General features: G+C 41.1%; 6 protein-coding genes across 9 annotated transcripts in view; 4 read left to right on the forward strand and 2 right to left on the reverse strand.

Moving 5' to 3' along the window:
• The first annotated feature begins 9,033 nt into the window (after nt 1-9,033).
• On the forward strand, nt 9,034-10,858 carry LOC112179246 (dolichol-phosphate mannose synthase subunit 2). The gene is made up of 3 exons (XM_024317601.2): nt 9,034-9,210; nt 9,993-10,106; nt 10,198-10,858. Exons 2-3 carry the CDS (start codon nt 10,017-10,019, stop codon nt 10,348-10,350), a joined length of 243 nt encoding a protein of 80 aa, XP_024173369.1. The 5' UTR covers nt 9,034-9,210; nt 9,993-10,016; the 3' UTR covers nt 10,351-10,858.
• Nucleotides 10,859-12,026: 1,168 nt separating this feature from the next.
• Nucleotides 12,027-14,347, forward strand: LOC112178863 (12-oxophytodienoate reductase 3). Its single transcript, XM_024317114.2, has 5 exons — nt 12,027-12,198; nt 12,735-12,875; nt 12,984-13,114; nt 13,211-13,393; nt 13,577-14,347. Exons 1-5 carry the CDS (start codon nt 12,125-12,127, stop codon nt 14,221-14,223), a joined length of 1,176 nt encoding a protein of 391 aa, XP_024172882.1. The 5' UTR covers nt 12,027-12,124; the 3' UTR covers nt 14,224-14,347.
• Nucleotides 14,348-14,703: 356 nt separating this feature from the next.
• LOC112176996 (probable calcium-binding protein CML18) lies at nt 14,704-17,487 on the reverse strand. Its single transcript, XM_024315142.2, has 2 exons — nt 15,990-17,487; nt 14,704-15,070 (listed from the first exon to the last, which is right to left on the reverse strand). Exon 1 carries the CDS (start codon nt 16,535-16,537, stop codon nt 16,046-16,048), a length of 492 nt encoding a protein of 163 aa, XP_024170910.1. The 5' UTR covers nt 16,538-17,487; the 3' UTR covers nt 14,704-15,070; nt 15,990-16,045.
• Nucleotides 17,488-17,686: 199 nt separating this feature from the next.
• On the reverse strand, nt 17,687-20,809 carry LOC112176995 (plastoglobulin-1, chloroplastic). The gene is made up of 3 exons (XM_024315141.2): nt 20,216-20,809; nt 18,318-18,513; nt 17,687-18,156 (listed from the first exon to the last, which is right to left on the reverse strand). The coding sequence occupies exons 1-3, from the start codon at nt 20,770-20,772 to the stop codon at nt 17,845-17,847; spliced, it is 1,065 nt and encodes a 354-aa protein (XP_024170909.1). The 5' UTR covers nt 20,773-20,809; the 3' UTR covers nt 17,687-17,844.
• A 4,041-nt stretch (nt 20,810-24,850) lies between these two features.
• Nucleotides 24,851-48,895, forward strand: LOC112177743. Its single transcript, XM_024316002.1, has 6 exons — nt 24,851-24,982; nt 28,789-28,865; nt 28,968-29,041; nt 29,516-29,637; nt 48,442-48,549; nt 48,833-48,895. Exons 1-6 carry the CDS (start codon nt 24,851-24,853, stop codon nt 48,893-48,895), a joined length of 576 nt encoding a protein of 191 aa, XP_024171770.1.
• A 16,748-nt stretch (nt 48,896-65,643) lies between these two features.
• The window catches only part of LOC112176011 (homeobox-leucine zipper protein HDG5), a 6,215-nt gene continuing 1,313 nt past the window's right edge, over nt 65,644-70,545 (forward strand). Inside the window, exons 1-9 of one of the 4 annotated variants that reach the window (XM_024313811.2) lie at nt 65,644-65,967; nt 66,380-66,580; nt 66,668-66,852; nt 67,010-67,127; nt 67,454-67,642; nt 68,545-69,129; nt 69,327-69,539; nt 69,681-69,849; nt 70,246-70,514. In XM_024313811.2, coding sequence (XP_024169579.1) covers nt 66,446-66,580; nt 66,668-66,852; nt 67,010-67,127; nt 67,454-67,642; nt 68,545-69,129; nt 69,327-69,539; nt 69,681-69,849; nt 70,246-70,514 — 1,863 coding nt within the window. In that variant the 5' untranslated portion in view covers nt 65,644-65,967; nt 66,380-66,445. Of the gene's footprint in view, nt 65,968-65,991; nt 66,009-66,379; nt 66,581-66,667; nt 66,853-67,009; nt 67,128-67,453; nt 67,643-68,544; nt 69,130-69,326; nt 69,540-69,680; nt 69,850-70,245; nt 70,515-70,545 lie in introns of those variants that run through there. The other 3 variants (XM_024313812.2, XM_024313810.2, XM_040510042.1) reach the window with 3 other exon arrangements.

A 70,545-nucleotide genomic window follows, 5' to 3' on the forward strand; every position in this document is an offset into this window, starting at 1 on the left:
TACAGATGAAAAATGACACAACACATGACCAGCGTGTTTGCGTCAACCAACCAATCATGACGTCCATAAGTTGGTTAAATCAGTCCACAGAATCCCCACAGATTCTATGTAAGAAAAGAATGAGTATTTTCATATCCTTTGCATAGAACAGTCTTAGTCCTAATTTCCCTAAGGAAAGAGCTTTGTAAAATGAGTGAGAGGCCTTAGAAGCAACCGATGAGAATTTTGGTTGGGCTGAGCGTCTGAAATGCTATTTGAAGCAAAGTTGGTGATTGCAGCATCACCTAGGGCACCATCACCATGATGGACGCCATCCATGGCATCATGGATAGAGACTGTGCCAGACTGCCAGCCCTAGGCTGGTGGTGGACTGTAGCGGCGCTAGAGGTAGCTGCAGTGGTCATACTTAGGCCATGAATCAACTTTTGATTCATACTTCGTTTCGCTTGAAAGAATGGATGTCCGTGTGTAGTATTTTGTAGACGGATCATCATATCATGACTAGGATGACCTATCCTGTCATGACAAAGGCAATATGCATCTAAATCCAAGAGATCTTCTCTCATAAATTTATTGGATTTACTAGCTCGAATACTGGTGACATAGAATCCACTAGAGAGACACATAAGTTTCTTTAAGATGCGCCTTTATTCACAATTATTAGATGTAGTGCAAAGGAGCTCATTTCCGTTCTCTATATGCGTTTTTGCATGGAATCTGTTGGCTCGAATGACTCAATAGAGTTTGATTCGCCCTAGGAATATAGAGAGTTTATGTGACGGTAATCAAGGTGCTATTTGGCAAGCGGAATTTGGGCCATTCCATATCCTTGAACTAATTCTGATGTCCCAACCATCGTAGTCACAAAGTAATTTGCCCAAAATCAAAATAGAGTCATAATGAAAAGAACTCAAAATTTTATTCATAAGCCAACGGAGTATATCATTGTTTCTTACCCATTTAGAAAATCTAATCCAAATACTAGTTAATGCAAAACAATGGTAGTTGTTTAACTTCTTTCGGTAACTCCAAAATAAATATGACGAGGTGAGTAGAGAGATATCAGTGGAGCAAAGCTCGCTTAATACTACTTATCTCAAAACCTTCGTAGACATCATACTCACTTTGGATGAGCCTAGTTTGAAAAGAAACTAAACTAATGGCATTTAGTAAGAAATACATGGAATTACCTATTACATCTCTTGGAAAAATGAAGACTTAAACAGAATTGGCGATCTATTGATCCCAGCCAGATTTGAAGTCTTCAACCCTTCACTCTAGGTCATCTTCTTGATTTTCTTATTCCCCACAGTGAGCTTATCTTGCTTCACAATATGCTTTGTAAGCGGTGACAATATCTTCACGAGCTTTACAAATATGTGCCAAATGACTAGATAATCCAAATCAGGAACATACATCTCTGTGCTCAGACTCTATTGATTGAGGCGCTTTGAAAACGTCATTTGGATGGCTCTTAGTGTTGGTGGCGCCACCAACATTGCCGGAGGCATTACCTCCCTCTCTCTTTCCACGTTTACCTCTTCGGTTCTGTATTCGCCTATTTTGGCAGTCACCTTCCTTATTAGAGCAAGAATATGGAGTAAAACGTCTAGAAATGTCCCTAGATTTAGGGTTTCTCTCTTAGGGCCCGCCTCTAGGGGTGCCACTATAATTGGACTCCGGAATATGTTATGTTCCCATGGGCCTCAAATTATAGTTCTTCACAAGGATATTATCATACTTTTAAGCAACATTCATAGCTTCAATGAGCTCATGAAACCATGTGATCCATCCTACAGTAACATCGATTCGATAGTTCTTAGCAACCATTAAAGCAGAGACAGGTAAGGTAGAGAGAGACTTCTCAATCAACATCGCATCTGTGATATCTTTTTCATAGAATTCCATCAAGGATTTAATGTGAAGTGCTTCCGAGTTGTAGTCAAGAACTGACTTGAAATCACAGAAGCGGAGGCTATGCCATCTCACTTCTAGGTCAAGAAGCAGGGAGTAACAGACATTGCCAAATCTTTTTTCTAGTGAGACCCACAACCTTTTGGGGTCTTCTTCATTCATATACTCGTACTGGAGCGAATCATCATATGACGAGTCATTAGGATGATGGCTTTCGCGTTATTTGCCTCCAAGACTACTCTATTTGATTCCAAAGCTTGAGTTTACTTAACAGTTAACAGTTAGCACTTCCTGGCTAGACTCAAGAATCGTATCCAGGATTCCTTTGATCTTCAGATGCTGGCGGACATCACTGTTATGAGCATTTTAATGTGATGTTTTAGTAGTTATTTCCTCATATTTACTTAGTTATTTCCTTAAATAAATCCTTCTTCTTTAGGAAAGTTTCTATTTTTAGTAAGTTTAATAAAAGGTTTTATTTTTAGGTGCATTGGATCAAATGGAGAAGAAATGAGCTTAAAGGCACATGAGAAGCAAGGGAACATTGGAAATGATAGAGGAAAGGCACGAGGGCTGCAAGAATAAGCTGAAAAGAAAAAAATGAAGTTTTCCTCGTCCAACCAGGAAGTATGGTCAGAAAAGTGAAGACACATGGCGAAAAGAGAGGAATCCTGAAGGCACTAGGAGACCACATGGATTGAAGATGACGCAAGAAAGCCCAAGATTCTTCTAGATTAAATGAGAAATTCGGCAAAAAGGAAGAAGCCCAATTAATTTTGGATTCTTGGATGTGAAAAGAGATATTTTGGGAGATAAAAATGTTTTTGCCGTAAATTTGGGTAGAAGATCATGGAGTTAATGTCAAAAATCAAGAGAGGATCAAGGATAATGACGCCATGGAGAGATTTAAGGGAGAAAATGTCCAAAATAAGTCCAGATTCATTCCTATTTTCACTCAAGAAAATTTTGGCCTAAAATTAAGAGAAAAATCAGATAAAATCTTGGGAAAATCAGCAATAATATATTTTAAAAGATTATGGACTTATTTTGGAGCTTTTTGATTGGTTGGATGACATAGCAGAGCAGACGTGACATTAATTCATTGGTTGGAGCTGTGTGGTGCAACCAGAAAATTCCTTGGAAATTAAAAGAAGATTCATGAAGCTTGGCCGTCCCCTAATGTATACCCCTCTTTGCTAGACATTTTAGACACACCACAACACACCACCTCTCTTCCCTTAGAAAATAAACATCAGAAAAATTCTCTTAATTATCTAGTCTTCAGAAGCTCTGCGTCTCAACCAAGGAGGAGAAGAAGTCATACAATACATTAAATTCCTAGCCGCCATCCACCCTTGTGTCGTCCTTAGAAGATTGCTTGCTTTCAAGGATCTTCAAGTTCTTTGTCTCAAGGCTTTATCATTCATCTTTCACGGTGTATTTCATACTTTCTTTTGTTTTCCTTTGTTTGATTCGTAGAGTTATGAATTCTAGTTAACATGACGTTAAGGGAAAAGTTTATAGCCCTTTTATATGTTTTGAAATAAAGTTGTGATTTCTATATGTTGATTTATATGTTGCTTATGCGAGATTGCTTAATTGATTTTGAATTACAGGAAACTTTTATATGTATGTGTTCTTTGATGGCCAACTTAGGATATATGCATGTAATTGGAGCTAGATTTAGGTAAACAATTCACCTAATAGTTTTGTGAACCTATTTCATAAGTGGTAAAGGTTTTGGACAAAAGTCAAAATCAATTAAGGAGGATTGCAAATAGATGAACTTTTTCATACTAGGTTGTGCACTTTGGTTGACATCCTTTCTTTGTTCTTCATGCGTTGAATGTGTTCTTGATTAGCTAGCTTTCTAGACTATGATTGCATGTTCAATAGGATTGATTTAGGTGCTTTCACTTAGATTAATTATTCAAGGAAAGTAAAAAATGGGAAATCGTTTGCTTTCTAACGTTTCACATGGTCAACTTCTTTCTCATGACATAGATAATTAACTATAGGAATTGTGATTGGATTTCATTCATATGGATGTGGTTTTGATCTTTGTTCCTTGCATTCCACCCTTGTATATGTGTTTTTACATTTTCTTTATTTTATTTATTTTTAATTTTTGATTTTATAATTCTAAAACCCCCTTTTTGTGTTTGCTTGTATATTTTTATTCTTTGTTTTATTTTTGTAAATAATACTTTATACTTTTAATAATTATTTACTTGTTTTTGCAATTACAGGTGTACCCTCAATCCCCGGCTAGAACGATCCCTACTTATTCTATACTGACAACTACATTTTGCAGGGTTAAATTGCGCGCTTGCTTCAAGCGCTATCAATCACGAACCCACTTGTGATATCCAGAGCCAGTTGTTCCCAATGGAGCAAAGTCCAGTTTGTTCGAGTTACTCATCCTGAAAAGAGAACAAGGAAAAATGGTTAGTTTTGGAGTGGAAAAGCTACACGAAACAATAGAAATTTCTTAGCGTAATCTCTCCCAAGAAATTCCATTCCAAGAGGTATTGGATTAGGTTGAAACAATGGCGTAAGTAGTCGATCATAAATTCTCTACAAACTCTGAGTTTGGAGATCTCAACAAGCTCCAAGCTTGGAGATAGCACGAACCCCCACAGTTTGGCTTAATTAGGTCTCCCATATGAAGAAGAAGAAGGAGGGGGGGGGGTAAAAGAATGGAGGTTGCAAGTCTCCGAGGAAAAAAAAAAAAAAGAGAAATTGAAAAAAGGGAACTTTTAGTTAAAAATAACTCGAAATAGGGTCGCCGGAATCTGGCCAGAGGTCAGCAGTGGCCGGCGGTGGCTGGAACTTGGCTGGAGGTTGCTAGTAGCGGGGCTGGCAGTCTGAAGCGAGTCTAACCTTGGTTGTTGCGTGCACTGGCGAGGCTAATGCTAGGCACAAGGGTGCACAAGATGTGTCGCTGGCTGTAGACCCCCGTACTTTTTCCTATTTATTTTAATTTTTCGTATAATGTATGAAACTACGTATTCGTATGGTACACAAGTATTCGCGCTTAGGTTAAGACTTTGAGGCCATTTAAAGGATTAAGAAATTAGAAAAAATCCAATTTGGGTCTAGAAAACTATTTTTAAAGTGTCAAGGCTTAGGACAAGCCCGGAAAATTTTTCCGAAAGGATTCAGTGAGATATAGGAGAAATAAGGATGTTTGAAGATGTAATTTTCGGATTTGGCTTTAGGGAAATTAAGAGGAAAATGAAAATGGAGCAGCCCAAGCTCATTTGGCCCAAAAGGAGGGCAACTTAGACTTTTCACAATTAAAATTAGGAAGAGGTATAAAAGCAAAACACTCTCTCCAAACCCTAGCCTCTTCCTCATTTTCTCCCTTTCCTCTCTCTCTCTCTCTCTCTACCTCTCGCTGGAAATCGCCCCACCACCGGACGCTGCCGCATCGCATTCGGCTGCCGCAGTTGCTGGAATCCCAATCGTCACCAAAATTTCCAGATTTTCTTCTCTTCATCCGCTCTTTCCATTTCTCCAACCAAAATCAAGAAATTTGGCCATTCAATCCTCCAAAAACCCTAGACCCCAAAGCTAATTTGGGGGTTTTTGTGATTTCTTCTTTCCAAGCTCAAATCAAGGTAATATCCCTCCTAATCTAGCCTCTATTCATCCGATCTACATCTATTTCTTTCTAAATCCGAGTTTTTGATTTTGATTTGTGATTTTATTTGCATGAACCCGATTTCTCCTTAAACCATGAAGCTAAGCTACGGGTTTGGCAAGGATTTGTGGTAAGGATCTATCCATGCAACCTTGTTTTCAAGTTTTTTGGTTGAGATGATGATGTTGGACGGATTTGTAGGTGAAGAAGGCCAAGGAGAAGGAATAGGCCGTGAGTTTTGAAGAAGAAATGGTAAGGAATGAGTTTTGGACAAACCCTAGAATTTTTGGAATTTATTTGGTTGATTTTGATTTTGTTGAGCCATTGTTATTGTTGAAAAAATTGTGAAAATTAGATCTTTGAGAAGGGTTTAATTAGTACGATTTTTTTAGCCTAATTTTCGAAGTGTTGGAATTTTGTTGTGGAAGATTTGGTGATTGTTGTTGTGGTGTTTTGGCCAAAAGAAAAAGAAAAGGAAGAAGAAAAGAAATGGCTTTGTTTTGGAAGAAAAAGAAAATAAAGAAAATGGTAAAAGTTGGATTAAATGAGGTTTTACTGTGGTAAAGTGGTAAAAAGTGAAGAATGTGAAAGTAAAGGTAAATTCGATAAAAAAAAGGAGGTAAAAGGTCAAAGTGAAAGTGTGGAGGTAAAAATCATGGTAAAAGTGAAAAGGTGAAAAAAGAAAAATAAATGGGTAAAAGTAAAAGTAAAACTTTATTTATAATTATTTACTTATTTATTTTTAATAAATAATAAATAATGGTCCTTTCAAAAAAATAAAAAATAAATAATAAATAATGGTAAATAAAGAAATACTTGGTCAAAAGTCAGAAGTCAAAGTCAAAAGTCAACTCATAGAGTTGACCAGGGTTGACCGACCTCGTAAAACATGAGGATCGACTCGACTTTGGTCGCTCGGATTGGCGAAAGTTTAGCGGAGCGATAATGACGTTTTCCTTTTTAAGAAAGAAGTTAGTTTCCCAAATTGGTAAACGTTGAAAAAAATAATTAATAGCCTCATTGAAATAAAAATGATTTAGTGTGCGCGATTACTTAAAGTTAATCATAATGTTTACCTGGATAATTACTTACAAACTAAGTAATGGTTCAGGAAATGCGATCGTTAAGGAAGCTTAAGCGGAAAGCATCAGAGTGTGGAGTGTGGAGTACGCCAGCATTTTCCAGGTAGGGTGAGTTGTTCCTTCCTTGTTAGATGCTTTTCGATATATGTGGAATGCTCTAGTATAATATTATGTTGCCTGCAACTATGTTTTTGGTTGTTCATTAGTCGATGCCTCGTGATACCTATGTTTTCATAACTGATAATTGTTGATTGCGAAAACTGAGGCTAGACTTGCATGTTGAGATACTGTACCCTTTTGTATGTTTGTGTATGTGACATGAAAGTGAATGGGACCTAGATGCGTAGATTCCTAGGGATCCAACGGTGTCGATAACCGTGAACCTCCGGAGGGGGCTATGCTCCTATGTTTGTCGAGGAAATGTGAGTACAGACAGTGAACCAGTCATAGGAGACTCATGGCCAGGAAATGGACACTTTCGCTACTTGTAGTCACAAAGACTATAGAGTAGTTGGCTGGTTCTCGAAGGATGACGAACCAGGTCGGTCACCCATTTATTTTAGTTTAGCCGGCAGGTAAGTATCTCGGAGCTCCAAGTTGTATGAAGCATGCTGCATATGATTTCCTGAAATGAAACAACTGTGATTGTTTTTGTTTGCATTTGTTTTACTTGATTTTACAAATGCGCGCAACCTATATTCTAGTAGCTATGTTTTACCTATTAGTTTTCAAACCTAACTAAGGTTGGGGCGGCCCCTATTGGGCTAGCGAGGACGAAATGCTCACCCCTACATTTTAGGTTATAACGAGATCATTCCGGACGGTTTGGATTAGAAGTGGGTCGTTGGCTGAGTTCGTGTGTTGCTGTTCCTGTTGCTTGAAGTTCTTCCCTTTGGTACTCCATTAATTTACTCGTTTTTCTTTCCATGTTGAACTCTGTGAGGTCCGCCTACCTGGGAGCGCACCTCACTCTTTGTTTTACTGTAGTTGTTGAACTCCTTTTACTTCGGTTATGATGTAAGCCCTAAAGCGTCACAATGCACTTTCCCACTTTAATTTTAAGCATTTCCAGACTTGTTAATTTGAATGTTGGGTTTTTGATTTAAAGTCCTTTCCTAAAAGTTTTTCTTGGTCTCTTATTTTCTAAAAATTACATTTTCAAAAAGGCCTTGTAGTATTAAGTTGGTAGGTCTACGGTACGTCTACGATGTATCGAGCTCTTATTGGCTTAATATTACGGCGCTGTGGTATATCCATTCGGGTCGCCACACTGGCGAGTCTAATCTGTCTACAGATGCCAAGGCTAGCTTGCGGGGCTCCTGCGAGGGCTGTGCGCAGGGGAGCCGATGGTGAGGTTGCAGGTGCCTGGCGAGGCTAACGTGTGCGAGGGCTGTCAACGAGGGTGTGCGAGGTGTGCAGGGCTTGCTGTGCTGGGTTGCCAAGGCAAGGCTAGAAGCTGTCGAGGCGAGGCTATCAATATGTCGAAGCCAGGCTAACGATGGAGGAAGAAAGGCGTTAACAAGGCTAAAGCAATGTGTAGAGGCGCACCGAGCTGTGCGCTGGTGAGGCTATCCTTATAAGGCTAACCCAGCCGGTTTAGTGGATTCCGATGGCTGGCTCGGCGGTTTTCCAGCTGGTTTCGGTGATTCTGCCACTGATTTTGGGCTCCTGAGATCAAGGGCTTCAAGGTGTGCAACAGAGGTAGCTAGGGTTTGAAGGCTATGATTTTAGGGTTTCAGGGTTAAGACTTCGTGCTAATAATATGTTTTAAGAAAACTGAAATTGGGAGAGAATTGAGTCGTGTTTTCATTGATAATAGGGACCTCTTTATATAGAGGATTACAAGTATAGAATCAGAGTTGTACATGGAAACATAATCGTACAATGATTAGATATTTACGAATATCTCTAACATAAACCCTATTTCACTTGCATAAATAACCTAGAGTTTGGGTCAGACACATATTCTGGATTTACTTGAACAGCGGTAATATTTTTATAAATATTAATATGTACAAGAGAAAAAGAGAAAAATATTGATATTTTTCTCTTATTTTGGTGACTTTATAGGAGATAAAAATTTAGGTGGCCTAACAAAATATATATATATATATATATATACTATTATTTTTTTAATAAATATTTATATATACTATTATTAAAATAAGAGAGCTTGCTCTCTAACACTGAATTTTTTTTACCAATTTAACCTTTATATATTAAAAAACTATGAAGTATAATTAATCAATAGAGATAATATAGTAAATTTTAAAATAAAATAAATAAAAAAATAGAAAATGTGGTAGTTCACTACCTTTAACTTGTGAGTGAGTGCTGTTAGTATATATAAAAAAAAAAAAAAGGTGAAAAAAAAAACACCCGGGTTATAAACGAAGAATTCAACTTTAATTTGGTTCTAGTTTTTGTTGCCGAGAGCGTTGAAGGTTTGCAATTGCAGAGTCTCTCTCTTCTGATCCTACACCAACGCATCATAATCTTCGTCCTCCCTACCTTACTCTTGGGCTGCGATCGCCGTTGGGATTCAAACAACGATTACTATTGTCTCTGGTAAGTAATTAGATTTGGTTCTGATGATTAGTGGATTGAAATTTCAATTTCCAAATTCATAGTCTTAGCCCAATGTGATCAATTCGCTCACTTTTAATGAGTCTATGACTGAAGAAGAGAAATGGGTTTTGTTCAGATGCTGTTTTACTATTCTTTTTCATGTTACAATTCATTGTTTGGACCATTCCTTTCAATTTTAGGTGATTTAAGGATGATTTGGTTGCTTAGAATTGGAACTGTAGGGATTTCCATTACTGTTCAGTTGAATTGCTACTGTTTATGCTGAAAGTTAAGCGTGTATAGTTGCATTTTCAAGAGAATAAGACTGAGGATTTATGCTTTATGAAGCAAGTGAATTGTGATGAAAGGCCGGTGATGTTCTCTATGATGGTGATTGCAACGTTGAACTAGGTGTTTGATTATTGAACTCTTGCCAAAGACTAAATGGTGTTTGGTATTGATGGTGATGGTGGTGGTGGGTGGCTTTGTTCAGAGTCTGTTCTTCTTTCTTTTGGGATACATTTTAGTTTTATAGAACAATCTTTGTCATAAACCAATCCATTCAAATTATGTCTATACCGAATTTGAATTACTTAAGGACGGCATGGACTATGTTGTTAATTTGAAAATGCTATTGCTTATGGTGAATGTACGGAGCACTGTCTTAGTTTAGGTTGAATTTCGAGTTGGTTGTCATGCATGTTGTTGGCAGTTGTAATTGTTTGTTGAAAGTGTTTCTACTTCATGCAAAGATGTTGATTTTCGTCATGGTGTAATTGCAGGTAGCAGAAGCCATAAAGATTACAATGGAATGGGCGGACAAGGCTGTTGGATTTCTATTGTCTTATATCAGTTTATCTATATTCACTTATTACACCTTTTGGGTCATTATTCTGGTGAGTTAGCATATTTGGCTTTCTTCTCACTTCTTCAAATGCCTTTCACTTTATGAACCTGCTGTTGACACTGACGCATCTTTGTTTGCAGCCATTTGTGAACAGTGATCACTTTATCCACCGGTATTTTTTACCCCAAGAATATGCCATCTTAATCCCTGTATTTGCTGGCATGGTGCTTCTTTGCTTTCTCTCCTTATTTATTGGGTATGTGATGCTCAAATCCAAAAAGAAGAAAGCTTGATGCATATATTTGCAGTTTTGATTCTCTGGAGATGAATTGGAGCACTACTTTTTGTAGGGATTTAGTTCCGAAATGGACAGTCTTACATGTTGTTCAGATAATCTGTATTTCACTTTCATAGCCTCTTCTTTGTGGTTTCTAATTTGAAGGATATATCCATGACATTAATATATGTGGTGTGTTTAGAGATGGAATGGTCCAAGCATGTGCCTCATCTCTTAGAGGCTAGTCTGTTTTCAAATATGATTTATGTAAGTTAGTATTGTTTGTGACCAATGTAAACCATGAAGTCAGAGTAACATGATACCCAGACAAGTTGGTACAAAAAGCATTTCTGCAGGTGCATTTTCAAACTTGTTTCAATTTGAAAAACAAGCGAGTCAAATGATCAATTGTTGCAATAGATTCATGCATCTCAGACAGGTGTGCAGAGTATTTGCCTTTCCATAGAAGGCAATCTCGGACTTGTAATAAAACTATACCATTGTTGAAACATTGTTCTGATATCTTGTTCCTGCTGTTGGAAAAGGCAATGCAATATTGCTGCAAATTTTCGTATATTTTGGCCATCATTTTCCGATTTTAACTCATTGTCACTCATCAAATGAAAGAAGTGATTTATTACTAGTTCCATCATTTGCACTTCTAATTTAGCAAAAGAAGTGTCCATAAAGTTTCCATTCTTCTGTAATCCTTACTCAGCAAACATAGCAAGACATGATCTCTAACTTTCAGTTTTACTTGTTCATGGTCAACACATGCTAAGATAGTGCACACAATACTGAACTTGCAGTTATTGATGGTAAACGCTGTTTGCAAATTGCAAGAATGTTAGATTTGGTATTATAGCTGCAAAAACTTGTGAAGCATTTGCCCGTGGACTGTTGAAATGATTTTGTACATACTTTGCTCTGCATCTCGGCCAACGACTTTTGCAGTACTCTGGACTTGCTGGCAGAGCTCCAGATAGAACTGAGTGATGCACGCATCATAGTGAAGTTTGTTGAAGATGTGGGTCGCCTCGTCGGGATCCAACCAGTTTTGAATGATTCCATTTTGGCAGAGTATATGAATGTCCTTGGTAGTGCTGATGAGGCAATCTAAGTATGACATATGAAGTGATGCTAGGGTCGCAGCCTCGCAGGAATGCAAACACTGTTCAAAGCTGATCAAGTTTCGAGAGATGGTTTTCGTTCATTAGGGAATAATCAACGGTATTTCTAGTACCCCGCCATTGAACTTGATATCCAATATGTCCTTAGATGTGCCACCCTTCTTGAACTATACATGGTATTGGTTCCCACTAGTTGGATAAGCCTGAAGCGGTGAAGCCCACTTAGGACCGCCATGCACTTGGTTTGATCGAACCCAAGGATTGGGCCAGGATACAACCAAGACCAATTCAACTCGCCTCCATGTCAAAACACATGGGTCAAACTCAAACACGTCTTGTCTTTGCATTTGAATTTTGGAAACATCGTACGGCCAGGTTCATTCCATAGCAAATTTAAAAAACACTCCGACGCGAATAACATTCCCAATTGTTTATTGTGACCCGCCTCTATAGTCACCGGCCGCAACTGTTAGAAGTTACCAGAAAGACCAATTGAAGACTGAAGAGTCATCGCTGACGCTTTAGAGTGCCACTGTACGTCTTCCTATATAAAGTTATGAACCTCATTTCTTTCTACAACTTCAGTTCAGTTATTGTTCATAGCTTTATTCATCTGAGATTCGATCTATACCTCAAATAGCAGAAGAAAATATATAAGAAATGGGGGATTTTTCATCAGAAGGACTCACCCTGTTCTCTCCTTACAAGATGGGCAGGCTCAATCTCTCTCACAGGTCAGTCCAGTCTCAACTCCCTGTGTTCGCAGTTGCATTAATGGTTTTGGTGCTTTCTCATTTACTTGGGGAGAGAAATTAGACAGTAGTTCAGGATTACCACGTTCCGTGATCCTTGAAAATATTATTGGTTCATGGGGCCTTGCTTATGAAGATCGATCCTTTTTTTTTTCTTTTCTCTCTGCATGCACGTGTGGCGTGTTTCCACAAACATGTGGAAATATACAACAATAATTACTCGTAAATTTTAAGTTGTCTGATTGATACAGGATAATAACAAAAGGGTATCCGTTCCGTTTTATGAGTAGTATCATGAATCGGACAACATATTATTGTAAAAAACTTGTTACCAAATAGAACACAGTGTTTCGTCGGTGGCCATTTTGATACATAATTTCGTAAAAACTGAACATAAATGTAATGTGTGCGCGTGATCTCTTTCTCAAAGAGAATTAAGTACTACAGGCAAGATTGAGGGAATTTACTCTCTAATTTTCAGTCTGAATGTTTAGATGGCTTTATTCTTACGTTTACAGGGTGGTGCTTGCGCCATTGACAAGGTGTCGAGCTCCTAACGAAATTCCACAGCCAGCGATGATCGAGTATTATTCTCAGAGGTCAACCCCCGGCGGCCTTCTTATTACTGAAGCCACTTCGCTCTCCGACACGAGTGCTGGGTATGTTGTCGTGTACTCGTGGAAGAACCTCGAACTATAAGTTCCTTTATTTCAAATGTATTGGTTAGAAGAAGTGGTTTCTTAGTTTGTTACGGTCGAATTAAGCAGGTTTCCACGTGTTCCTGGGATTTACACAGATGAACAGGTTAAGAAATGGACGAAAGTGGTCGACGCTGTTCACGCCAAAGGTGCCATTATTTTCTGTCAACTTTTGCATGCAGGTCGTGCTTCTCATCAAGGTAACTTGTTACATACATATAAATGGCAGAGCTTCATTGCATTCTTCAGCAGTAAAATGATCTTTTTCTTACTACTTGTGTCGATTAATGTTCTAGTTTACCAACCTAGTGGGAGTTCGCCAATTTCTTCAACCAACAATCCCATTTCAAATAGATGGAAAATTCTGTTGCCAGATGGGTCTCAAGAGACTTATGCTCAGCCTCGACGCCTCGAAACCCATGAAATACCTCAGATTGTTGAGCAGTATCGCCACGCTGCCTTAAATGCTATTCGAGCAGGTCAGTTTTGTATTCCTCGCATAATTGGTTCATTTCCATAATACGTAATACTGTCACACTCCTAATTTGACAGTTGGATAACGTAATACATCTAAGATGAGAGCGTTACGTCTTCATTGCACATACTAGTAGCTAGCTAGCTAGCTTTGACTCTTATCATCTATCTTATATGGTGTGTTTTAGGTTTTGATGGAATTGAGATCCATGCGGCACACGGCTACCTCATTGATCAATTCCTAAAAGATGGGATCAACGATCGAACTGATGAATATGGCGGGTCGCTTGCAGACCGTTGCAAATTCTTGACTCAGATTGTTCAAGCAGTAGTTGAAGCCATTGGAGCTAATAGAGTTGCCGTCAGAATCTCACCAGCTATTGATTTCAATGATGCTACGGACTCCGACCCGATTGGCCTAGGCCTTGCAGTGATTGACAAGCTCAATCAGCTTCAATACAACGTAGGCTCAAAGCTCGCTTATCTCCATGTAACTCAGCCTCGTTTCTTTGCTCAATACAACGGAGGCTTGGCCGAGTCTGATCAAGACACAGATGCTCAATTCATGATGAGGACTTTGCGACAAGCTTATCAAGGTACATTCATGGCTAGTGGAGGGTTTACGAGAGAACTAGGAATGGAAACCGTGGCTTCCGGTGATGCTGATTTAGTGTCATATGGCCGGAATTTCATCTCAAACCCTGACTTGGTGTTGAGGTTTAAGCTGAATGCTCCCTTGAACAAGTATATTAGGGAGACTTTCTACACCGATGACCCGGTAGTTGGGTACACAGACTACCCTTTTCTGGACAAAGAAAGTGTGAAAGAGGATTAGCTCTCCCCATTTTTATTTTGATGTTTGAAATTGTTCTTGTTCGTTTGGTTGAATAAGTCCTTATTGTGATGGAATACAATGTAAAAACAAATTGAATAATGTTATATGAACCACTTTTTGGGCAGCACGTGCATCTTATTTATGTGATAGCTGATGTGGTAAATGCATGTTATTTAATGAATTTCTTTGATTGATTGGGCTTTGAACTACATCAGTCGTCACATAAAGTGGAATGCAAGCGATTATCAAAAAGATGATTTATCCAGCATTACTCAAATTAATGCGAGTTTCGCCTCCTCTCATATGAACATCAAATACCTCCATATGAAAGGTGAGATAGTTTGGAACTCGCTTAACTTGTCAAAGTCTAGCAAAAAGATTTGGAGACTACATAACGTCTTGAGCTACTTATTAACTTGCTTATCGACATGAAACAAATATTTCACATCTCCATTTGAATTAATTCTCTGAACTTGTAGGTAAGGAAATGTACGTGGATAGACTATAATCTCAACTTCACAACATAACCATTGTTCTCCAAAATGCCCAAGAAATCAGACAAACTGAAAACTTCACAGCCTAACTAGGAATATTTAAAGCACATCTTAATCTATTCAACATGAAGGAAATTCCAACAAACTTTCTGATTGACTACCGAGAACCGAATGTTCTATTTAAGATTTTGAGAAGGATAAAATGCCACATTTATCATAAACAACGAGATTTTGAAACAAAAAGAAATCCCTGCATAAGCAAGTACTTGTAGCGCAGTTGAATGGAATTGCTGGAAGCCTGGAATAGAGAACAATCTTGTGGTGACTCATATATTCTAGGAGACTTGTCTAACCTGCAACAAAGGAGTGAATTGGCTTTGAGAGTTTCATTAAATGGCAGTTGTATACTGAATGCAAAGTGGAAAGCACACTCGACCATTGACTACTAAGTACTAACATAGATGAATATATATGGAAAACAAACTCTTTTGGTTAAGCCTAACATCAACAGCAGTACATGGAAAGTCATTCCACTCTTAAAACTACTTCATTGATTGGATGCATTCGGTATCACTGAAGACACTTAAGAATTCATCATTAAGAAAAAGCTAGCAGGACTGAGACAGGGTTTGAAAAATAGTTAACCAAATAGTTCATCATTCTGTCCTAGTCCAGGGCCTCTCTTTCTGTAAGATTAAAAAGCCTCAACTCATCAGCTTCTTATTCACTAAAAGGAGTGTGTAATTGAACTGCTCGATGTCAATCACCTTGACTCACCTTTTTTAAAAACCGATTATCTGCATACCACATCTAAGAGATCAAATCTTGATTCTATGCCGTAGTCATGTTGACAGTTACTTTTCTGGCGTTTATTTGATCCTTTACCAATGAAATGGGTATAGATTTTGGATTAGGGATCATTAGAGCTAAAGCAATGATGTTCTATTTATCACTTTTAGGATGATACCAGTTCTCCCAAGAGCCATATAGAAACAAACCTCTTTTAACCTAAACCACCTTAATATTCTATATCATTGGTATCTTGTCAATAGGATTAAAATTAAGATTCATATATAGCTATGAGTTCCTACTCTTCCTATAAGTCTTCATTAGAAAAGAACATGCATATATGCTCTCAAATCAATTATGACCCCCTTAATTACATCGTTTCAGAATACTAAAAACACCCGAAAATACTGAGACATTCCAACAATCAATGCATACAATACAATCAAACAACAAAGTGCACAAAGAGAATTTAATTAGTCATACCTGAAACCAAAGAAAAATGAATAACAGCTCCCAAACAAGCCTTGATGATCAATTAGTCAAGCCCAAGAATTATCAAAAGCAGCAGAAGTGATAGCGTGAGCAAACTCCTGAAAATTGATCCTCCCATCACCGTCAGTATCTGCCTCCCTGATCATCCCCGTGAGCTCCTCTGCCGTGAGCGCATGCCCCAATTTGGCCATGGAGTGAGCCAACTCCGCCGCGGTAATATACCCGTTGCCATCCCTATCAAACATCCTGAACAGCTGCCTCAGCTGGTCCTCCGTGTAGGGGGACTTAGCCGAGAGCAGCTCCGGCGCCACCAGCGCCACGAACTCCGAGAACTCCACCAGGCCATTGCTGTTAGTGTCTGCCTTTTGGATCAAGGAATCCAGCTGCTCCGGTCCCGGCTTCAGCCCAAGTGAACGTAACAGCGAGCCCAGCTCCAGCTGGGTCAGGCTGCCGTCGTTGTTCCGGTCAAACGACCGGAATATCTCGCGGAGTTCGGCGATTTGGTCGTCGTCTAGCTTCACTGGCTGTTTGTTGCTCATCACCAACAATAATATTATTCCAACCAAGCTATAATAGATCAAACACTAACCGAGTTTACCAGACAATTGCTGAATGAAAATGAGAATTTCAATTCTGGGCTGTTGTTTCGGTCGATCATAGAATCTCTGTACTAGTTGTTGATCATGGGATTGGATCAGAGATGAAGAAAGCTATCTGTTTTTGCTGGTTGAATCAATCAAAACCTCTTTGTTTCTCACTGCTATGATCTGTGACTAGGGTATACGTGTGATTGGATCCATCTTTTGAGGCAGTACTACTTCCTCGTCTTCAGGTGGATCCTCGATCCGAATCAAATGCAGATATACGTATGAAAACAAAGGGCATGGAACGAAAGCGAAACAGAGAGTTGGTTATACTTTTATGCTTGTTTTTTCTTTTTTGTTGTATATTATTCTATAAGGCTTCGGCGGTGGATTTGATGGACCGATGGACTGATGGAGACTCGACCACGATTGATGGCTATGTTTTTGTTTTGTTTATTGATTCTTCTGGCGAATGACCTGCGGTGAAAGAGGCGGGAATTACGTGACAATTGGCGCGAGCACGTCTTTTTGCTTTTCCGTCAACGGCTTTTTAAAGAAGTCTAGGATTGTCTGCATTGCGGTTCTTTCAACAATGCTGCACTTGACATCTCTTGGCCAATGGGACTCGCACACGTATTGAAATCGAACTTGTGTTGCTTCGGTGGCATGTCGATGCGGTAGGTTTTCGGTTGAAACTGTTGGGGCTAGAGGGTATTAGATCATTGTCGGGAGCGGGACATTCTCTTAAAGAGACTGAAGAATAGGGACGATGGTACTTTAATAATTGGGTTAGCTTATAGATTTTTTTTTGGGTACATACAGTCCCCAGAAAAGAAAGTATAACAAACTATTTTGGTCAATGGACATGCATGTGGTTTCAATTTTGGCAAGTTTATGCTCAACTTGCTAGATGTTTCGATTCAAATCTAACCTTGATTCGAAAAAGATGTGTGTCGGTGTTTCACTGATAAACAAAGTCGATGAGCCTAGCATTTTCCCATGAAAAGCTACCCACTAAGTCTTTGAAGCTCAAAGGCATGTATGTAGAGGATCTTATAGTTATGAAACATTCGAGTTCTTCCTTATTGGGGGTTTTACTCTAGGTGACTGCAATGTCGGATACAACTTTGATATATCTGAAAACAATTTTAATATACAAGATGATACAAATACTATCATTTTCTTTTCATACAAATAAAATGGAGTAAGGGACTATATGTATATATATGCCTTGAATCAAAGACAGAACTGAATGTACCCGGTTACTGATCAAGGAGAGGACTCCCTTCTTTTGCAAGAACAAAGAGACCACCATCCCCCCTTGAGATTCGGAGATCACCATCAAGGTACGTAGTAAGAAGCCAAGACTGGGTCCGCTCACCTGGAATGGGAACCTTAAGTGATTGCTGACCAGAGATGGTTCTTGAGATACTCGCAACAACCTCCTGCAGAGGACTGAGAGTTTGCTGGATAGGTGACAAATTGATTCTCTGCCCAAATATTTCCACATCTTGTGGGAGATCAATGCTTGACTTTATGTCTGGTGGCTGAAAGGTGCCTTCCTTGAATTGAACCTGAATATTTTGATAGTAAACTATTAGGTTTCTAGTGCTCATTCACCAGATGCAATAACTTGCTCAAGTTGTTTTCTATTTGTCTATTCAAGTAAAGTACCAATCAACTCCTGTGCTAGTACGGACACTTTCCTGTACTCTGATATCAGTACAAGTTATACCTGGATTCTTGAAGGACTTCTGACTTCAAAGCTAGCAGATGCACTGAAAGAGAAAGTGGCAAAAGGGCCGGACAATGTGATGGTGTTCAGAATTGTCTGACTGCTGGTATCAATTGATTGGTTAATTTTATCAACTTTCAACAAAGATGTGCTACCTGCTGCCAGAAGTGGCAACAGCTCAGAAGATGCAGTGTACCTGATTTATTCAAATAAAAACAAATGATAATATCAGGATAGTTTAATCCACTTTTCAATTATCAAACTGTTTCAAGACATCAAAGACGAGCAAATAGAGAACAAATGCTTCTATCAATTGTAATGAATTGTCTGAGATACATCACATTGATTTCAGCTTCAAAGTGGCACTAGAATTTTTTCTGCTATGCTACCAGTACCAATACCCATCTGCTATTTGGATATAGCCACTAGATGGACAACATAACATCATTGACCTCAACTTCAGATACACACATAGCAGTTTGACCATCCAGAGCCAAAAAAAAAAATGTATAATATAAAAAGTCTTATACATGACCAACTATGATGTAACTGGAATAAAAATGGCAACATATGTAGAAAGTTGATGTTAAAACTTGAAGTAAAATTTATTTTGCCACAGTGGAGACAAAAACTATCAAAATCTAGAAAATGTAACTTCTATACATATGATACCCCACCATAAAGAAGCAATACACATATGTTGAGTAACTCTATTACGTAACAGCTTTCACATCAAACAAAAGGCTACTTAATAGAAGCCAAGTACACAATAGAAAAGCTTCTTCAAGCAAAAACTATTACCTACAGCTTCAACAGAGCAATGGGAATAATAAAACTTAGATGGATCCTCCTCCATTCCAATAAAATCAATGCAGTGACTTGAAGCACAACCATTACACAATATTTGCACAAGGGAAAATAACAAAAATCATGGAGAAGCCAAGATTGAAACTTTTGACAACTAATACTTCCTAGCTTTTCACTTCTTTTTTTTTCTAGCAAATTATGGTTATCACAAGAAAGTCATATTGTTACTAAGATAATTCCAGTACCTCATGAAGTTTACCATATGGAGCTGAATAGAAATGCAAAAGAACATTTGCATATATACTATTTTCATCTTCTTTCTTAATTCTTGTGTTTTACCTCTCTTCATATAATGAGTCTCTTCACTCAAAGGTAATATTATGCAATGTGCACTGTTCTAGATGAAAAGATAGAGAATCCATCAAGTGTTTAATCTCAAAGAGGAAAATCTTAGAAGAAACCAGATAGTCACAAACTAACAGATCAGAAATTCCCCAAGTTGGAAAACTACAAGTTACTCACTATTATTTCAATTCCAATTTCCAACCCAATTCTCGGAACTATGAAACTTTGTGATTAAAAAAAAAGAAAAAAGAAAAAAAAAAGGATTGTTTACTGTAATATAATCAAATGTGCGCAGATTCTCAATCTTAAGCTTCAAGTGTGTAAAACATTTAGATAAAACTAATGAATGATATGATCAGCATACAAATCTATACCTAATTGATCCAAAATCTAACTTCAAACAGATTCCGATAACTGAAGCCTGATTCAGATTTTTCACTAAAACATTTAAATTTGGATTAAACAGCTATCTTTCGGTCTTCTATTCCAAATACCAACAACCCAACTCTTCCACTTCATTTGGCCAATCCAATCTCAACTCGAAAAAGCAATCTATGCCCCCTAAGTCCTCCCAACATTTCTCGTACACTCTCATTTTCCGCATCCATTTTCCCCTCTAAATAGTCAAATGCAGATTGGCCAAACATATTCAAGAGAATCATTACAATGTCTTCAACAAGTATCTGCATTTAGAGTTATAGTGTGCATCTTGCTAAGCGAAAACTCAGACATGAAATTGAACTTACAGTAAAACCCAGTTGCCATCAAGTAGCCCCGGGTTCTCCGTCGGCGCCGGAGTGGGATTCGCCGCCTCCAACTGGTTAACCAACTCCACCACTTCCGCTCTCACCTCCGACCCGGCCCGAAAGCCCAATTCAGTCCCATAGAACGTATCTACCAAGCACCTCTTCAGCTCAGTAAGCTTAGAATCGACCTCCTCCACCTCTTCCGTGCTCTCAGCCTCAGCTTTGGCCGGAGTTCCATTCCCGATTTCCACGGCCTCATCAGCTCCTCCCCACTCGTCCTCGTTCACCGGAGGGTCCGATTCGGAGATTGTCGACTCGGGCTCCGGCTCCGGCTCGGCCACCTCGCCCCACTCGTCGGTGATTTTGGCCGCCGGACGGTCGCCGTCGGTGGGGGTGTCGTCGGAGAGAGAGGAGCGGGGGCGGAAGGAGGAGAGCTTGGGGTTAGGGTTTGGGGAGGAGAGAGAGAGTAGTGAGAGGGATTGGGGTTTTGGGGTTGGAAATGTGAGGGGTTTGGAGAGGAGAGAAGAGTGTGAGGTGAAGACGAGATTGAGAGCCATTTCCTCTGCTTCAAAGTGTTTTTGCGGTACATTTTGTTTGTTTATACTCGCTTTGCTTGGGCCACTTTTATGTGATATTATCGTTTAATTTTTTTTCAAAACGAAAGAAATTCTCACTTTGCAATTTGCGGTACATTTCTATTACACACTTTTTTATGAGTAAGTTGATTAGTGAGTAACAAATTCTCACTTTGCAATTTAATAGTTTGAATGCTCATATTTTAAGAGCAACATTTAAGAATTATCTCTCTACGATTTTAATATATGTATTTGCCGCTATATTTAGGCATCATTTGGTTCACAGAAAGCAAACATAAGGAAAAAAAAAGTTGTTCCTTTATTTCTTGCGTTTGAGTTGCAAAAAGAAAGGAAATACTTTCTTGAAGCAAAGGAAAATATTATTGTGGGTGGGGGAATGGTTCTTTCCATACTCCAATGGAATTACTTTCCCCCTTCATTTCCTTGTATTTATTACTCACTACAAATTATTTTATTGCATTAATTACAAACTTTTCTCATGTCACCAAACATCGGAATGGAAAGTTCTTCAAAAATTTCATTTCCCTTCAAATGGGAAAGACAAAGGAATTACTTTCCTTTCTATGAACCAAACGAGGCCTTGAGGTTCTTATTCTGTAGTTTTATTTTTGTCATGATTCTACTCTCTTTTTTATTACAGCTACTAGAGCTCTTCCCTCATCATCCTTGTCATAATTTCAAGGGTTGCTTTAACCTTGTTTTGGTGATGGATATGTATGGCACAGATCTTGGTCACAAGTCACAACAAGGGCTATGAAAAGAACCCGGGCTATGTAAAAAGTTACTGATGCTATGTCGACTATGCTTACACGCAGAAAATACGTCGACTAGAGGGTAATCGTCAATCAATGTAACTAGTAATATGACCGACATTGCCTATTCCACTCAATAAAATATGTCGAATAGAGAGGGCAATCTTCTACCTAAATAGTTGAAAGACCAATTCCAAAACTTAGCAAAAATGAGGGTCTATAGTAAGTCTCAAAGATCCCAAATACAAACCCAAACAACAGTTGGCGCCCAACTTCAGCAAACCACAAAGGCCCAGGCCCACTCCTTTGGGCACCCAAAATCACTCTAGGCACCCAGACAGGAGATGAGCTCGACCACTACCACTAACGCGGGCGAAGACCCATCCCAGCCCCATCAGCTCAGCGCTAGATGCCGTCATCTAAGCCAGACTTTCGCCTCACCATCCCATACCAAAGGTTGATCGCCGCATCGTTGATGCCTGCAGACTGCCACACCACCGCTACTCTCTGGAAAGAATGCACACTCCCGCCAAACTAAACTGCATCCCCATCTTTAAGACGAGCTAGTCGTGGCCTTGCCGATCCACCACCACTCTCCTCCTCCAGCAAGTCTCCTAGAGCCGCGTGAGTTAACAAACCTCATACTTTCTAATCTGTTGCATTGCCCTGCACACCATCGGACCCCTTGCCTTTCAACCACCTATGGTTGGGCCTCAACTGCTCAACCAAAGTTCTATTCTGACCGCGCATCGACGACGGTTGCAGTCCTTGACTAGAACCCGATCGTAATCCACAAATTTCGATCGCTTGACCAATCAGCAACCCCTGTCACATGGCAGCTCTAGACAAAGAGTACGTTCTATCTGATCCCAGTGATGGTATCGGAACTGAACTCCATTGAGGATGAGGGACAATTCATGAGTAGACAGTTCAAAGGCGGCAAACTCCCATCCCTAGCAAAGCAGCTCTATTAGGCTTCACCATAAATATTATTGTTAAATAGATGGTCTCCAGCAAATAGGGCCAAATTTTAGCCATTTTCAATATTTCATTATTTATTTTTTTTTTCTAAATTTATGAACTTATCTTAAATCAAGATTTTTTTTTTAGACATAAATGTTTTTTTTTTAAGGTGTAAATTTTGGATAATATAAAGTTGTGAAAAAAATAAAATAGAGTAGAGAGACGGTAGCTAGCTAGTGGAAGTGGCCTTTAAATATAATTTTAGTTGTATAATTATCCATCACTTACTATCCACACTAACCTTTAAGGACAAATTTGAATATAGGCCAGCGACAGTGTTGATATCTAAAAGTCCAGCGGTAGCTGGACCCTAGCTAACGCTGATCCGGTGAGCGGATCGGTACTTGTGTTGTTCTCGAAGTTCCCGTTACCTGTCAAGTGAAATACAATGGGCGTCAGAGGGAGACCGTGGCATATTTTATCTGCCACGTGGCATAATCTTATCTGATGATATCATTTCAAACCATCCATAAATATGAAGTCATGTCATTGTCACCCTCATCTCTCACAAATTCATAAACACTTCTCATATCCAAATCCTACAAATCTTCATATTCCTTTTCTTTTGATTTTGTCAAACCATTTCTGCAATGAATCGTTTGCCAAAATGGTTGATGAAAGATCAAGAAGAGGCCGTCATGAGAAACTTTCGAAGATCCATGACGATGTCTGCCGCTGCCTTGTAAATCCAAACTCTGGAAGATGAGGAATCACAATGTGATGGTTCTTCGAAAGGTCGTAAGTACCGCCAAAACTTGAGAGCTTATGGATCAAGAACTCAAAACTCAATACTTCACGGATCGATGCAGGTATGAACCAAATATATTTCGTAGGTCATATATAATGCAACCTTGGGTCTTTGACAGGATGATCCGTGACGTGGCTAACTATGACTCATATTTTGTTCAAATAAGAGATGTTACTGGGTGAGTTATTGGCTTATCCACTAAACAAAAGCTGATATGCGCTATGAGGATGCTCGCCTATGGCATTACAGCTGACTTTTGCGATGATTATCTAGATATAGTGGAATCCACTAGCATTGAGATTTTAGAGCACTTCATGAGAGCAATTTGAAATGTGTACCATGAGACTTCGTAAGAGAGTCATTTAAAATTAATATAATGGGTCGAATAAATATGCAAAGTTATAAATATTTTAGTATCTTATGCACAAGCCAACATCATAATGGCTTAATTCTATCATGAAATCCAAGCATAAAAAACATGTTTGAACAACTAAAACTTCTTATATGACCGAAACATCAAGACAATGGAGTAGGTTCAAGAATTTTCTGCTACAAACCCTTAACTTTCAAAAATCATAACTTGCTATTAAATCATTTGATGTGATTCTAAGTTTGAAATTCTCATTGACATGTCTACTAAAACTTCTCAAGTTAAGTATAGGAACTTAAAATACGAACAAAATGCTATAGACTTCAGCAAATGGATGTTGGGTAAGAAACTCGAAAAACTCATTTTGGTAGTGTAGACACATGTTTTCTTCTTAAGGTTATATAAAATTCTTCAAAATATAAAGCTTTTTATGCCGATATGTTCTTGTTGTCAATGTGCTTGTGAGCTACTCTTGCATATGGCATGATATTTTTATGAGACAGTACAAGATAGGCTGCAACTCTTGTTGATGTACGTGGTCTATGAGGATTTATTGACTCTTTAATATTGTTTGTTGTCTATAGTGCGTGGAAATGAGTGATTATTCTTGTGAAGGTTCGAGCATTTTTGGCTCATGGTACCTACTGTCTATATATAATTGCTCTTGTTTCCTCTCCCTTGATGAATTAATGATTTATAATTAGCTGGAATGAAATTTCTTTCATTTAAAAAAGGGAGTAAAAATTGGGTCAAGGACCCTTTAAATTATTTGGTAGGCATGCGTCATTTGTGTAATTTCTCCTAACGAGCGCTAGGTTTTCAAAATATCCTCTTCTCTCCGTCCGGCGGCGCGTCCGGTGACGCTGTTGTCGGACGGGATCTGTTGGCTGCGGTTTTGTTGCCTGTGTTAGCTCCTTCGATCTGGTTCACAAGGGATCAGAGGAGATGGTAGGGGAGATCGAGGCGGCTGGCAGGTTGTGGTTCCTCTCTTGCTAGCCAGAGGTAGGATATGTGGGTCAGCGGCGGGGTGCGGTGTCGCGGGTTCAGAGGTGGACTGGAGAGGAAGAGATCGTGGCGGCGAATCAAGGCTCGGATTGGACTGACCCGATCTGGTTTGGATCCGATCGGACCTGTCGGTTCTGGGTCATGGCGTTTGACTTCGACATGGGGAAAGGAATGGGTGGAAAGGGCGGCGCTTCTCCTGGCGGGGATGGAGCGAGGTGGACGACGATCCGGCGATTGTGGCTGTCGGTGGTGGGATTAGGCCACGCTGGGCTGGCAACCTGTGATCTGATTTGGGCTTGGGCCTGGGCTCTAGTTCCAAATTGTTTTTTCTTTATTTGGTTTATGTTTTTTTGTTTTTCTTTATCCGCAAGTACTGGCATAATGCCAGCAATAATTCCCTGTTATTTTATAGCAGGGCGATGTGGGCTTGGTCCCAGACTGCACACCCTGTGTGCCTGGTTTGCCCTAGTTAGGTGGCGGGCTCATTGCTTGGTCAAATTGTCGCAACCTCCTAGCGGTAAAATGAAACTAAGTGTCGCCGGATTTATTTTCCGGTGGCAACATAGTGGGAAAGCTGCTCTAATTAGTATATTATGGCTTCGAGTAAGCATTTACTTTCCGGTATGTCACCACCTTTGTAAAGCTATTAGAGTAGCCAAATGTGCACTCTTCGCTAATTGGTGCTTTTTAGAATACATATCTTTAGTTGAGACGCCTGTTATTATCTCGGGTGATTCTCTCAATGCTGTTTATGATTTGGGGTTTAAGCTATATGTCCCCCCCCCCCCCCCCCCATGTATTCTATGGTTTCATTAATGACTACGGCTTAAGGGCAGCCAATCTGGCCCTTCCTCAAAAAAAAAAAAAAAAGGGAGTGAAAACCACACTTCCCAAATTGTGATATACATTCCTACTCAACTTGTAAATATTTTTTCACATGCTGTTATCTTTTCAAAAAAATCTAAACAACTTAAAAACCAAGAAAACAAAATCAAGATTTTTGAAGATTGAAAATCCCAAGTTATTAGTGTTGTAGTGCGATTAAAAGCCCTAGGAGAAACCCTCTCAAGCCTAGCAAGCCTTGCTGGGGCCGGCGCCGACCCTCCATTGCTCGTTCCTATGCAACACTTCAAAATCCTCGCTTGAAACTGCAGAGGGCTTAACAATATAGAAATGCAGGATTCTCTTGTTGATATTGTCCGATGTCAAAACCCTAGTATGGTGTTTCTTTCTGAAACCCTAACAACGTCGAATTTGCTGACGACTATTCGTTGGAGAATGGCCTTCGATAGAGTTGTGTGTGTTCCTAAAGATGATGATTGTCATGGTCTGGCATTGTTTTAGTGGAATGATACCCCAGTTAGACTCCGGAACTACTCTGCAAATCACACAGATGTTGAGGTTGGGGCTGTGGGATCAGAAGGCATTTTCAGATGTACAAGTATCTATGGAGTCACTATTCCAGCAAATCGTATCATCACTTGGGATCTCCTCTGCCTGTTAGCTTCTCAACTTCATATTCCATGACTGGTAGCCGGGGATTTCAACGAGGTTCTTTGTCATGCTGACAAATCAAGCTATCCACCCCGCAGTAAAGCCCAAATAAACAGATTCAGATAAGCCCTTATAAACTGTGATCTGATTGACATGGGGGTTTGTTAGAGTGTGGTTTACGTGGTCTAATTGCTTCACCAAGGAGAGACTTGATCGAGCTTGCCAGACAGTCCAATGGAGAGAATTGTATCATTTCTCTAGAGTTATCATCCTCCCTTTTAGCCAATCTTACCATTGCCCTATTTTAATTGAGATTAATCCGGAACCAACTCCAATGCATCAAAGACCTAGATCTTTTTTATTTGAGGAGATGTGGCTGCCACACCCTGATTGTGCTAAAGTGGTAGAGCAAGGGTGGATGCTCCCAACCTCTGGGAAATCCATGCAACAGGTTGGCAGAAAGATCAAGCATACAGGCCAACTCTTTTTAAGTTGGAAGCCGGTGTTTTTCAACAAAGGCAAACAAAAATGAAGTTAATCCAAGGCAAACTAGAAGAGTTGATGAAACAGACCTTTGATGTTGGACACTTCGATGAACAGAAGATGTTACAATTCCTTTTGAATGAACTACTTACTGCAAACAAGACTTACTGGAGACAATTTTCTAGACTTCAATGGTTGAAAGAAGGAGATCAAAACACAACCTTCTTTCATAGACGAGCTTCGAATTGTAGAGGCCAGAACTGAATTAAAGGGCTAAACAATGAGGCAGGGCAATGCACTTCTAAACCTGAGGAAGTCTCTCAGCTTTTGATCTAGTCACTATTAGTAAAATAACAACACACACGGATTTAATGTAGTTAAAAGCCACATATATCCGTGCAAAATATAAACACTAACAGAAATCCATGTAAAATGAGCATAATTGGACCCACAATAATTTATACAATAACAATATCAATGGAAATCCGTGTGCATAAACAACAGTAACATATATCTATTTAAAAACTAAAACATTTTCACACGGATATCTGTGTGAAAATCAATTCACACTGATTTCTATATGTATTATAAATTAGTTTATTTCGAAATCATTAATTTTTTATGTTATGTGAATTATGGAGGGACGGATTTCCGTTACAATAAGTATTTGATACAGATTTCTGTGTGAAATGAGTAACACACAAATATCTGTGTGAAAAGAGCATAATTGGGCCCACAGTAATTTATACAATAACAATATCGACGGAAATCCATGTGAATAAACAGTAGTAACAGATCTATGTGTAAACGTTAAAATATTTTTACACGGATATCTGTGTGAAAATCAATTCACACGGATTTCTGTACGTATTACAAATTAGTTTATTTCGAAATCATTAATTTTTTTTTGTTATGTGAATTACGGAGGGACAGATTTCTGTTACAATAAGTATTTGATACAAATTTCTGTGTGAAATGAGTAATACACGAATATCTGTGTGAAAATGTTGACACAGATATCTGTGTGAAAAGAGCAATTGGCTACAGAATTCCGTGTGAAAAAGGAGACTACACACAGAATTCCGTGTAAATAATCGAATGAAAATTGACATGACAGTTAGTGGTTTGCCGAGCTAAATACACACGGAAATCAGTTGCAAATGTGTAAGTACTTCACACGGATTTCGGTAGCAATTCTGCTTATAATTAGTAGATTGATCAAATTACGCCGACAGTAATTGCTATACTACTGCCAATGATCACCAACCAAGAGATGACATGCTTGACTATTACGGCGTATTGATAGATATCATAAAATTAGACTATTACAATGGTAGGAAAGTACTGCTATTTGAGGGGGATTGGATTGATAGTCGGACTCATAATCGAGGATTGAAAAAAGATGAGTTTGGGTTCATGTTGGTAAACTTTAATCATTTGCTTCCACCATCGGATACTTTTATATTTGCTAGTCAAGCACAACAAGTTTTTTATATAAAAGATCCTATTGAATCTAATTGGAAGGTTGTTGTGAAGACCAAACCAAGAGAATTTTTTTATATGGGTGTGGACCTTGATCTAGAACCGTACGCACCTCAATAGGTTGTCCATGGACTGAATGACGAGGAAGATGTGACGATAGCACGCATAGACATCTCAGGAGTTAATTTGGACTAGCAGATCATCATCCATGAGCACAATATTCATTTTTTGCTTCTAATTACTTTATAAGAAATATTGTGCGTTTTGCAAGTATTTTTAATTAATATAATTTATGTCGTTGTTAAAGGACAATTTTATTTTTGATGTGTTAATTACAAGCCGATGATATTTCATAAAGTAAAGAAAGAATATATTTAATTTTGGTTGGTGGTGAAATAGCTTGAAAGTAAATTATTATCAATAAAAATAATAGCTAATTACTAAAAGAATTAGAGAATCACCGAAATATTTTGAAACAAAAAATAAGGATGGGCCAACAATTTATTCCCGCTCAATATTGAGAAACTCACACGGATTACTGTGAGTACCGTTAAGAAGGAAAAAAAAAAAAGACTGAATAACACGCGGCCGCTCTTAGCACTCAATATTGATTTGTTTAGGGTATACTTTCTTTTCCACCACGACAACCCAAGGTGAGAGCAAACCTGGAGTTCATCCCCAAAGTCATCCGGTACCGGTATCTTTGATCATTTTTCTGTTTCATCCATTACTTTTCTTGGTGAAATCACAACTCTTGGTCCATTTTACCCAATGTTTGAATCTTCTCTTGAATTTCCAGGTTTCAAGACTCAAGCTACTGCAATCGGGAAACCCCCAAATCTCTTCCTTCTCTGTCTCCATTTCAATGTAGAGGTACCTTTCTAATTTCTACCACTTGGTGTTTCTTTGGCTTGTTTCAATTTCTAACTAATGAATAACATACTTGATTCTTGTCCATACACAATCACTGCTAGGTATGGTTTTCCCAATTTCGCTGCTTTTTATGAGTTTGTTGTGCCAATTCTAAAATTCACTATTCAAATTAGGAATTAGGGTTTATGATTATTAGACCATTGAATGATTGGGAAAGAAAGCTATAAGAAATGTTAATGTTGTCTGGGTTCTGAATAATCAAAGAGTCGATTTAGTCACACTTAAGCAGCATATAGATGGCCGAACTTGAAGTGAACAATTAAGTGGAAGCTCAGTTGGGTAGTAATTAAACCATGGAACTTGGGAACTTACTTTATAAATTTCGATGTTAGTGGTATGAATGACTCGTGAGTTCAGTTTGGTCTTTGGGAAATAGTGCTGATACCTGGGCATGTGTTTCTGATGATTGGACAGGTCCTCAATGCGTGTTTTCTTGTGCGAACGAGCATAGGTCGCTGTCTAAACAAAAGTTTACTTGTTGCCTAGCATTGGATGGTGTCAATGTACTTGCCTCTGGTTTTGAGGCAGATGAAAAGGTACTGTGCCTGCAGTATGTGCATGTATTTTTTTCATTTTTGGACTTGCTGAAAAATATAGTGGGTATTAGGAGTAACACCTGTTACTTATCTTTGATGATCACTCATTTGAAATTTATCTTGATTGACTGAAATAAAGTCACTACTACAAAAAGTTAATCACACAACGGAACAAAAATCATCTGTTGTGTGTTTAAGCAAGCTTTATTGCACAACGGTACTTGTTATATTCTGTTGTGTGAATGCCAACAAACTGAAAACTTTTTTATCAGAACTACATTGCACAACGGAAATGAAGTAATGTCTGTCGTCTGTGTCTTAAATAATTTAGCGACAGATTTCCCTCCACTTTGGAGTCTTGGTCGGCTCTTGAAACATTGAAATTTGGGCTACTAGGACAACGGGTTTTACTATTTCCGTTGTGTGATTGAAAAACTAAGCATCAAAATTTGAGGAAGCTTGCTCAAATGTCTTCCCCTAGATAGGCCTAGTGCAAGCTGTTGTAATTGTACAATAGATTTAAGATTTTTTGTTGTGTGAAGATGGAACTGGGCGGCAACATTTTGAGCCAAAATGCTGAAGGCGCCATGTTTCCCTCCACGATTTCACATTTTGATTTTTAGTGCTGCACTTAGACGACAGTTGGTGAGATTTCTGTTGTGTGAATAATTTTGAGAATTTTTTGCTAGGTTTAAACAAAAGAAAACAAAGCCTTCCACTTAGTCCTCTCTCGACAATCAACACTCCCTCAACACGAAACGAAATCTCAGTCCTCTCTCACTGTTAATGCTTAAAAGTCCGGCGGTAGCTGAACCTTCGTTAACGCTGATCCGACTGGCGGGTTGATACCTGCGATGTTCTTAAAGCTTTCGCTATCTGTCAAATAAAACACTGGGACGTCAGAGGGAGACCGCGTTGGGCGGTCTTCGACTCTCCGATGCCTAAGTTAGTCCACCTATTTATGTTGACAGAGTAACAATAGGTAAATATGGAATGCTTAATTAATGAGGAGAGAGGAGAGAACCTTTTATGGGTGAGGAAGAGGTTGACCTTCTCTTTGTTTTCGATGTGGGACTGATATGCTTCAGTTCCCCTTTTCAGAAGCCTCTGATGCCATCTTGGCGCGGCGCGTCGGCGGCGATCTGGAGGTGGTCCGACGTTGAGGCTGTAGCCCGTCTGGCAGTGTGTCTGCATGTCATTCCTTTGGTTGGAATTAGTACCTCTGGCGGTACAATGAGCGTGGCCCATTATAGCTAATTATGCTTGCAAATGTACATGTATGTACAAGTCCCCCAAGTCCCCAGTCAAAGAGGGCAATCTTGGTTGGGGAGTTGTTTGGCGGTTCGAAGCGTTTTATTCTGCTAGACTTTGCAAGAGCATAATTAGCGTCAGTGCGTTGTCAACCGTTGGTTTTACTGAGCAAACGCTTTATACCCTTTCGGGTGGGCCCCCCAGGGAGTCCCCCACTCCCCGGCGAAGATAGACCTCCGGATGGTCGGCAAATTGTTTGTTGAGGGGGAGCTGCACGGAGCAGAGGGTGTTGGGTAGCGAGCCCAATGTTTAGCACCCAAATGACGGGGGTCAACGTGCCTGATCAGGGCCGTCGTAGACTGTTGACTAGTCCCCGTGTCCTGTAGGGACGGTCTGACGGTAACGCCGCGTGGCGGTCGTTGTCAGAGTGAGGCGTGGCCTCGGGATTCGCCGTTTGGCGGGTATCCCCCTCTAACTGTAGCAGGAAGCAGCGTCCGGTAGACGTGCCTGGCGGTACTTTGTTTGAACGATGTTGCGTTGAACAAAGCACGCAGTTTGCAAGTTGAAAGGGGGGTTCCGCCAGAGGTGTATAGCGGAAGATGCCCCGCTTGCATGATGGCTAGGGAGAAGTTCTGCTGACGGGGTTTCACTCAGCGGAGACTTCGTCACTTGGAGGGTGACAAAGGAGAAGTTCCGCTGGCGGGGTTTCGCTCAGCGGAGACTTCGTCACTTGGAGGATGATAAGGGAGAAGTTCCGCTGGCGGGGTTTCGCTCAGCGGAGACTTCGTCACTTGGAAGATGACAAGGGAGAAGTTCCGCTGGCGGGGCTTCACTCAGCGGAGACTTCGTCACCTGGAAGATGACAAGGGGGAAGTTCCGCTGGCGGGGATTCGCTCATCGGAGACTTCGTCACTTGGAAGATGACAAGGGAGAAGTTCCGCTGGCGGGGTTTCACTCAGCGGAGACTTCGTCACCTGGAAGATGACAAGGGGGAAGTTCCGCTGGCGGGGATTCGCTCAGCGGAGACTTCGTCACTTGGAGGATGACAAGGGAGAAGTTCGGCTAGCGGGGATTCGCTCAGCGGAGACTTCGTCACCTGGAAGATGACAAGGGAGAAGTTCCGCTGGCGGGGTTTCACTCAGCGGAGACTTCGTCACTTGGAGGATGACAAGGGAGAAGTTCGGCTAGCGGGGATTCGCTCAGCGGAGACTTCGTCACTTGGAGGATGACAAGGGAGAAGTTCCGCTGGCGGGGCTTCACTCAGCTGAGACTTCGTCACCTGGAAGATGACAAGGGAGAAGTTCCGCTGGCGGGGCTTCACTCAGCGGAGACTTCGTCACCTGGAAGATGACAAGGGAGAAGTTCCGCTAGCGGGGATTCGCTCAGCGGAGACTTCGTCACTTGGGGGATGACAAGGGAGAAGTTCTGCTGGCGGGGTTTCGCTCAGCGGAGACTTCGTCACTTGGTGGAGTCATCCCAGTGGTTACTTCCACCAGACGCTTCGTCTGGTGGTGGTTGACACGTGTCTAACCCGCAGGGGGTTAGCGTGCGGAGGCTTGTCCCCTAAGCCTGGCCGTCTTCTCGCCATAAATGGTAGTAATTATGGATTTCGCAACCGAAGCGACGCCTCGGTTAATCCGGGTAGTAAGTGGAGGTCTGTGACACGTGTACGGCTGTCGTGTGATATCGTTTTTTAGCGGACGGCGGAGAACGCGCTGATGTTGACATAAAAGGGGGGGAAACCCAGCGAGATTTGACACTTTGGTAAAAGCTTCAAACTCACAGTCGTGTTCTGCTTGCTCTGCCTGTCCGAGACTGAAGAAAGAGGTTGCCAGAGCTTGGAGATACCGTTCCCGGAGAAACGACGATAGCACCCCCGAAGATTGCTGTGCACCATCGTAACGTAGGCTTCACCACCGAGGTTGGTATCTGGATTTCCCTTTTCCTGTTTTATTGGATCTGCTATTTTCTGGGTTTTGTTGTTTGTCTTTCTGGGATGATTCCTGTTTTTTCTTTGGCGTGTTCTGAGGTGTAAAATGAGATTTGGGGGGGGGGGGGGGGGGGGTGGGGTTGGATTATGGTGGTTGGCAAAGACTTGGTGTTCAGGGATTTGTTAGATGGTCGAATCTGGGTTAAGTGCGTTTGTTCCTACTTTGGGATTTTCTGGGTTTTGCTCTTGATGCCCTTGGCTATAACTGATGTAAGAATAGGCTAGATCTGTGTTTGTGCTAACTGGTGTTGGTTTTAGGGTTTGGGATGGCTAACGTCATAGAGATTTCGAGCAGTGAGGATTCCGGGTCTGACGTGTCGTTCAGCGCGGCGGATAGGATTTTTATTGATTCGTTGCGTCCGTCTGCCCATGCAGGAACCTCACTGCCAGAACCGCTAGAGGTTGAGCCGCTACAGACCATACCTTGGGAAGTAGCTATGGGTCGTGGTCCGCGTCCAGAGAGCTCTAGGGCGGGTGAGGCCGCTGCTGCCAAAGCTAGGCGCGACGAGCGTTTGGCGAGCAATAGTGCTGCCAGCGGCTCCGCTGGGGAAGAAGAAGCAGCGGGGCAGAATGCTGAGTCAGCGTGGTTCCTCCAGGATGGCACCGCCGTCGACGAGGCAGGAGGGCGGATGAATGCCGCCGCTGTCACTCGAATGAAGCAGACGTTCCGGTTGCCTGGCTTGGTGAAGCTCCGCCAGCCGACGGCGTATGAGAAGGCGTCGATTCTCCCAGTGGGATTTGCGGCGGTGCATGAGGCGATATTCCGCCAAGGAGTGACACTTCCGCTGGTGCCGAATCTCCAAATCCTGGTGTGCGAATTTGGCCTTGCCTTCGGTCAGATTTGCCCCAACATGTGGCGGTTGATGTTGGCAATGAACTCACTGTGGCGGTTGTCCGGGTGCGAGGGACCTACTGTGGCGGAAGTGCTTCACTTCTACGAGCTGGTGTACGTGAAGCGCCGAGGTTGCAGAGGGCAAGTGAACCTGAGCCGCAGTCAGGGAGCGCCCAAACTGATCGAGAATCTAAGGGACTCAATGTCCTACTGGCGGGGGACCTTCTGCGTCGCCACAGAGGGTTGGGAGTATCACGCCAGGTCGAACGAGGAAGGGCCGACATATAAGATTAAGTCGGAGTTCCAACCCATCCGAGGTTGGTAACCGGTTTCCGCTGAACGTAGTTGGCGGGTTCATGTATTTACAGACTTGTATTCTTACTAACGATTACTGTGTTTGTGCAGCGGGACTGCGGTATACCCTAATGCTCGAAGAGGAGTGTCGCGTAGCGAGGATCAGAGGTTGCTGGCGGAACCGCAATTTGTTGGACTTCCGACTTCTGACCGGTTGGGAGTTATTAGTCGAACAGCGGCTAACTCGCTCCGTTGGTGAGAAATCTCCGCCATACCTTTTTTTTTTTTGTAACAAGTGATCCGGACTGACGGGTTTTCTTTTTTTTTTTTAGAAACCCCGCCTGGTAACAAATCGAGTCGCGACGCTTTTGAAAAAGCAATGGACCGCGCGGAGATAGACAACTTTCTGGAGACCATGTACGCCGAGGGGCTGGCGGCCCAGAAGACGCTGGTGAACCCCGAGACACTGGCGCTGAGCCAGTCCGAGGTTCCGGTGGTGCTGCCAATGCCGCACCACTCCCATCTTGGTGAGGATGGTCTGCCGGTAGTGCAGGCGGGGACCCAAGTGGCCGGCGGGGAGAGGGGAAGCGCTGCAGCGGGGCAACAGAAGGAGCGGATGCCTGCCAGTAGGCGTGGCCCCCAAAAGGAGAAGGTGGTGCAACCGGCGGAAACTGTCACTGTACCAAGGGAGGAGCCGCCGGTGAGGACGACGAGGACCGCCGCCGGGAACCAAAGGGCGCTGGAGAGAAAACGTCGGCAAGTTGACTCTCCTTCTGAGGAAGAGGGGAGGGGGTGGAGGTGATCGGGGCCCGCTAACAGAAGAAGGCCCGACAAGCTCCGTCGAAAACTGTTGCGGTGGAGGGAGAGGCGCCCGCCGCTAGTGAGCTGGACTCGTTCGCCGAGTATGCTGCGTTCATGACAGATGGTGAGCGGGAGTTCCTCTTCCATCTATGCGAACGGCTAGGGTTCGGCGGCCTAGCGGGTATCTCGCGCCCCACGGCAATTGACCAATCGCCCTTCAGCTCGGCGTTTGGTCAAATATCGGCGGGACTACATGACATGTTCGTGGCGGCATCAAAGCAGCCCCTGGTCGAGGGGGAGCTGAGGGAGGAAATCCAAGGTCTCCAGAGGGAGTTGGCGGAGGCGAAGGAGCAACTGGCGGAGGTAGAGCGGGGGCTGGCCAAGGGGGAATGTGACTATGCCGACGTCCGCGGTAAGCTCAACGTAGCCATCGAGCGGGACTTGGAGAGGAATGAACATGTCTCCAAGTTGGAGCAGGACATCGCCCTGCTGCAGGAGCGGATAGCCGCCAAGGACAAAAAACTCATTGTTGTGCAGCGGGAGTCCACCGCCAGAATGACTGAGGTGAAGCGGCTGGAGGGTGAGGTTACCCGCCTGAGGGCTGAAGGGAGTACAGCCGCGGCCGCCGCCGTTGAAGCATTCAAGCAGTCGGCGGAGTTTAAGAAGGCGATGATCGAGTCAGCGAAGGCTGGAGCTGTAGCAAACATAGACATGCTGAAGCGGAAGGGCGCCATCGACTTCGCCAAAGCGTCACAGCCTGATGTGCCGCCGGCTAAGAGTACCCCGCTGGAGAAAGATGACGTGCCTGCCCCAACGGGAGGCGCCCGGTCAGGCAGTGGATAAAGTGGCGCACATCCGGCGGAGGGGTCCCAGCAGACTCCCCACCCCACCCCGTCGGAGGTGTCGCGTGCTGGATTCCTGGCGGCGCACACCCGGGCGGACGGCACCATAGAGACCCCAAGTCCGTCGGCGCGAGGGTCCGATCAAATGAGTCGAGCGATTGTGCCGCCGCCTGCTGAAGCAGAAGATGCCGAGGGCAACCCCTGAAGCCAGCTGGGACCATACTAGACTGTCTTAGTTTTTTTTTTTTTTGGCATATATAGCCGTTGAGGCATGACAATTTGTAATGAATGTTGCAAAATGGAATGAAGTATTGAATTGCTGTTTGCTATGATGTGTTTGTACTGCTAGCACTTTGAGTCGTTTGTCCATCAATGAAACATTAAAGGAATTAAGATTGGTCCAAGTGCACCGTGTAGCGGACGAGGTACGCTGACGATTGTTGGCGTTGCCAGTTGCCCTCAGTGCTAGACTTGGTAACAATGGTTTGAATAATTCCTCGTTTCATTGATAGCTGATTGACCAGTGTACAAAAGTGGGGTAGTACCCGTTGGGTAGCTTCCCTTAGCTAAATATTGAACAAAAATTTAGCTAAGTCAAGATGCTCCTGGGTAGCGATCTGACTATTTGTAGTAATACCGAAGGTGTTCGGTATTCCAAGGGTGGGTCGACGTGACGCCATCCTTGTCCATTAAATAGAAGGTGCCTGGGCTAACGACTTCCACAATTTTGTACGGGCCTTCCCAAGTTGGGTGGAGTTTTGTTGGTGGCGGAATAACTTCCTTCATTACCCAGTCCCCCAATTGGAGGTTCCGGGCCTTGACTCTGGCGTTGTAGAAAGGCGATACCAGCCTTTTGTTTTGCAAGTTGTGCAAATGGGCCCTGTGTCTTTTTTCTTCTAGGAGGTCCTTGTCTAAGTTGACACCGTCGTTGTTGGTGTCTGGGCAGTAACCTTCGACCCTAGCGGTAGGCTGAGTTACTTCAATAGGCAAGACCGCCTCCGTGCCGAACATCATACAGAAAGGAGTTTCACCAGTGGCGGTAGTTGGAGTTGTCCGGATGGCCCATAGGACTTCTGGAAGCTTCTCCGCCCACAAACCCTTGGCGTCGTCGAGCTTCTTTTTTAGCAGCTTCTTGATTATTTTGTTTGCTGCTTCGACTTGGCCGTTTGTTTGGGGGTGGGCGACGGATGCAAAACTTAACTTGGTGCCCAAGTTGGCGGTGAACGATATGAGTTCTTTGTTGTTGAACTGTGTACCGTTGTCTGTAATGATTGTATGTGGGACACCATAGCGGCAGTAGATGTTCTTCCAGAGAAATCGAATGACCTTGGTGGTAGTGATTGCCGTCAGTGGTTCCGCCTCTATCCACTTGCTGTTGTAGTCGATGGCGACGATGATGTACTTGAACTGGCCCTTGGCGGTCTGGAACCTTCCCATCAAATCGAGGTCCCACGTGGAGTGAATCCAAGGGCCGATGATAACTGACAGTGGTTCGGCCGGTGCATGTGGGAGATCTGCAAACTGTTGGCATTTGTGGCAAGACCTCGAAATTTGCCGAGCGTCATCGCCAAGTGTGGGCCAGAAGTAGCCCTGTCGCAATGTGTGGTTGGCCAAGGATCTGGCGCCTGAGTGGTTTCCACATTCTCCGCCGTGGATTTCCGCTAGGACGACCCTTCCCTCCTCTGGGGTTAGACAACGGAGGTTGGGATGGGTGAATCCTTGGCGGTAAAGTTTTCCATTTTGGATGTTGTAGCGGGTTGCTCTCCGCTTGAGCTGTCTTGCCTGGACCTTATCTTCTGGCAGTGTGCCGCTGCTTTTGTATGCTATGATTTCGTCCATCCAGCTGGGGTTGACTTCAATGTTGAAGATCTCCGCCAGGGTCTTTGTGATGCTTAATTGGCTTGTCAAGGTATTCCACCCTTGTGTGCGCTGGACTCGGCTGTGGCTGGGCGGTTGCCAGTCTCGCCAGTGAATCAGCCTTGGCGTTCTTTTCCCTGGGGATTTGTGTGATGTTGTGAAATTTGAACTTTTTTAGCAACGTTTTGACGTACCCCAAATATGCCGCTAACTGCTGGTCCTTGGCCTGGAAGCTGCCGTTGACCTGGTTAACGACTAACTGAGAGTCGCTGAATATGTTGACGTTGTCAGCCCCTGAGTCAATGGCGAGTAGCAGACCGGCGATGAGTGCCTCGTACTCTGCCATGTTGTTTGAAGCTTTGAAGTTGAATTTCAACGCGTACTCCGCGTTTAGTCCCCCAGGTCCTGTTAAGATGACTCCGGCGCCGCTGGCCTTGGCGCTGGCGGAGCCGTCCACATACAGGTTCCAATCTGACTGTAGGGGATTTGCCTCCTCAACTGTTACCCTTTGTGTTCCGGGACCTGTCTCAGTGCCGGGTTCCGGCTGACGCTCGGTGAATTCAGCGATGAAGTCCGCCACTGCCTGGCCCTTCATGGCGGTTCTTGGCCTGTATTCTATGTCGAACTCGCTGAGCTCAATGGCCCACTTGCTGAGGCGCCCCGAGTGTTCAGGATTCTGCATCACTTGCCTCAGCGGCTGATTGGTTAAGACATGGATCGTATGAGCTTGGAAGTATTGGCGGAGGCGTCTGGCGGCAACGATAAGTGCGAGGGCCAGTTGCTCCAAGGGAGGATACCTTGTTTCTGCTCCGTTCATGCCTTTGCCGGCGTAGAACACCGGGAGTTCATCTTGGCCTTCCCGTCGGACAATGGCGCAACTTACCGCCGATGCCGATACTGCTAGGTATATGAATAGTGTTTCTCCTTGCACCGGGACAGAGAGGAGAGGGACTGCCGCCAGGTATTCCTTCAGGCCTTGGAACGCCGCCTGACATTCTGGGTTCCAGTCGATGACCTTCTTGTGAGTTGTTTTGAGGAGTTTGAAGAATGGGGCACACTTATCAGTGAGTCGAGAGATGAATCGAGAAAGGGCGGTTAACTTGCCCTGAAGGCACTGGACGTCCACCTTATACTCGGGGTCCGCCAGGTTAAGGATGGCTTGTACCTTATCCGGGTTAGCCTCAATACCTCGCTCGCTGACGATGTAACCCAGAAATTTGCTAGCGGTGACTGCAAAGAAACACTTTTCTGGGTTGAGGCGCATACCATAGGCCAGGAGGATGGTTACTATGATCCTGAGATTTGCCACATGTCCACTGGCCTTTATGCTCTTAACTAGCATGTCGTCCATGTAGACCTCGATGATTTTTCCCAGATGCTCAGCGAACATGGCATTCATCAACCGCTGGTAAGTTGCACAGGCGTTCTTCAGACCGAAAGGCATGACATTGTAGCAGTAGAGGCCTTTGTCGGTGGTGAAGGTGGTGCATTCCTGGTCGCTGGGGTGCATCTTGATCTGATTATATCCGGAGAACGCGTCCATCATGCTGAGGAGCTCATGTCCAGCGGTTGAATCGACTAGTTGATCGATACGAGGTAGCGGGAAACTATCCTTTGGGCATGCCTTGTTGAGATTTTTGAAGTCGACACACATCCGCCACTTGCCGCTGGGCTTTTTGACCATTACCAAATTTGAGATCCACTGGGGATAGATGACTTGGCGGATGAATCCAATGTCCTGGAGTTTGGCGACTTCTTCTCCGATTGCGCGGTATTTTTCCTCATTAAAGGCCCTTCGCTTCTGCTTGATGGGATAAAAGGAGGGTTTGATGGTCAGTTTATGCGTGATAATTTCAGGAGAGATACCTGGCATGTCCGCGTAGGACCATGCAAAGACGTCGGCGTTATCACGTAGGAATTGAGTGAGCTCTGCCTCCACCTCTGGGTTTAGTTGGCCGCCTATGCGGACTGTCCGCTCAGGGTGCTCGTCTGAGATGCAGACAACTTTCAACGATGTGTCCGGGTTGACCGGCTCCTTCCTTACATATTTCTCTTCCTCATCTCTAGGATCCTCAAAGATGTTTGGTGGCGGTGCCTCATTACCCACCGTCAGAATTTCATGGCGGCGCGTTGACCGCGCTATAGTGGTTGAATAACATTCTCGTGCCAGCTGCTGGCTTCCCCTCACACAGCCCGTGTCGTTGGGCGTGGGGAACTTCATGAGAAGCATGTACCCGGCAATGATGCACTTGAGCTTGTTAAGCGCTGGTCGGCCAATGATGGCGTTGTACGAACTGAAACAGTCGACAATAATGAATTCCGTATGTACCTCCGCCATGCATGGACTAGTGCCAATAACCAGTCACATGTAATCCGACCCTAGCGGTTGTGTGACGTCACAGGAGAAGCTGAGCAGTGGCTCGTGATCCTGGAGTAGTTTTTTGTTTCGCTTGAGATGGTCGTAGCAACCGCTGAAGATGACGTTGACAGCGGACCCGCTATCCACCAAGATTCTCCCCACCGAGAATTTACCAAGAATGGCATCGACCAAGAATGGGTCGTCATGGGGTAAATGCACTCCGCGCTCCTCCTCCTCCGAGAAGGTAATAGGTTCCCATCCTGATCTTGGGAGTTTGGCGGATCTCTCGTAGCGGATGTTGCAGACCTCCTTGGGATGATTAGCGCGTGCATAGCGCTTTCTTGCCCTGTGAGACATGCTGGTGATTGGAGCACCGCCATCGATGGTGTTGATGCGGCCCAAGGTCTCAACCTTGGCAATTACTAGTGGCGGTTGGCGCACCTTGAACTGCTCCAGCCTGCCGTCCCGGTATAAGGTTTCAACGGCCGTTTTGAGAGCATTGCAGCTGTTGGTATTGTGGCCGTTGTCCTCGTGGTATTTGCACCACTTGCCGATGTTCCTGGGTTTGCCCTTTTTGGGTACCTTGGAGGGGGTGGCGGTGGGATCTGATCCTTACACTGATTGTAGATGTCCTCATACGAGGCCGTCAGGACCGTGAATACTGCATACCGCTGGGAGGACTCCGCCTGCTTGTTGCGGTTATCCCCATGGGTTGGCCGGTTGCCCTTGTTGTGATGCTGGTCCTTCTGCCGCTTGTTCTGGTGGTGGCTGTGCTGCCACTCCCTCTTCTTGTCAGTTGGCGGTGCTGACTGGATCTTGTCAGCGGTTTCCTGATGAATGGAAGATGGCTGTGTTGACTTTGTTGGAGTTACTTGTGGCGGTGGGGTCTCTCCATATGTGATGAATTCCGCCTGGGCGAGAATGACCGCCTCACTCATGACGTGATCATACGTTGCATTGGGATGACTGTAGTTGAGGTGATAGAGGAACGGTCCCTTGAGAAGTCCCTTCCTGAAGGCCGCTGATGCCATTGTTTTGTCTAGGTCACGGCACTGAGACGCTGCCGCTCGCCACCTTGTGACGAAGGCCTTCAGTGATTCGTCCTCCCCCTGCTTGACGTTGAACAGCTGACTTGTGTTGTGATGCCCGGCGGACAATAAGATGAACCGGGAGAGGAAAGCGTGTGATAATGCATGGAATGAGCTGACAGACCCCGGCGGACACTCAAAGAACCAGCTCATTGCCTCGCCATCCAATGTTTCGCTGAACAAGTGGCACAATGTGGCGTCGTCGAACCCCTTGTTGTTGGTGACCTTCTTGAAGGTGTCCATGTGTACGAAGGGATCAGACATTCCGCCGTAATGCGACATCTTTGGGGTTTTTGCATATGCCGGTCTGACAGCCTGCAAAATTGCAGCGGTGAAGGGCCCAGGTCTGGAAGCGAAGAGCGGATTCTGAGTTGGCGCTGGGACGCCCGACTCCGCCCGGATCAACCTCTGCTCCAGTTGGTGCATCCTTTCCAACATCTGGGCAGTTGCTTCGGCGGCAGAATCAGCCTGAATGACCCGCTGGGACGGCCTTCGTCTCGGCACAGGGGGACTGCCTTCAGTCCTCGCCCTAGCCTCCGAGCGGTTGGTGTGCGGGAGTGATTCCGCCTCCTGCTCCAACATTAACTGGGGCATGGGCGGTGGTCCCATTCCCAACAACTCAGGTGGGTTCAGCGGTACTTGCATCCGTATGACCAGCCCCGGTACCATTGTGCCGGTGCTAGGTCGACTTCGCCTGGTGCTACGTGACTGCTCGCTCTGTGCTGGGCGGTCGGTGGCCTCCACCAGCGTCTTCTTTAGTTCCTCGAAACGTGCCATGAGCGTAGCCACTTGTCCTTGTGCTTCAGCCTTTTCTTTGAGTTCCTCCTCACGTTCTCTGTTTGCCTTATGAAGATCCGCTAGTGCTAGCTCGTACATAGTGACGAGATCTTGGCCCGGGGGGCGACTGCTGCTTGGATTTACCTCACCGCCGGGGTTGACCGGGGTTGTGAATAGTGCGCGGTTAACGCCTACCGATGGGTCGGAGGGTTGGGGGATGGAGGGATGGTCTGCCTGCTCTTCAGCGTTTCCCCCGCTACCGTTAGTCATGGTGAGTGTGGTGGGATGGCCTTTTGTTCAAGGATTCCCACAGACGGCGCCAATGTTAATGCTTAAAAGTCCGGCGGTAGCTGAACCTTCGTTAACGCTGATCCGACTGGCGGGTTGATACCTGCGATGTTCTTAAAGCTTTCGCTATCTGTCAAATAAAACACTGGGACGTCAGAGGGAGACCGCGTTGGGCGGTCTTCGACTCTCCGATGCCTAAGTTAGTCCACGTATTTATGTTGACAGAGTAACAATAGGTAAATATGGAATGCTTAATTAATGAGGAGAGAGGAGAGAACCTTTTATGGGTGAGGAAGAGGTTGACCTTCCCTTTGTTTTCGATGTGGGACTGATATGCTTCAGTTCCCCTTTTCAGAAGCCTCTGATGCCATCTTGGCGCGGCGCGTAGCGGCGCGTCGGCGGCGATCTGGAGGTGGTCCGACGTTGAGGCTGTAGCCCGTCTGGCAGTGTGTCTGCATGTCATTCCTTTGGTTGGAATTAGTACCTCTGGCGGTACAATGAGCGTGGCCCATTATTGCTAATTATGCTTGCAAATGTACATGTATGTACACTCACAAACCCTAAATCCCCATATCTCCTCCTCCTTGCTCTCAAATCAAATATCCTCCTCCTCGCCTTCAAACTATGGTCAATTGAAGAGATGCAGAAGACTAACAGACTCTTCAAGCTCCCTGTCACGAAACCTTAATAGACTAACATCTCCATGGCCGCCAACCGCGCTGCCGTATCTTCTCCACTGCAGCGAAGGAGGACCATGTCTACTCTCAAAGCCCGAAGCTCCCTTGTCGCCGCTCTCGCCACCCAAGCCTCCTCTGTCCCCCAGGAACATAAATGTTCAAATCCCTTTCACACAATCTAAAATTTTCCTTGATTTTCAGGTTTAATTGGTTCCGATTTGGTTTTAACATTTGGTGTTTTCTTCTTCTTGTTGCAGTTTTACTCGATTTGGCCAAGTATGTCTTCCCCAAGCAGTTCAAGGCTCGGACTCTCGAGGAAGCTCTCATGTCAGGTATTGTTTTGGGTTGATTCTGATTCCGATTCCGATTCCATCTTTTAACTAACCCCAAAATAAACCGACTAATAATCCCAAACCCAACTCCCTCTCTCTCTCTCTCTCTCTCTCTCTATATATATATATATATATATATATATATATATATATATATATATATATATATATCAAACCTGAGTTTGCGTTTCTGCTTCGCCTAGTCTTCGATCATCGTCTCAGTCTTCTTTCGTTAACGCTACAGTAACCATGGTACACTCTTTTTCTCTCTTACAGCCGTTAGTGTTGGGCTTGTTTTGGTTTAGTGATATAATTAGGAGAATGGAAGGCCTAAATAGTAATCTAACATCTGAATCTGAATCTGATTGTATATTGAACGTGATAATTTGTGATCGAAAGATCTTTCTAACCTACGTTTTCATCCTGGTAATTTTGTATAAGTAGTGATAAGGGGCCTGTATATCTAAGCATTAGGGATTGGATCATGGCTTAGGCGATTTAGAAATTTTGAACTTTGTTGATGTTTTCGTGCGGGTCATGCGATTCTGTTTTTAGTGTAAAATAGTACATACTTAAACTATTGGTGTTTATTGTTGTCGTTGTGTTTCAAGATTCAGTGACTTTGTATTTGATGTGAATTAATGACATTTAGCATGGATCACTGAGACTGCATATGATTCGATGCTGACAAGTATAATGAAGTTGATGGGGGAAATAACATTCCTTTCTCTGGTTTCAGGTTCTTCTATAGCCAGATCCCTTCCTTAATGAACATACCAGCATGCTTGAGAAAAGCACTGAGAAGGGGTCTGTTTAGGTTACCTTCAAAAGATGTATGTGCATACTATTCGAATGAGTTTCCTTAAAATGATATGTAGTTTGACAATATTTGGGTAGTATTACTTCAAATGGCTAATTACTTTTCAATCTTATTATTTCAGCATCCTTGAAGTCCAAGGTGCAGATGAATAAAATGAAAACTGTTGGTCAAGCAATTGACTACAGATGCCTTATCCATGCAACTTATGGGAACAAGACAATATCTAATTCGGTATGTATTCATGTCTCTTCATGTGTATAGGATTCTGTTGTGCTTTTTTTGTCATGAAACATGGACCCAAGCATGCTTTTAAAATAGGGTTATAGATTTATTTATTTATTTTTTGGTCGTGTGCCTTCCATTCTGGTATTGGTTGTGTGATGTATACAAAAGACTGCTAAATATCAGGCTTGTATTCTCTTGTAGTTTAGTCTATTAGTTGGGTAGTGAGATTGTTCTAGTTGCTAATGTTGGCAAAACTCTGAGTTTAATTGATGCCCTTTTGTTGTTGTCCTACTGAATTGGTATGAGATAGTTAAACCTGAGATTACTAGCCAAAGTCACTATGTAGTTTTGTTTACTTATCTGCATTTTTTGTTGGGTATACATGGTAAGTATGAGTAAACACTTTTCATTCATATTCACTTGTTTTCTTATCTTTTCCTTTCTTGTCTATAACTACTGCAGGTTGTAACAGGTCTGCTAATAGCTGAAGTTAATGTAAATACCATGTCTAAACTCTGTTCTGGTGGTGTATCACTGGTATTTAATTCTTTCTCTTCTTTACTCGAGAACTGTCTTCAATTTGCACCAATGCATATACTACTTTTTATCTATACATTATATTTTGGATTGCACAAACATGTTATATCTACTAGAGAATACAGAATCAAATTCTGTCTGAAGAATGATAGCACTGCAATAATATTGCTTTAATATTACCATCTGTCTCCCTATGCTTGTTTTCTATTATTTTAGGTTTTATTTTTCAACATCCTATGCTCTTTTGTGATTTGGAATCCTACATATGACGGTGTATATACCATCTTCCCCGTGATATTTTGGTCACTTGCACATGAGAGCAAAACTGATTTATTACCTCATTAGGCACATTAAACTAAATGAATGCAGTGGAACTTTAAACCATACGTGCTATTTCTTTATCATCTAGACCTGATAGGAGAAGTTGGGAAATAACTATTTTCTTCTTCCTTTCATCAACACCGTCTTACTATAATATCCTCATATGTATCTCTCATATACATAGGATTCTAAAGGATAGTAAATTAATAGACTACTGAACATAGATATATAGAAGTAGATTAATAGACTATTGAAGGTAGATAGAAGTGGAGTGAGAAGCCTCCCCTTGTTAGACAAGCTTTCTTACTATCTCAGTCTCTTTCATAACTGGGATTGATGAAGCTAGCTCTTCAATTTCCCTATGTTTTGAAACTATTCAAGTAGATGACACTTGGGCTTACATATTTTCAGTCCTAAAAAACTAGGAGAAAAGAAAAAGCTCTGACCACTTTCAATATATTACACATGTTGTGTCCAGAAAGAAAAAAGCCATATTCCTTCTATCTCTTCCAATTGATAGCCCCTCCGTCATGTTATTTCCTCCTTAATGTTGCATATACATCTGGTCCTAACCGTTTAGGTTCCAAAATATTATAATCATTCTAGATATTGTATTGTTTACAGTTACAATTGTCTCTTAGCAAGAACAATTATAAGGCTAACACCTAATATAGTTGTCTTGTGACTGACTTCAGGTATCTATGGCTATGAGGATTGTTGGTAATGTGGGAGTTCAAATTGTTTGGTAAGTTAACATTTGTTAATATATATATATATATATATATATATATATATATATCTCCCTCTCGCTCTCTCTCTCTCCCTCCCTCTCTCCTGGCCACTATTGATATATTCCAAGTTTGTTTGTACTTGTTTAGTTGTACACCTGCTGGTATTTGATAGTTGAAAACAGAGAGGTCTGTTTGGTTAGTGAATGTTGGTTGGGTTTTGGTAATTTTGATATTGAACTGGTTGGTTGTGTGTGCAATGTGCAATGTGCAGTGATCCTGCGCAATCAAAGACTGCATTTGTTACGTTCAAGGATGCCAAAGCTCTTGAAATCGCACTCTTGTTATCAATATGTACTCAAATTGCTCTCCTCTCTCTTGGAATTGAAGTTAGTGTGCCTAGTAATTCTATTCTCTTCATAACAATGTTTATGTCTTTACTCTTTACTTATTTAATTTTTTAAAAGTTTTTTCTGGGGTTTTGATTTTGTGTTTGGGAGTCATGATGCATCTTCTTCTGTTTGGCTGTAGGTACAAAAGAGGAGCTCGAAAAATCAAATTGCCCTGCAAGCATCTTTACCATAGTGAATGCATTAGCAATTTTTTTCCCTTTATTTTACATTGTTTAGATATGCCCAGTCTGGAACGTTGGCTAGTTCACACAATTTAGTTCCTTATATTGATTAGGAAAAGTACTATGCTATCCTCATATAGATCGATTAGGATAAGCATTCTCCTACTCTATTCGTTTGATTTCTTTTTATCAATCTTGTTATAAGAGGTAATTGACTGTAGAATGCTATATATTAGGCTTGTGAATTGTGACAAATACAAGTTCTAAATTATTTACTTCTATCATAGTTTGTTTTTGTTACTTATCAGTCTTCATATAGTAACATTCATCTAGATCAATTTTATGGTGAATATGGCTTTCCTTTCCAGCTGGGTGGGTTGGTTTTGGGATCTTTGTTGTTTCATACTGAGTTTATGTATATGTAATCAGCAACATAAAGAAGTGGTAATAGCTTATGCTGATAGCAATCTGTCCATTAGGAAAAGAATCTCTAAATCATGCCTTCTCTACATAAAACTGTCGAACCTGAAAATTTTGGTTGTGCTTGTCAAGTTCATTGAGTATGAAGTACATTACGTTTTTTACAGAGAAAATAATTATCCACACCCCATCTACATCTATCCAAAACTTTATATTATGGGGGTACAGTTATTGCTGGCAATGCTTTTATCATAAGATTATCTATATATGTGTCTATGTTTAGGTACTTCTCATATATCATAATGGTCTCTCATTTTTAACAGTGCATAATGGGTTGTGCTTTTCTCTTGAGCAGTGATGGTGCTAGTGAGTGGGGAAAAGGCACTTGAACTTGGGTTACATGCTCTTGTTCTTCATTCCTCTGGAAAACCAACCCCTTTTGGTACTGTATCATGCTCTTCTGCTGCAATATGTGCTAACTCGTGAAGCTTCACAATAAGCTTGGAGGTGATGCAAATGAGAGTATATATAGTGCACAAGATGCTTGATAAAATGGCACAAGAAGGTTTTGTTGAAGCGAAAAGATATTATATCAGCTTTTGATTCATGTGTAGCTGGCTAGGAATGCTTTCTTGTTTGGTACATTACCTAGTCACTTGACCAATGTATGGATGTTTGAAAAATGGTAATGGAATGATATGGATTTGAGTACTTTTATGTGGTAATTACTGTCCAATATTTAGTCTTACAACACAATGCAAATCAATGTGTTGCCTGACTGTAAAAGAGTTCAAAATTGAGGCTTTTCCTACAACAGTCACTGGTTTGTTACCCAATTTGACTACAATATTCACACCACAGCTAACCAAATAGAGTAGTTGTGTGAACTAACAACCAACAACGAAACAAAACAAAGTTCTGTTGTGTGAGGTTCATAACACACAACAGAAACCAAATAGAGTAGTTGTGTGAACTAACAACCAACAACAAAAGAAAACAAAGTTCTGTTGTGTGAGGTTCATAACACACAACAAAAATGAAATCATCTCTGTTGTCTGAGTAATCAATAGACAAGGGATATAATTCCAGTTCAGTTGTGTGTTATTAATCTCAGACAGCAAAGAATGAGTAATATCTGTTGTGTGTTACATATCTCAGACAACAAAGAATGAGTAATATCTATTGTGTGTTATGAATCTCGGACAACAAAGAATGAGTTATATCTGTTGTGTGTTATGAATCTCATACAACAGTGAATTCTTTCTTCTGTTGTCTGAATGTACCGACACATCCCCGCACATGCCATGCTAGGCACATGCTTGCGCAGAATTCACACAACTGAAACATATATTTTGTTGAGCAAAGTATTGTCACAGAACGATGAAATCACCGTTGTCTGATTTTTCAATCACACAACACTCATTTAGACCACGGTTAGTTCGGTCATCACACAACAGAAAATCACCGTCGTCTGATGACCTTTTTGTAGTAGTGAGTTGTAGTTGTTAAATCCAATTTCAAATCATTCTATATTTGCTATTTCTCCTTCATAAAGTTTTTCACTCTACTTTCATTTTCATTTTTCTTCTACTTTTACTATTTTGGAACGTGCTCTCTCTCTCTCTCTCTCTCTCTCTCTGTATAGTTTTTCTTTTCTTTTGGTAGCTTCATCCCTGTTTAGTCAGGTTTATAGCATGATTTCAGCATGAGCAATTTTTAGGAGTGTTCTGGTTACTAGTTGATAACTTTCTCTCTCTTTGGTTACTGATTTTGTTTATAATTGCGTTGCAGGTTAAGATAAAGAACTTAGTAACATCAATGGGGGGAGTTTTACATACTAAAACATCTTTGGATGTTAGCTTTGTCATTGCGAAGAATGCCTTGGCTGCAAAATACAAGGCAAGTAACTATACTGTTCTTTTTCACAATCTACCTTTTGATTTCTTTCTGCATCAATCTTGTTAAAATTTGAATTTTAGGTACATTTCAGCCAATAACAAAATGTTAGAACTGATGTACCAAGCCACACTGTACCTAATCTCGTAAATTTTGGATATGCTTGTACTTGAGTCATTTCTAACTAGAATCCAAAGATGTAGAATTCTCTCAGTCACTTTAGAGGTGGTGTTTGAGTTATATATCATTGGTACAAATTTATATATTTGGGTGTGAGTTATGGCAGGTTTCTTATCTCAAGGAGATATATGACTGGTATTTTCCTCCCTTCTTATGCAGTGGGCTGTAAATACATTGAAGAAGCCAGTTCTTACTATTAATTGGTTATATCAATGCTGCAATGAACATCGCATTGTTCCTCAAGAATCCTTTAGGGTTGTTCCTGTTTCTGGTTTGACGATCTGTGTTACCAGAATTCCATCAGGTTTATCTACTGTTCTTTTGTAAGAAGTGTGTTGTTATATTATATTATATTTTATATATATATATATATATATTGTAAATTTTTGTTGCTAGTGTGCTCGTCTCTTTCAGATGAACGGAAGAAGATTGAAAATCTTATCACAGAAAATGGTGGACATTATTCTGCTGAACTTACAAGGAAGTGCACACATTTGATTTGTGATATATCCTTTTATGGTGCTTAATATAAAGGCACAAATCTGAATCATATTCCTAGTTTTCTAGGATAGACCTGCATTTTAAGCATCTTCATGAAGCAAAGCCTTTAATTATCTATAATAGTGGGCTGTCTAAGATCATGTCTTCACTTTAATATAAACCAACACCACACTTTCGTTGCTAATGTGCTCGTCTAAGACCACGTCTTCATTTTTTTTATTTTTTTTATCTAGGCCTGCAATTTCTGTAGTGAGGAATACCATTTACATCTATTTTAGTTGTTCTGTTTCTGATGTTTCAGTTTTTGTCAGTTCTTCGTGCATGTTATTGTTATTGCAATTCCATTTAGGAACATGTTTCGATCTTGGTCTGCCTCAGCATTGACTTTCAAACTTATTGTGTTATTTGAGTCTTCCTGCATTGTTTTTCTTGACTGCTTGCATGCTCCAGTTGGATGATGATGCCCTACCATCGATGCATGACAACGTCCAATTTGATGATAGTAAATTTACCTTGTTTTTTGTAATCCAAGAATTTACCTTGATATGAAATGTATTTTGCTAGAAATGTAAAGAACATCTTGGTATGAATGTAAAGTTTTAATATTTTTGATTCAGTTGTGGATTTGTTCATTTTATAAGCAATATTTGAAGTATATTTATTGTAGAAAAATAAAAGTATTATTATGTTCAGGTTGCAGATTAATTAGTAATTTTTTTATAAAAAAATGTTGTCACTTTTACACACTAAAATCAGTGTGAGTTAGATTATATAGATTTCACATGAAAATCTGTGTCAATAATGTTATAGGTTTTGACACAGAAATCAGTGTGAAATAGAGTTTATATATTTGTCACAAAAATCTGTGTGAAACACATTTGGCACATAAATCCGTGTGAAATAGAGTTTATACATTTGCTACAGAAATCAGTGTGAAATAGAGTTGTTCACACGGACTGTGTTCCATTACGGTAATTTATATTTATGGAAAGATAGTGGGGCCCACATCTAATATTCACACGGACAACATAATCCGTGTGAGATGAGCATTACTCCCCCTCCAAACCGCACGGTAACTCAATCTGTGCGTGTACAGTGGGCAAAAGCTATCACACACTGAAATCAGTGTGAGAAAGTCTTATTAATCTGTGGGTAATTGTTGTTTTGCTAGTAGTGAGTATTATGAGTCGATCTTCCGAGCTGGTAGGTCTGATCCTACTGCTCTTAACACTGTCCTTGATTGCCTGCAACCTAGGGTTTTTGACAGGACCCGCCCCGATTTTCACCCTGAAATCCGAAGAGGCCCTGCGGGGCCCACTTTAGAAGAAATTCTACCAAAAATTTGACAGAACTTCCCCTAAAAATGGACAACCCAAAACCTGTAGAAAAACATCCACACTTCTAAATCATCCATCCTTATTCTCCTGGAGCCACCCTGCTCCCTATATCACAACATCTCTCATATCACAAAACAATTCTGAAACTTAAGAATATTAATCTCAAGAGATATCAGAGCAATCTATTTCTCAGGCGTACAAGAAGGTAGAATACAAGATAAACTACCAATACTTTTATAATGCGGAAGCTACGACAGCTATGCCTCAACCCCAAGTACGCTCGACCTCAAGCTAAACTGGCCTGCAAACTGGGCATTTAAAACCGAAGGGCCCAGGGGAAAACATTTAAAATCCGTTAGAGTGAGTGGACGAAAAATAAGTAATTTCAAATGAATAAGTAAAACTTAATGCTTTCCCAAGTTATTCTCTAAAACTTCGCATGCAGTAACAATCTTGAACACACTCTTAATCATCCTCTTTACTGAAATCTCAATCACGTAACAAGAACATCTTGAAGTCTCTTAAAATCTCATCCTCAATCCTTATAAAACATCATTTTCATGAGGCTCGTTTGATGACTAGAAAGGACTGCTGTCTAGTCATCTCATGCCATCTAGGAGGGACTGCCACCCAGATGACGCATCGGAAGGGACTGACAACCGGAATAGGAGGCGGTGGATAGATGGAACTGCCAACTAGCCACATGTGGTAGACGGGACTGCCGACTAACCACAGGTAGTAGACGGGACTGCCGACCAACTACCTCATGTCATCTGGAAGGGACTGCCAACCAGGTGACGCATCGGATGGGACTGCCAACCGAGCTGTAGTCTGGAAGGGACTGCCAACCAGACCATTACCTAGAAGGGACTGCCAACTAGGTAAGATACGCATGCGCCAAAACTGGCCTCCTTAATCAACTGAATAGCCTCCTCAAGAACTGAAAATAACCTCAAAATCTCAATAAATCCTTGAAAGCATCCTCGAAAGCATAAAATCAAATACTCTGTAAATCAATAAATGCTTTCGGAAAGGAAAACTCAATCTAACTTCAAAGCTGATAAGTACGGAGCTCAAAGCTCAATAAATCTCGATAATCAATCATGCTCAAATATTCGATGAAACATTCGTACTCGTGAATCCTCATAAAAACCGATATTCGAAATCCAAAATTCTCATAATATTTTCTGAATCAGTCACTTCCCGAAAATCATTCCTCAATTCAATAACTCATGAATGACTATCTCAAAAATCTACTAAAAGCCCTCGGGAAGGAATTTCAATACTAATCTCGTAATCCATAAATAAATCTCGATAGACTAAATCTCATAAAACCATAAAACTCAATAATTCAAATTATAAATTAAATCTCAATCGGAAAAATGCTAATATACTGCATGCACAATTAATTTAAAAACAAATGTCCACTCACAGTACTATTTAGGCGACCATGCATACGAGTTCCTTCGTCGAGCAATAGCTCGGTACATCGCCCTGTACACAATTATATTCCGTGAATAACTATTCAACAATTAAATACGATTCTCAAAATCAAATCCTCATAATTACATCTCCACTTCTCCTCGGATGCAACCCAAATTATACCACTAATACCATTTCGTTAATTTAAAGGTTCCAAGGCAGAACCGAGAGATATCCGACGGCCGGATTCTCGTAATTCGATAATCGAAACCCTAAACTTCAAAAATTCATAATTAAATCCAAGCTTCTCCAAAATTCACCAAATTTCATATACAAGCTCTACAATATTTATAGGATTTAATGGGCTAAAAACTGGAATTAAAACACAGCCCAACACGCCTCCACGCGCCACCAACAGTGGCAGCGCGTGGGCCCCACGCGCCGGCGGCAACCACCTCCGATGGCCACCATATTTTGACAGCAGCACCTACACAACACACTGATCAATTTTCTCAACTACAACACATCCCAATTTTACCTTTAAACAGTCGAAATCAACCGGTGCAGAAAACCCAGAAAATCAAGAACCCTAGATTTTCAATTCTGCCTCTACACTTCAAATTGAAATGAAAGACCTTAGGGGAAATGATCTATGTCAAAAACCGAACCTTCGACGCCAATTTGGTGGCCGGAGACTGCCGGAATCTGAAAATATCGACGCTGCCTCAGAAATGCTACAGTGACCGTCATCTTCTTCTCGTTGCTGCACCTTCCACAGTTCATATTAAGCTACGAAACGAACCCAGAAATCAAGAGAAGGAAGAGAGCTTTCCAACGACATCTTACACGTCAAAATCCGTCGCCGGATGGAGGAGTTATGGCCGGAAGAAGGTGACGAGGTCGGAGAGGAAGAGAGAGTCGGGGAGAGAGAAAGGAGAGGGCTCGGTAAGTTTCCGAAAATGGAAACTTACCACAGTAACTCGTCCTATTTATAGAAACTTACCATGAACAGTAACTTTACCATTTCGTTTATAACTTTTGCATACGAACTCCGATTTTTACGTACCACATATACACGCGCTCGGTTTAACGTCCCCTACAACTTTCATGAAGGAAATTTTCTCAAATTTTGACCCGAACAAAAAGTCAACTTTTAGGGCCCCCTAAAAGCATTGAAACGACAGTAAAAGTGAAAGTAAAAGTTTTTTACCGTCCAAATGACTAGTAACCTGGTGAATTCGGGTTCGGGACGTCACAGTTTTTGCAGAAATGAATTCAGACATTACTACCCCATACTCTGATGCTGAAATAAAGAAGGCTTTATTCCAAACGCATCCATCTAAAGCACCGGGTCCAGACGGTATGTCCCCTTGTTTTTTCCAAAAATTTTGGAATGTCGTAGAAAGGGATGTTTGCCTTGCAGTCCGAGAGGTATTGAGTACTGGAAGCATTTCACAAGAGTCTAATTTCACTCACCTTACTCTTATTCCAAAGATAAAAGAGCCAAAACTTCCATCTGACTTACGGCCTATTGCCCTATGTAATGTCGTGTACAAGATTGCTTCGAAAGTTCTGACAAACAGGCTCAAGTCCAATCTTCCCCACATCATCTCCCCATTACAGAGCTCCTTCGTACCCAGTCGACTTATCTCGGACAACACCTTGGTATTTATAGAAATAGCCCACTTTATGAAGAAGCTCCGTAGACAGGCTGAGGGTTTCTTCTCCTTAAAGCTGGATATTTCCAAACCTTATGATCGATTAGAGTCGTAGTACGTACATGCCATTTTGATTGAACTGGGATTCTGTCAAAGTTGGGTGGATATTGTACTTGCAACAGTTAAATACGTTAGTTAATCCATTTTGATCAATGGCTCGCCTACAGGATTTATTTTGCCTACTAGGGGTATACGTCAAGGAGATCCCTTATCCCCATACTTGTTCATACTATGTGCAGAAGGTCTCTCTGCACTTATCTCCTCCTCTGTTCAAATTAGAACAATCAAAGGCTTAAAGATGAGTCCTATAGCTCCTACTATCCATCATCTTCTCTTTGCAGATGATAGCTTCCTCTTTGGTGAAGCCTCGAGTCGTGAATGTCGAGCTTTCAAACAGGTACTGTCTATCTATGCACAAGCTTCTAGGCAACATATCAATTTACAGAAGTCTAGTGTTGTTTTTAGTGGCAATGTCAGTCTACAGAACAGAAATATTTTGGCAGGCATACTTGGTGTGCCTATCCAAGTTGGACATACCATAAAGGCTGTCTTTGCCTATCTAAAGGAGAGACTGTCCAAGAAACTCATTAGCTGGCATTCTAAAATCCTGAGTTCCGGAGGTAATGAACTTCTTATCAAGGTTGTTGCTCAAACTTTGCCTAACTACGTGATGAATTGTTATGCCTTACCTAAATCTATGTGTGATGAGCTTCAGTAGTTATGTTGTCAATTTTTCTGGGGGAGTATCGTTGGAGGTCTTGGGAAAGAATGTGTCTCCCCAAAGACAAAGGTGGTATGGGATTTAAACATCTACATTCTCACAATCTAGCAATGCTATCGAAATAGGGCTGGAGGTTGCTTTCTCAACCAGAATCACTTGTGGCATAAGTTTTTAAAGCTGTGTATTATCCATACGAAACTTTTCTTACAACGGATATGGGTGAATGACCCTCCTATTCTTGGCGAAGTCTGATGGAGGCAAGGCCGGTGCAACAAGCTGGTTTGCTTTGGCGTATTGGTGATGGTCAATCAGTCAACATTTGGGAAGAGGATTGGATACCAAATGTCTTTCATTATTCAATAACACGACCTACAGATTCGGTTTTTGAAAGAGTCTCGGACTTGTTCAACACTAATTCTTTGTCCTAGGATGTTGCAGTAGTTCATGCATGTTTTGAACCCTGACCTGATGCACATTTACGCAAGCGTACATATCATTGTCAAGATAGGGAAGTATTAAGCCTAAAATTATCGTACCAAGGGGATTAGTGGCTAACCCACAATCCTTGGATAGTCGGAACTAGAGTCACTAAGCAAATAAAGGAAAAAGAAAAAGAAAAAGAATAAAAATGCTATTCTAAGGTACCAAGCCTTAGCAATACTTGGCTTTGGTGAAACCAAAGCCTAATCAAAACTAAGAGCCTAGTGATGGCTATTTACAATGAGATAGAAATTGTCATTCAACATTGTGATTGTAATTTTCTAAAATACTAAGCCAAAAACTAAATTAACAACAACAACTAAAAACAAAGAAAAAAACTAAAAGAGAGATAGAATTGGGTACTAGGGATCACTCTCTAGCAATTTCAATGCAACAAACACATTTCAAGCAAACAAACATATCTTCATGAGAACCAAATCCTGTACTTAATGCCGGTCAAGGCCACTAAGCCGAATTTCCTTGAGGGTATTCACATTTTCGATTAAGACAAATATGAACTCTCTAACTCATGAATTATTACCTTACCAGGGCTACCAAAACATGAGCTAAAAGCGTAGAGCTCCAGAAATTAGGGATTTAAGCATGCAATAGTTACAACCTAAAATGTAATGATTACGTAATTCTCTACCTAATGCCGGTTAAGGCCACTAAGTCAATTTCTCTTATTTGGTATCCATTCTTCTGGTTAAGGCAAGAATGAACTCTCTAACCCTAATCTATGCCTTGTTAGGGCCACAACATCTAGGATTAAAGGCGAATGGCACAAGAAAATAGAAACTTAGGCAATCATTAATTCTCGATTAAGCAACTACTTGACACACCACACTAATTACATGAAGCTAGTGAACAAAAGAATCACCAATTGTATCACACAACACAAATCTCAAAACATAACAAAGTGAGTGCTCAATTCCCTAAAAATTATGCATCAAGAATCAATTGACATAGTAATTAGAGTGCACCCATATGAAAATACATTATTTATCACTTGAAAATATGTTCATTACATCAAAATTGAGCTAGAGTTAGAAACCCTAGCTCTCAAAAGTAACTACTCACAACCCATATTAATGAACATCAAAATTACAAAATTCAAATAGCAAAGAGTAGAGAAGTGTAGGAGAAAACAAAGATAGTCACAAATAGCTATGAAGTTAGCATGACTAGCCTTGAATTACAACCCCACAAAATACCCAAATCTTGAATCTTGTAGAGATTGAACTCCTTGATAGATCCTTGAAGCTTTGTGTGAGTAGTTCTTCAAATCTCAAAAGAAATTATAAAGAAAAGAGGAAAATGGAGGGGAAGGAGGGAGAGGGCAGCAGCCCTCCCCTTTGGAAATTTGGTGAGCGGTGCTGTTCTATGTAGAGGATAATTAGGTCGTGGTCTCCATATATGTATATATAGGGTGCTGTTCATGTAGAAAGGAATGGATCAAGTCAATGGCTGACGTGTAGCCACGTGGTGAAGAGAAAAACTTTTGGTCAGCAATGTTTAATTAAGCAAATGGTTTGCTTAATTAAATGGGCAACACGTGTGCAGCAACATTTCTTCTTTTATTTTCTTTTATTTATTTATTTCTTTTCTCTTTCACCAACTGCCAACACATGGGCTTCACACACTGATGACGTTGACCTTTGTCAACACATTGATCGACTGTTGATTTTTCCTATCATTTTGTCGGAAACTCTAATTTGCTCCAATGTCTAGCCATTTTTCCTTGATTTCCACAACTCCGCTTATTTACTACAAAATAAATAAAAACAAATTAATTACATTATAATTAACTTAAGGATTATCTTAATTCTAGTATTTAGAATGCAATTACGCTCATAAAAATACGTGTAATCACACCCCCGCACTTAAACTTTGCTTGTCCCCAAGCAAACTAAATGTAAATCTAATCCAAAAATCTACTAACTAACAAACATAAAGATAGTGTACTATTAGCCTTTCCAACCATAATCCTCAGAGAACTAATTATGTACATGATCATGAGTCAACAAAGTACAACATCGAATTTATGAATTTGTGAAGTAACTAAGATGCATATGTGAGAAATGCTCAAGTATATGCATGTGTTGACCATGTGTCAAATCAATCCACCATAATCAAATAGGCACATAGAAGACCCGATATAACCCACTAAACTCACATAGGTTCACTAAATATTACCGCTCAAGTGTTTAGGGGCTATATGTGTTTCACTCAAAAGCAATTTCACAACACACGCCACCATATGCTTGCTTTTCGATCTCAACTCCGCTAGGTAGCTCACAACATTCAAGATCAAGAGGTCTTTTATTTGGTTGTAATAGGCCTTAGGGTAAATGGCTAATAGAAATGAAGGATAAGGAAAGACAAGGTCCATGTAAGTCAGTGAAGTAACTTTCTCTTGTAGAGATTTAAGACTTTTGCTTTCAAATGCTAACTCACTCATTCTAATCTCAATATACAACCCACTCTAAACTATGTACGATACTTTACTTTCTTTCTATTTTTGGATTTTCTTCTATTTGACTTTCTCTTCTTCTTTTTTTCCCCCTTTTTCTTTTTTTTTCTTTTCTTTTCAAACAACTCTTCTTCTTCTTCTTCTTCTTTTTTTTGAAACTTTCTTTTCTAAACAAAATCGCTCACCCCCACACTTATTCTTTTGTAACCTCACACTTTTGACTTTTTCTTTCTTTTGAAGCACTCAAACATAAAGTCATTCTCTCAAATCACTTCACCAACTACTATGGAAGGTAGGATAAAAGTGTATTGGCTAGGTAGGGATTTGAGGTGTAAATGAATAAAAGGCTAAATATATAAATAGGCTCAAAGTGGCAATCTAGTGGTAAATATTTTTGGGCACATGCTTCTTTGGCCATGGTGGTATTATGCCTAATACCACAATCCTTTCCATCCAATCGTAAGCTAACATATAACCTTGAGTGTAACGCCCCAAGCTGCACCTCACCAGCTTAAGCACGTCACAGTGCCGCAAGCCTCTAAAACATAAACCGAACGCTCGATTTACATTCTAGAGAACCGCTAGGCTTTTTGTTTGAAAACTTTTCGTAAAAACACAGCGGAAGCTACAAATGTTTTTGAGGTGAAAACTTGAATTGCTAAAATCTAGTTCGTTCGTCCAGAACTTGGAAAAAAGCTCACACGAGGTACGGATTTCGATGAAAGAGAATTCAACTGAATTTACCACGAGGCTAGATAACAACAAGCTTCGAAACACAAAGTTCGAGAAAGAAAGTATAAAAATTAAATCCAAACGATGATTTACCGAGCTTCCGCACACCCAGCTCCGCCCGCTACTGTCCCGTCACCAGTGCACAGTACCTGCATTTATACTGTTGTAGGGGTGAGCTTTCGTCCTCGCTGCTCAATAGGAACTCTAACTCGACTAGGTTTGAAACCGATAAATAGATTTTTGGAGCTCCAGTATGAAAATAGGCTTAAACCAAGTATAAAAAATGAACGACAAACTTTAATGTTTTTCAACATGAAAACCAATGCATGATGCTTAAATAAATACGGTGCCAAATCCAAGTGTTACCTGATGGCCGGTCCCATAGACCCACTACACGACCTTACCTCAGATTAATTTATCACCAGGTAAGCGTAGCGAGAGCGTCCGCTACCTAGCTACACACACTGATCGGGTCGTCATTGCGATCGCTCACCGTCCGACCGGTGTAACTAACCCTCTGGAGGTTTTGGGGATCGAACCCAAGGAAGTCAGAGCTACCCTTCGCTCTCAAGCCATCACATTTCTCACATGGTTTAGTTAGTATGCATTGCATTTGAACAAAACCAAACCATACCAACTAACATGCATCATTTAATAACAATATAAGAAAATCACTATCCGAGGAGAATCCTGAATCCCTACATGGATTCCGATGCTTTCTCTCACGTACTCCGAGAGTTGCGAACCTTCTGTTCCTCGGGTAACTAGAATCCTAAATTCCGACATTTCGATAGTCAATATCTTTTGAACAGTTAAACGAAATCTCGACGATTAATATATCGTCCAAACCAACTTTTCCTGGTTTAACCAGGAGTTGACCGTTTGACTATGTTGACCCGCACTTTTTAGGTTGACCAACATTGACCAGTTTGACCACATTTGACCAATCGATACTCTTTCGATAATTAACTTACAATATCGAACATTTACTTCAATTTACAATATACTCGAACCAACGGAAGTTATATTCATTTCCCAATTTCATCCACGAAGGGATTTAACTTTATTTAACGATCTCGTCACATAGCAATTCCATCGAATTACTATGGACACCCAACATAAATCTAGCTTCACACAAAGTGTATCCTAAACGGCTAAGGACACCCAGAACCGTATTGTACCTCCTTTTCCATTTTCGTTCAAGGTATGCCCAAAACTACTATTAACACCCACTTAACCAATTCCAAATATTTCACAACCAATTCAGGCTTTCTTGACAACAGCCACAATTACCAAATATGTAACACAATACCCAATCAATTAAACAACTACTTTCTGCACTAGTAAGCAAAACAAGAAGCATCTAGTCCAGAACCCGAGTTTACCTTTGCTAGTACAACTCGTAGATGAACTTCGGGCTTTAACTCGACCAGCTACAATTTGTGTTCCACCTCCTAATTTCTGAGATTGAACATAACTGAGGTTCAGTTCCAAGATTCAAGTCTAACTCAACACAGCAGTCTCATAAGGAGTTTCAAACCGGTCGTCACGCACAGCAACGCCGGCGGTGATTGACTGAACCCAGACTGCCAAAGCTTGAAACTTTAACCAAATTGGAGAACCCACTTACCCAGACGCGTAAAGTTTGAAGGCCTGATCGTCTTTCGTGTAGCAAGCAAGCTCAGAAAGGCCGGAATAGCCACCGACGTCGATGAACTGCAACAGAACCGAGGGCACCCAGAAACCACAACCATCAAAACTCGATCCCATTTGAAAACTAATTGCAGAAACATGTATAGAATGACGAGGAAGTAAGGTTTTGTACCACTGGTGGCCTAAACGGTGGCCGTAATCGCCGGAAATTGCAGAGGTTGGCGGTAAAGATTCGGGCTTCTCGTCGTCGAGTTTTCTTCTCCGTTCAGTGCATGGACGATCAGAGGCTATAGGGAGGTAGGCGACGCGGAGACGAAGAAGATGGTGGTCGTCCGTCGTCGATCGGTGGCCGGACGAAGTAGCGCCGGTCGGACCCTGTTGCCGGCTTCTGGGTTTCGTTTCGGGTCAGAGAGAGAACTCTGATTCTCTTCTCTTTCTCGATCCTTCTGGATCTCCCAACAAAGCACACATAGATAAGTAGACTAACCCAATTAAGGATGAATGGCTAGGATCAAGAGGTGGAGTCGGTGGATGGCTAGGATCACGCCATCTGTTTCCTAATTTCTTAATTTAATTTCTAAAATTCCTCAACTTCGGAAAATAAAAAAAATAGTTCGGGCCATCGAAAAATTCTCCGAAAATTTCCATGAACTCGCCGTGACCTGTACTGCATCACTCAACTCTTACATTGAGGATTTCACTTTATGAAAATTTCTGAAAATTCTCTCGAGCGCGTGGATAACAATCGAGATCGTTAAATAATTTCTCGAACGATCTCCACGAAGCTCGATACACTCTTCTGGGGCTCACATTGAGAGGTCTCAAGCAAGTTCTAGATACGCAATGTCATGAAATTATACACACGTGAAAGAATAAGTGAATGAACGATGCATATACTATAGATATAGGCACAAAAGCTCACAAATAAGGGCATCCAAGTCAATCAAATCATCTATATGCTTCTCTAATTATGATGAACCAACCTAACCATAGGCTATGTGCACACATATAGTCAAGCATAGATCACATATACACTTAATTACAAAACAAATTCAAAGTCCTAGATCATGCTTAATCTATCCACAATCACAACAAGCTAAGTCCATGTCTCGTCATTGGGGTTAGAAAAATGCATTAACTGCTAAAATGTAATTACAAAAAGCTGATATAAAAGAACAATTTTTTTTTCATAGGCGCTCGAGCCCTCACTCCCACACTTAAAACCAATATTGTCCTCAATGTTGTAAAGTGAGCTCGAAGGCTAAAATCCGTGTCAGATTTAGGCATGAGAGTGAAGTTCGAGCGAAGGCACAAAAATTAACTGTGAAAATGAAAATCTAAATGCGGAGAAAAGATACAGAAAACCCTCTTTGTAGACCTCCATTGCTCACGACCTTCGGAGAAGACAAATATGAGACACCAACCTTAAGGCACAAGGCCTTGACTTCCTTAACGTATGCTCCATGCTAGCTCTAGGTGCTCATGAAATGATCGACTCCATTTAGAACATAAATGTCCTTGAGCAATGTGTCACACAACAACCACTTCAAAGAATAAGGAAAAGAGTCCTCCATTAAGCTCGATCATGGTCTTGAACACATCCAACAACCTCATGACTGCCCATATATTACCCTCCACAGATGGAATGAATTGCAAAGATGTCCAACTAACCTGAGTGAACAAAACTAGTGAGTGCAGAAGACTTCCAGCAATGACATTTCTGTCTTCAAATGCCTATTTCTCATACTCAGAAAGAGACAAAGAAGTGAGACCACTTGGAATGGAGAGTAGACTCAGAGAGCTTTCTAACCATATAAAGGAAGCCACCTATCTCCAATTGAGATTAAAACTATAGCTGGTCAAAGTTGCCAGCTTGTAATGAATTCTGCTGCTGACCCTCAGTCACCAAAACTGCAATATCTAAAGCTCCAGTGGCGAAAAGAGGGTGAGGCAAGAATGAACTCTCTAACCCTAATCATTATGCCTTGTTAGGACCACAACGTCTAGGATTAAAGGCGAAGGGCACAAGAAAATAGAAACTTAGGCAATCATTAATTCTCGATTAAGCGACTACTTGACACACCACACTAATTACATGAAGCTAGTGAACAAAAGAATCACCAATTGTATCACACAACACAAATCTCAAAACATAACAAAGTGAATGTTCAATTCCCTAAAATTTAAGCATCAAGAATCAATTGACATAGTAATTAGAGTGCACCCATATGAAAATACATTATTTATCACTTGAAAATATGTTCATTACATCAAAATTGAGCTAGAGTTAGAAACCCTAGCTCTCAAAAGTAACTACTCACAACCCATATTAATGAACATCAAAATTACAAAATTCAAATAGCAAAGAGTAGAGAAGTGTAGGAGAAAACAAAGATAGTCACAAATAGCTATGAAGCTAGCATGACTAGCCTTGAATTACAACCCCACAAAATACCCAAATCTTGAATCTTGTAGAGATTGAGCTCCTTGATAGATCCTTGAAGCTTTGTGTGAGTAGTTCTTCAAATCTCAAAAGAAATTATAAAGAAAAAAGGAAAAATGAAGGGGAAGGAGGGAGAGGGCAGTAGCCCTCCCCTTTGGAAATTTGGAGAGCGGCGCTGTTCTATGTAGAGGATAATTAGGTCGTGGTCTCCATATATGTATATATAGGGTGCTGTTCGTGTAGAAAGGAATGGATCAAGTCAATGGCTAAAGTGTAGCCATGTGGTGAAGAGAAAAACTTTTGGTCAGCAAGGTTTAATTAAGCAAATGGTTTGCTTAATTAAATGGCCAACACGTGTGCAGCAACATTTCTTCTTTTATTTTCTTTTATTTATTTATTTCTTTTCTCTTCCACCAACTGCCAACACATGGGCTTCACACTCTGATGACGTTGACATTTGTCAACACATTGATCGACTGTTGATTTTTCCTATCATTTTGTCGGAAACTCTAATTGCTCCAATGTCTAGCCATTTTTCCTTGATTTCCGCAACTCCGCTTATTTACTACAAAATAAATAAAAATGGATTAATGACATTATAATTAACTTAAGGATTATCTTAATTCTAGTATTTAGAATGCAATTACGCTCATAAAAATGCATGTAATCAAACCCCATATAGCCTCACAAGTTCTATCGATTCCGTTAAGCAGACGTCTTGGAAGAGATAAGCTTTCATGGAAGCTTTATAAGAAAGGCTATTTCTCTATCAAATCAGCTACTGTGACTTCTCAATTGGTAATATATTTGCTTCTGCTTCTACTGGGGATTCATATGGACCTGTATGGAAGGAGCAGTGGAAAGCGAAAGTTCCAAGTAAAGTGGCTATCTTTGGTTGGCGAGTAGCACACAATCTACTTCCCACCCGAACTACTTTGACCTTGAAAGGTTATACTGGTTCGCTACAGTGTGTTATATGTTCTACACATGTCGAGACCTTGGAGCATATATTCTGTAACTGTAGCTTTACTAAGGAGATTATTGGAACTCCTCCTTTCTCTATCCCCACTTCCTCTCTGGGTTGGAAGGACTGGTTGTTAGATCGAGCTCTCTCTATAACTCTAGGGGTTTTGACCAGTTACTGGTATTACTCTAGAATGTGTGGAGAAACCAGAAGGATAAGTTATGGAATGATCACGGTCAAACCAATGCTACTATTGTGACCAAGACTATGGCTTGGCATGAGGGGTATCTACAGGCTACTTGTTCTTCAACTACTGTACAACGAGCACGAGCAAAACCTAGTAAGGTGTGGGCTGCTCCGGAAGAAGGTCACTTGAAGCTCAATATAGATGGGGCTTTCTTAACCTCGATTTAGTATGGAGGTACGGGAGGGGTAATTAGAAACTCTCAGGGTCAGTTCTAGCTGGCTTTTCTTCCAGAGTGGATTTTGTTACCTCCCCACTGCATGTTGAACTGCTTGCCTTGAAAAATGGACTGGAATTGTTGCAGGCTATGCAGATTACTCGTGCCACTGTCGAGAGTGATTGCCTAATTACAGTGCAGGCTATTGCCTCTATCGCCCCTGACTTGTCTCCTTTGAGTGCACTAATTGCAGATATTCAAGGTCTCCTAGCTGGAAGTGAGGATCTCACCCTCCTCTATGCTCCTCGTCAGGCCAATATAGTGGCTCATAGGTTGGCTAACTCTAGTTTTGATTCCAACGTCCTTCTTGAATGGTTTGTTAATGCTCCAAAATTTATCCTGGATGCCCTTATGTATGATTTTAATTGTATCTAGTAATAAAATTTAGTCTTTCGTCCAAAAAAAAAAAAAGATTTTTTGAAGATTGAAGTCTCAAATATGAATATGGGCATGAACTTGGGTTTGTAATCATTTTTCATTATACTGATTGGGGCAACGAATCTGGGCATTCTTTTATTTAACTAATGTTGTTTTTGGAGAATAGGTTGGTGATAATTTGATATCAGTCCCTTTCAGCTTTTTGAAATAATCAACATCATTTTTAATATCTATCCCTTTTTTGCCATAACTTTTTCTTGATAATTTCTCAATTTCAGCTGTGAGTTAAAGGGAGAGGAGATTGAGACAATGAAAAATTAAGGTATCATACTCCAAAAATTTACTAGCAAAACTTTGGCTTTTATTTTTTGCAAAAGCAAAAACATTCAAAGAAAAAAAAATTGTGCATTATGGATGCTTGAGTTGTGGAATGAATAACAAAGCATTGAAAATATTAGAAAATTAAGTAGGTATGCTGATTACAATTTAGAATGTGTGGATTTTACTAAAAAAAATGATCCATCGATTTTGAGAAGATTTGGTATAGCTCTGATATTAGATATTTATAATATCATTGTTGTTAATTCAGTGCCCATGATTTTATTTCGGATATATTTTTCAAAGATATTTCTCATCAGTATTATATATTATGCCCCTCACTCCCCAAAACTCTAATACAAAAAACCTTACAATTAAGCCGTTGCAAATGAAATGTGGAACAGTTATCAACTCCCAACGTTTTAGCTAAAAATATCATGTCCAGGGGCTGTTAGAGTGCGATCTTAAACATGATTCAGAAATTAATATGAGCAATGTTTACTCATTTTATGTCGTTGCCAATTAATTAGACGAAATGTAACCAGATGATGGATTGCTTGGCTAAATATGCTCTTGTTTGTTCTGGTTTTAATATCTGATGGATGTAATCATGCATGTAGGCTAAAATTTGCTAACCTTATCCCATTGGTGATGATGCAATTTCTCCTCTGATTGAACAAAATTTACTGGGGCCAATTTCTCCTTTGAATGAACCTTTATTTCCCAAGATTACTTTCATCACGATCAATCTACCTTTGTAGGCCCTAAAATTGTAAAGATTTTCATCAAATTATACGTTCCTTTTGTACTGTAAAAACCTGCATTATGAACCGTTATTCTTCGTCCTTGTCATTAATTTCAAATCACCTGCTTAAAATGGAACTTTAACCTAAAACTATGCAGATACAAGACCGAAAAATGTTTGGTACGACCGGAGAGTCAAACGTCGTCGTAGTTCCCGATAGGGCCTGGTGGCCTCCAAACCCTAAATAGCTTTTGTCCGAGCGGTGGGAGACAAATTTCGTAGATTTCAGGAGGGGCCCACGCGTCTTGAAACGGACGGCTACGATCCCTTGACTCCGCGAGATCTCTGCCCTAATCAAAGTCAATCTCTCTCTATCTTCTTCGGTAACCGGAGTCAATTTCTGCGTTTACCGTCGAGGTTAAAAAACCGATAATAATGAAGTAGGTCGCGTGTTTTGGACGCGACTGCGGGTCACGTGGACTCTGTCAGTAGGTAGGGTTTGACTTGGGCTGGGGACGAAGATGATGATGACAACAACGACGAAGAAGACGAAGAAGAAGGAGGAGGAGGAGGAGAGAAACGCTTTGGTCTTCCAGGGAGAAACGGACACGTGGACTGTAACAGCCCAAGAGGAGTAAATTGGCGTCGATCGGTTTCTGTCAACCCGCATTTAACCACGCACAGTAAACAAATAAATTACGGATTTATGACGATGTGAAAATTCACAATATCCAATGCTGCACTTCTGGAGAGAGAGAGAGTGGTACTGGTTCTGATGCTCTGTAGCTCTCTACAGATCAAAAGCAAAGAAGAAGGGTAAGAGCAAGAGGAGCCATTCTTTGCTTTTCCTTTCATTCCTCTAAACAACACCGACACTCACTTCAGGTTTATGCTGGTGACACTACACTTTCTCTTTATCTGCCTATCTATTATTCTGTAATTTCACGGTCTCTCATTTAATTTTGTTGGTACTATTTCTTTTCCTCTGTATTTAATGGTGTATTTTCTCAAACGGTTCTTTCATTGATGTTTTTGACTGAAATGGAGTGTTTTTGAATATTACTTGGTGTTGTTTTTGGGTATGAAAATATATTTCATCTCCTTTTTGACAGAATTTCCAACCTTGATATTTCATTTCCCAGCAAGTTTTTTCACCTGCATGCCGAGTTTAGTTTTGTGATCTGGGTGTTTTGAAGCTGTTTAAATTTGATGTACTGGTATAGTGGAGAGTGAAGAGACGTACTGATCGAAGAGAAAAGCAAAACCATTTCTTGTATTTTTCTGACAAAAGTTGTTTTTACATGTAGCTGTTTCAAGCACTATAGAAACTGTACTTTTTAGTAGCAAGTGATTTCAATCGGTGTTTACACAAAATGTATGGGGATTGCCAAGTAATGTCAACCATGGGAGGTGGGAACGTAGTCAACTCTGAAACCCTCTTTTCCTCGCCGATGCAAAACCCTAACTTCAACTTCATGCCCTTCCAGCCTTTCTCTTCCATCCTTCCGGTAAATCCTTGTATTCCTTTTCCATTTTCTGACATAAATTTTGATTCCTTTTTTTATTTAATTCTGACATAAATTTTCCATGAGCAGAAGGAAGAAACTGGGCTTATGACTAGAGGAAAGGAGGAGATGATGGAGAGTGGGTCTGGGAGTGAACATGCTGAAGAAAAGTACTCTGGCAACGAACAAGAGACCGAAGAACAACTGCAGCAACAGCCTCCCAAGAAGAAACGCTACCATCGCCATACCGCTCACCAGATCCAGGAAATGGAAAAGTACTAAGCAGACCACAATTCCCTTTTCCGCTACTAGTTTTCCCCAATGCGGGGTGAGATTTCAGTGCGGCACTTATCCGAACTGAAATTCCGCATTGGAAAATTTGTTACCTACCATTTGTTAGGGTAATGATGCTCTTGTTTTATGTTCATGCAGTTTATTTAAGGAGTGTCCACACCCAGATGACAAGCAGAGGCAAAAGCTGAGCCTAGATCTGGGACTGAAACCACGCCAGGTCAAGTTTTGGTTTCAAAATCGCCGAACCCAAATGAAGGTAATCGAGCACTTTCATTTATTTCTTCGACTGTTGTTTAATTTCATTACTAGTGCTTTGACATAACCATAAGGTTAAAGTACGAGTCCCAAGATAGCGCGTAATTCATAAAAGCCATAAACAGATGAAAAACCTAGGTGCCATAATCACACGCTTTGTATTTTCTGAAATTATTTCCAACCTTTTAATTAATAATGCAGTCTGTATTCCATTATATGTATGCATGTACAATAAAAGTTAAGCAGAAAATGCATCCATGTCAATGTGTGTTTATATGCTCAATGTTTATCTTGTTAAGCTGACTAATTAATTACTGATGTTTTTAGGCACAACAAGACCGGGCTGATAATGTCATGCTTAGAGCTGAAAATGATACCCTAAAAAATGAGAATTACAGGCTTCAAGCTGCACTGCGCAACATTATATGCCCTAACTGTGGAGGTGCGGCTATGATTGGGGACATTGCCTTGGATGAACACCAACTTCATCTCGAAAATGCTAGACTCCGAGAAGAGGTATGCAACTCCATTGTAGCTTTGGCAGGAAATTGTATTTGGTAAAATAGTTGAATATTTGTATTGATTCCTAAATTGCTTTTAAGTGGAATTGTGCATTTGTTGTCTTCCTTTTGAGTGGAAATAGATAGAAATATGGCATTCATTTACTTTATGTAAGTGGGGTAAAACCAATGAGGACATTTATTGCAATATAAATTGGAAATTAAAATTTGAAAAAAAAAATAGAATGAAGGTTTAGATCTGTAATCTATAAGAGCGAAGATTGTGGTAATTGAATTAAAATGAATTCAATGTTTTGCCAACTTGAATAACCCGAATGTTAAAACCCAAATCTTTAGAAACCAGATAGTACCATGCAACTGATTTAATGAAATATATTTAAAGAGGGAGAACTGCTAGCAATAGTCTTTTGGAATGTCTAGTTAATTAGACACTTGGTTGCTTAATAGTTTTGAGCAGATAAAGAGTGTAATTTGATAAAGAGAATAACTTGAAATCTGAATTTTGATGATTGATTTCTTTTATGAGCATGAATTACTAGAGTGCCTTCCTAAGACTTCAATATTTCTCTATAATTATATATGCATTTGGGAATTTAATTATACCCAAATCTTGTGAAACCAGATAGTACTATGCAACTGATTTATGAAAATATATTTAGAGAGAGTACTGCTAGCAATAGTCTTTTGGAATTTCTAGTTAATTAGACACTTGTTGCTTAATAGTTTTGAGCTGATAAAAGAGTATAATATGATAGAGAGAATAACTTGAAATCTGAATTTTGATGATTGATTGCTTTTTATGAGCATGAATTACTAGAGTGCATTCCTAAGACATCAATAATTTTCTATAACTACTTATGCATTTGGGAATTTATACAAGAATTGTTTGTTTTACAGTTGGAACGAGTTTGTTGCCTCTCCGGATACCCTGGGGGCCGGCAAATTCAAACGATGGGACCAGCGGCCCCTCTAATGGCGGCATCCTTGGACTTGGACATGAATATCTATTCAAGGCATTTCCCAGACCCAATGATGAGTTCATGTACTGATCATCATATGATCACCATGAGTAGTTTGCCACCAGAGCCTTCTCACTTTCCTGAGGGAGGTCTGTTGTTAGATGACGAGAAGACGCTTGCAATGAAGCTCGCTGCTTCCTCCCTCGAAGAACTTGTTAAGATGTGCACTGCTAGTGAGCCTCTTTGGATGAAAAACAGTGAGAATGGAATGGAAATGCTTAATGCTGAAGAACGAGCTCGTATGTTCCCTTGGCCTTTGAACTTCAAGCAGAACTTAAGTGATTTAAGAACTGAAGCTACTCGTGATACTGCTGTGGTCATAATGAATAGCATTAATCTTGTGGATGCCTTCCTTGATGCTACTAAGTGGATGGAATTGTTTCCTTCTATTGTTTCTAAAGCAAAAACAGTTCAAGTTATCTCAGCAGATCCTTCTGGTCAGGCAAAAGGTTCACTTCAGCTGGTAAGGGAAGTACTTAACATGTTTACTTACAATCAAGAAGCAATACCTTCTTATTAAAAAATCACAGTTAAACATACGCACAAATATTACTTTCATTTTAATGTCTGTCTTGGACTGAGATTTGTAGCCAACAAGAAACTAATCCTTACTTGTAATGTAGTATGATCATAAAACTGAGTTACTTGTTAATTGTGCAGATGTATGCGGAATTGCAAGTTGTTTCTCCTCTGGTGCCAACTAGAGAAGCTCATTTTCTGCGCTATTGTCAACAAAATGAAGAGGAGGGAAGTTGGGCAATTGTCGATTTCCCAATTGACAGTTTCCATGGTAGCTTCCAACCTTCCTTTCCCCGGTACAAGAGATGGCCTTCCGGCTGTCTCATCCAAGATATGCCCAATGGATACTCAAGGGTACGTAATTTGCCTCTTGCACTTGTTTCATCATTCATTAAATTATCCTGCTTGTATACATCTATGTCCTTGTTTTAATTATTAGTGTTTTAATACTCTCTTAAGGTGTTTTCAGTGAAAGTACAATTTTCTTCAATGCAGGTTACCTGGGTAGAACATGCAGAGGTAGAGGAGAAGCCTGTCCATCAAATATTCAGTCATTATGTCTACAGTGGGATGGCTTTTGGGGCGCATAGATGGTTGGCTGTTTTACAGAGGCAATGTGAAAGGGTTGCAAGTCTCATGGCCAGAAATATATCAGACCTCGGAGGTGAAAAAATATTTCTTTGCCTTCTAATGACAATCAAAGACTAATATACATTGATTCGTAGATATATATCAGAATCAGGTAGTGCTATGCACAACTAAACGAGTTGCTCGAGCAATTTTATGGATAGAACGAATATTGAGTGGGATCAATTGCCTTGACATGCTCTTAATTAATATCATATGGATGAGTACGTGAAAACAAATTCTAGATTCTAGACCTGTCTGATAGATATTGTAGTGGTTCATTCCAATCTTCAATTATTTCTAGTAAGAAGTAATGATAATGTCATATTTGTGTTGCTGTAAGTATGGATCTGTCTTATGGGAAACTTGCATTTTCTTATAATTAATGTAATAGTTGTGATTAACATATATATGACTCCTTGGCTTCATACAGTGATACCTTCTCCTGAGGCAAGAAGGAATTTGATGAGACTAGCCCAGAGAATGATAAGAACATTCAGTGTGAACATGAGCACATCCGGTGGGCAGGCATGGACGGCTCTATCGGATTCCCCAGATGACACTATTCGAATAACCACAAGGAAAGTCTCAGAGGCTGGCCAACCCAATGGAGTCATTCTCAGTGCAGTTTCCACCACCTGGCTCCCTTATTCTCACTACCGTGTCTTTGAGCTCTTAAGGGACGAACGTCGCAGAGCTCAGGTACTAGCTAGTATCAATTAGTCATCTTATT

The sequence above is a fragment of the Rosa chinensis genome, chromosome 7 (assembly GCF_002994745.2).
Source record: "Rosa chinensis cultivar Old Blush chromosome 7, RchiOBHm-V2, whole genome shotgun sequence".
Taxonomy (NCBI): Eukaryota; Viridiplantae; Streptophyta; class Magnoliopsida; order Rosales; family Rosaceae; genus Rosa; species Rosa chinensis.

Coding starts and splice junctions, on each gene's coding strand:
- LOC112178863 (XM_024317114.2), top strand. CDS start 12,125: ATGGGGGATTTTTCATCAGAAGGACTCACCCTGTTCTCTCCTTACAAG. Junction 13,115..13,210: donor AGGTCGTGCTTCTCATCAAG/GTAACTTGTTAC, acceptor TTAATGTTCTAG/TTTACCAACCTAGTGGGAGT. Junction 13,394..13,576: donor CTTAAATGCTATTCGAGCAG/GTCAGTTTTGTA, acceptor GGTGTGTTTTAG/GTTTTGATGGAATTGAGATC.
- LOC112176995 (XM_024315141.2), bottom strand. CDS start 20,772: ATGGCTCTCAATCTCGTCTTCACCTCACACTCTTCTCTCCTCTCCAAA. Junction 18,514..20,215: donor GATGGCAACTGGGTTTTACT/GTAAGTTCAATT, acceptor TGAATAAATCAG/GTACACTGCATCTTCTGAGC. Junction 18,157..18,317: donor GAAGTCCTTCAAGAATCCAG/GTATAACTTGTA, acceptor CAAAATATTCAG/GTTCAATTCAAGGAAGGCAC.
- LOC112179246 (XM_024317601.2), top strand. CDS start 10,017: ATGGAATGGGCGGACAAGGCTGTTGGATTTCTATTGTCTTATATCAGT. Junction 10,107..10,197: donor CCTTTTGGGTCATTATTCTG/GTGAGTTAGCAT, acceptor CTTTGTTTGCAG/CCATTTGTGAACAGTGATCA.
- LOC112176996 (XM_024315142.2), bottom strand. CDS start 16,537: ATGAGCAACAAACAGCCAGTGAAGCTAGACGACGACCAAATCGCCGAA.
- LOC112177743 (XM_024316002.1), top strand. CDS start 24,851: ATGGCGTTTGACTTCGACATGGGGAAAGGAATGGGTGGAAAGGGCGGC. Junction 28,866..28,967: donor CCCAAAGTCATCCGGTACCG/GTATCTTTGATC, acceptor TTGAATTTCCAG/GTTTCAAGACTCAAGCTACT. Junction 29,638..48,441: donor GTTTTGAGGCAGATGAAAAG/GTACTGTGCCTG, acceptor ATTGCGTTGCAG/GTTAAGATAAAGAACTTAGT.